At 36.1% G+C, this 72,089-nt stretch overlaps 1 protein-coding gene across 1 annotated transcript; it reads right to left on the bottom strand.

Moving 5' to 3' along the window:
• Positions 1-38,259: 38,259 nt before the first annotated feature.
• Positions 38,260-69,525, bottom strand: daw (activin beta chain dawdle). Its single transcript, XM_089649354.1, has 6 exons — positions 67,854-69,525; positions 49,013-49,128; positions 47,183-47,303; positions 45,802-45,974; positions 42,769-42,969; positions 38,260-40,633 (listed from the first exon to the last, which is right to left on the bottom strand). Exons 1-6 carry the CDS (start codon positions 68,281-68,283, stop codon positions 40,469-40,471), a joined length of 1,206 nt encoding a protein of 401 aa, XP_089505480.1. The 5' UTR covers positions 68,284-69,525; the 3' UTR covers positions 38,260-40,468.
• Between the last annotated feature and the right edge of the window lie 2,564 nt (positions 69,526-72,089).

Raw genomic sequence — 72,089 nt, 5'->3', positions numbered from 1 at the left:
TGGAGTTAATATAAAAAAAAAAAAAAAAACTTCTCTATTTATTGGACAAAATTATACATTAAATTTCACACATGTTCAATGAGAGTAATTAGCGATCACCCTTATCTCTTCACTGTGTTGAACAAAACAAAACATTAGTTTTTAAATGTAGGCTCTGCACGTCCGATATACTAGCTTTACCACGTATAAATATTGTAGAATCACACGTCTTAGCTGTCCCCGACAATGCCGAGAGAGCCAGTAATCTAGTAGCGATGGCCTGAGTACTTGTGAGTTTCTTGGTATTGGATTTATATTCCTTTTTGATCTCTTGGTATAAAGGTTCTTGGTATTGGATTTATATTCCTTTTTGATCTCTTGGTATAAAGGTTCGCTGTCATTTAGCTTGTGCAGATGATGCTTCATTACTACATCCTTATGGCCTCGAAGCTCATTGACTTTGTTAATTTAGCTTCTCTTCCAATATAGTTCTTTACTCATCCGGGACAATTAGACTTTTGGGTAATGGTGATTTTACAGTATGAAAAGTATGACCACTAATTTCTGCTCCAGTTGCATCGCGCACAGTCTCACTCAGTGATCTCACTTTATTTTTGTTTTGTGATAACATACGTCCACCTAGGAGATTAAAGTTTCACCAATAGCAGATATTTTCCAGTAAATTAGGATGGACAATAGGGAGGAGAGTATAGCTGCGCAAATGATGCCAGGTATTAGATGAATTCTTGAGGCACATGTCAGCTCTCTTTCGTTTTCTTTGCAGTAAAGTCCACAATCTATGCATTCAAATGGTGAAATTATTGCTCCATAAAAACTGTAATCAATCCAAAACATAATCGAGCAATTCTTCCACTTTTGATATGGCACTCACCGTGCTTCTCGGTGTATAATCTCCCAGAGATTACGGTTATTGCTTCACCCTAGATCATTCTAAATATAGCACTTAATAGGTTGTACAACTGCTTTTATCTCCTGAGTTGGCAGTGTCCCATTAGTAGTCCTACCAGTTCCCTCAGTGAGTGCACTGTCCATATTGAGTAGTTGCTTGATTTGTCTGGGGTTTGGTCCATTTATGATTACTTTGGATTGCCATATTCCGGGTGGCCTCTCTCATTCCTTCCAATGAAGCGATTTAACCTACCTTTCGATGTGTAGTTTGTTGTGGCAAGCTGCCAAACATCACCATTAAGATATCTGCCAGTTTATGCACAAGAGATTTTTTTCAGAATTACATTACGTACAATCTCTGAGCGGATGAAGTTTCAATGTCAAACCACTCCCCCTTCAGCAGTCTAGCAGTCTAGTCAGTCAGTAGCAGTATATGCAGCAATATGTTTGGATCATTTCTATAGAGCTGTTTTTGTGAGAAAATCACTTCAACGTTGTTTGTCCTCAGCAAACCTGAGGTATCAAAATGTTTTAGCTGTTTGAATTAACTGATTGCTTATTGCTAATATCTTTTTAAACATTAGCTTACACACATTTATCACATCTGGTGAAGAGTGTATAGTCGTACAGTGTTATGGAAAATAATACACAACAAAGTCTCTTCGAGAATCTTTAGTCGTGGTTATTCTTTTTTTACTAGAGCGTTACACACCCCTGTGGGAAACCAAGATGGTTAGTAAGTTAGCTAATTTTAAATAATTGCTGTATTTTCCAATAAAATTCCACTGTAAACTATAATCTCCGAGATTCCAAATCATGAATTTTTTTCACAAATCAGGAAACACTTGACATTACAATTTTGTCTGCAATGAGTTTTCATTATTTTAGCAGCTTTTTGTTTTCCACATGGAGACATGTGCGCTTTCCATAGATTACGTAGAACTACCTCTTCAAATGTACCCAGTTAATTTTTAGTATAGTTCCACTTTAATCTTGCAGAAGATGGTAGAGTTGAAATCTGCCGCTATCAATAACTGAATTGCTTCAACATTCTTAGTGGCATTTACGCATGTCCCTCGGAACACATTTGTTGATCAACATTCCTAATTATTGCAATTATTGCACCCTTGAAGACCCACGTGTAGTATTCTTTCCTATATATATTCTACAGGCCTAAAGGGAACCAGTTTCCATTCTACATAGTTGCATAGCTGTCCATGTCCACAAAACTTGTCACATTGAGTTGTAACTATTCTGCAGTCAAAACCACCAATTGTATTGCCATTGTATGAGTTGAATCTGCACTAAATAAATCTTCCTTTGACAATGTAAAACCACTTGCAATCCCATCAAATGATTTGAATATTGTATAAGCATCATTTCCTAGGGTTATCACTCTATCAATCATCCATCTTAACAGATTAATCTGATTTTTTTAAATAGTGGAGAAAACGAACTTCATGACATTAACCAACCAGTGTATATGACTATGCACTTGTGAGTTTCTTGGTATGTATTTGATTTATATTCCTTTTCGGAACACATTTGTTTCAACACTCTTAGAGTGACATTCATGTCTGCCCTCCGAAACACATCTGTTTCAAGATTCTTAATGATATTCATGTCTGCCCCCGGAACACTTTTGTTTCAACATTTTCAGTGGCATTCATGTCTGCCTTCCGAAACACATGTGTTTCAACATTCTTAATGACATTGATGTTTGCCTCTGGAACACTTTTGTTTCAACATTTTCAGTGGCATTCATGTCTGCCTTCCGAAACACATGTGTTTCAACATTCTTAATGACATTGATGTTTCCCCCTGGAACACTTTTGTTTCAACATTTTCAGTGGCATTCATGTCTTCCTTCCGAAACACATGTGTTTCAACATTCTTAATGACATTGATGTTTGCCCCTAGAACACTTTTGTTTCAACATTTTCAGTGGCATTCATGTCTGCCTTCCGAAACACATGTGTTTCAACATTCTTAATGACATTGATGTTTGCCCCTGGAACACTTTTGTTTCAACATTTTCAGTGGCATTCATGTCTGCCTTCCGAAACACATGTGTTTCAACATTCTTAATGACATTGATGTTTGCCCCTGGAACACTTTTGTTTCAACATTTTCAGTGGCATTCATGTCTGCCTTCCGAAACACATGTGTTTCAACATTCTTAATGACATTGATGTTTGCCCCTGGAACACTTTTGTTTCAACATTTTCAGTGGCATTCATGTCTGCCTTCCGAAACACATGTGTTTCAACATTCTTAATGACATTGATGTTTGCCCCTGGAACACTTTTGTTTCAACATTTTCAGTGGCATTCATGTCTGCCTTCCGAAACACATGTGTTTCAACATTCTTAATGACATTGATGTTTGCCCCTGGAACACTTTTGTTTCAACATTATCAGTGGCATTCATGTCTGCCTTCCGAAACACATGTGTTTCAACATTCTTAATGACATTGATGTTTGCCCCTGGAACACTTTTGTTTCAACATTTTCAGTGGCATTCATGTCTTCCTTCCGAAACACATGTGTTTCAACATTCTTAATGACATTGATGTTTGCCCCTAGAACACTTTTGTTTCAACATTTTCAGTGGCATTCATGTCTGCCTTCCGAAACACATGTGTTTCAACATTCTTAATGACATTGATGTTTGCCCCTGGAACACTTTTGTTTCAACATTTTCAGTGGCATTCATGTCTGCCTTCCGAAACACATGTGTTTCAACATTCTTAATGACATTGATGTTTGCCCCTGGAACACTTTTGTTTCAACATTTTCAGTGGCATTCATGTCTGCCTTCCGAAACACATGTGTTTCAACATTCTTAATGACATTGATGTTTGCCCCTGGAACACTTTTGTTTCAACATTTTCAGTGGCATTCATGTCTGCCTTCCGAAACACATGTGTTTCAACATTCTTAATGACATTGATGTTTGCCCCTGGAACACTTTTGTTTCAACATTTTCAGTGGCATTCATGTCTGCCTTCCGAAACACATGTGTTTCAACATTCTTAATGACATTGATGTTTGCCCCTGGAACACTTTTGTTTCAACATTTTCAGTGGCATTCATGTCTGCCTTCCGAAACACATGTGTTTCAACATTCTTAATGACATTGATGTTTCCCCCTGGAACACTTTTGTTTCAACATTTTCAGTGGCATTCATGTCTTCCTTCCGAAACACATGTGTTTCAACATTCTTAATGACATTGATGTTTGCCCCTAGAACACTTTTGTTTCAACATTTTCAGTGGCATTCATGTCTGCCTTCCGAAACACATGTGTTTCAACATTCTTAATGACATTGATGTTTGCCCCTGGAACACTTTTGTTTCAACATTTTCAGTGGCATTCATGTCTGCCTTCCGAAACACATGTGTTTCAACATTCTTAATGACATTGATGTTTGCCCCTGGAACACTTTTGTTTCAACATTTTCAGTGGCATTCATGTCTGCCTTCCGAAACACATGTGTTTCAACATTCTTAATGACATTGATGTTTGCCCCTGGAACACTTTTGTTTCAACATTTTCAGTGGCATTCATGTCTGCCTTCCGAAACACATGTGTTTCAACATTCTTAATGACATTGATGTTTGCCCCTGGAACACTTTTGTTTCAACATTTTCAGTGGCATTCATGTCTGCCTTCCGAAACACATGTGTTTCAACATTCTTAATGACATTGATGTTTGCCCCTGGAACACTTTTGTTTCAACATTTTCAGTGGCATTCATGTCTGCCTTCCGAAACACATGTGTTTCAACATTCTTAATGACATTGATGTTTGCCCCTGGAACACTTTTGTTTCAACATTTTCAGTGGCATTCATGTCTGCCTTCCGAAACACATGTGTTTCAACGTTCTTAAATAAACTCACCAATGTTTGTTTCTTTCTATCCTTAGCTAACCGAGAGAGTTCTACGCAATTTTTCATCTAAAATAAACCCTTCGCCTTCTCTTATATGTCATGTAAAATGTAAAACAGAATGTGCACATATTCTTATATGCTACGTAAATTAAGGCTAGCGATACAAACAGGACTGCTTACAAATTAGTTGCGCGTGAGGTTTTAAAATTGAATAGCCTTAAAATGTGTACCCTTCGCCACCTTTTGCCCCTTGTCCCTTATCCTGCTGACCCGGGCCAAACTACAAGGAAAATTATTATCTTTGCATTTTTGGTCTCCGCGAACATTGTCGTATCATTTTGTGAATACTCGTAAAGTGTTAAACTCGGCTGTGATTATTTGGAACATTACATCGTCAAGTGAAACATTTTTACTCGCCCCAGTGAATGTCACTGTTTTTATGTTATGTGAACAAGTGTTAAAGGGAATTGCCTTAATTATATGCAAACAGATCTGTGTAAATGGATCCAGCGGCTACGGAGGACGAGACCTAGGGTTACGTCTTCGGCCTTTCCCACTCTTTTCCGCTCTTGTAAACAATATAAGGGTGGTCTGAAAAGTTTCCGACCTCAACGCAACGATGGCGGTACTCTTCAATAAAAGCTAGTGAATATAGCTGTGCATCTTTTGACAGTTACTCACCAAAGTTTCGGCCATTTTGGATGCGCAGTTTTTAGATGACAGTCGTTTGAGTGAGTCGATGTGTGTTTTGTTAAGTCTTTATCGCACTTCCCGCAACCCCCCGCACAATTGCGAACGAACGATTTGCGCACCTCCATAAATGAACAGTAAGAAGAGAGAATGGGGGTTGTTTCATGTTGTGTCTCAGCTTTGGAATATATTTGTGTCAATATTCTTAGAGTGGAATTCATGTTTGCCTTCCGAAACACTTTTGTTTCAACATTCTTACTTTATTAATACATTAATTTTTATGGAAAAGTAATAATTAATAAGTAGTTTTAATGTCATGAAAAATGTAAAAAATAATTCATTATTTAGCCGTGCAATTAAAATAAAAGATTATTTCATTTAAATCTTTTTTAAACACTTTGATTTTTGTGAATTTTTGCAAATGGAGTCTCCGTGGTAGTAAATCTCTCCCAATTATAAATTGTTGTATCGAATAATATAGAAATATTTATAATTCTCAACGTTTCGGTGGTTCTCCTCCTTTGGTGGCGGGCATCCTTGGAGATAGGGCAGATATACTATTATATTTCTAGATTGTTGTATTAAAAAAATATAATCTTTTCGACCATCATAAGCCAGCGACAGAAGAAGACGCTTCTGTAGTATTAGTGTTCAATATCGGCACTTTTACTGTCCGTCGGTAATCGTTACTTTCACACAACTGTTATTGCAGCTGTATCGAGGAAATCCTTTTGCTTAACCCATTCATGACAAACTATTTACCCTCGTCTTTTCAATAGTTTTGATGAACCAAATGTACAACAAATATATGCTTAAAATATACAATTGAAACTATTAAAAAATACTGAATCCTCTACAATACCGCATATTCATCAAACAAAGTCAAATCACAATGACATAAAAAATATTCCAGGTCATAAAACCACATTCGGACAAAGAAATTATATTTATTTTGCAACAAAACTCCACAACATACTTCCCCCTGATATAAAGCGAATAGAACATTTGAATGATTACAAATCAAGAATAAAAATCTGGCTGAAAAAGATTATTAAAAAAACTCTGAGAAAAACATTAAAAATGACATAGAAAACTAATAAAACAGAAATGAATAACTTCAGTCAGTCTCAGCTCTCCCTGGTAGCATATCTCTCGCAGTAATATTCCTACACGGAATACTAACTGCCCAATTTAAAATTTCCCATGGCTTTGCGCTTCAGCAGCCAATAATTCTGAATATTTAAATCAATGGCCAAGGTAAAAAATGGACCATAATCATTTCTGCTAGCGAACACATGCAATCTTTTGGTCCATTCTATCAGTTCCGCCCGTGCTCGTGTTGTATTGATAAATTATCCACTGTTTCCGTGTCTAACATGGTATAGTTTCAAAGGTGGCTCTGAAGCTGTGCTTGCAAACTCTTGGCCATGTGATAATAGAATTAGAATAGATTTATGTCGAGATCAGTGAAAGTCGAGTCCAAATATACGTCTCAGAAATGTTCTAGATCAGGGTTCTATGGATCTGAATAAGAATCGGACGCATCTTGTCCCGTTTTGTATCGACGACGCTTAACAATTTGGAAATTAGAAAACAATTGCACTCCAGAAATATTGGCAATTACTCCGCCGTCATCTTTGTCAGCTATATCTGCTACGGACAAATCACTCCCATTTGGTACTTCGCTACTTCATCATCATTCAAATACGTATCCGATTGTTCTTCAAGCAGTAACATCCACGTCTTCAACAGTGAAATCCCTAAAAAACACGAAAAATGATGAAATCTGTGAAAAATTCCATTTTATGATTAGTGAGATCTGATGAAAGATCCACACGGAACCAAAAATACGAACCTTCAATTCAAAGTACACGTTTTGATACAATATTGAATCTTTTTGTAACAATTTGTGCATAAATAGTCAGTAAATATCATTGTTTACGGAAGAGACTCCAATTCACCTATGGTGCCAATGTCCTGCCCTGGTGGGAACTAGGCTCAGATACCTGGGGAGACATACAGTAGAACCAGAAGACATAGCCACATACCCAATGACAACCCTGGTGAACTTTATTAAAGGGACTGGGTTGTTGTTAAAGGATTGAGGTAAAATGGGAAATAGCACAATGGGCCTATGGCCTAAGTGCTCACGAGAACTATGTGTAAACTTTCTCCGCTTTTTAAAAAAACAAAAAAAAATGTTTACGGATCAGATGTTTAAGATTAATGGATTACTTACTTCATTTTTTGTGACAATTTGTAAAATTTGCGCTTTTTTCAAACACAGTAAATACTCGTCTGTCCACATCGGCACAGACACAAACGAATTGAATGCAACCACGTGAAAATTGTTCATACATGCTTTTAAACTATATATAAAACTGTATTTGGCGACACTATTTTAATATAGCGGCATGATGTGACTAATTGAGTGCCTGTATTTTTTTGAGATCCAAATGGCACCTGTAGCGGTAGGAATCGTCTGCTTACATAGTATGACTATATATCTATCTAGACACGCGTTGGCATGGAATTACAGCTGTCACTCGGAGGATTGATATTTGTTCTGCGCGTTGAGTTCCAGTCAGAGAAGTCGTCAGTTGGTTTTCGAGGCCGGTGGGGAACACACCTGAGGGCGAGCTGTTTGATTGGCGGGAGATTATTCACGTACGTGAGACATTTTAATAATCCTTATGAAATAGACACATAATTTATAGATATCACCATGTTTATAAATTTGTTTAGAATAGTTTCTAGACTGGCGCTCATTGGTGATGTATTATTTTAAGATGTTTAGTTAATATAATTTTACAAGTAAATGTCGTGGCCAAGTTCATATTACGTTTGTGTTTTCAAGTAGCCAACCACCCCTGTTTTCTAAATGTGAGTCCTTGCTCTTGTATTTAAAGTTTTAAATTAAATATACAACATATTATTATATCTCAATTGATATTCCGAGTGTTCATTTCAATTCCCATGATTGCTGCAAGCTATGGTGGATCACATTACCAGAATACGGTAAGATTAACACATGCGGTGACAATCAACGTTACATAATGGCGCCCAACGTGGGGCTACTACAGGATGGTCTACAAGCAGATCCCAGGCAATTAACGGATTCCTCAGGATAAATTGCACTTTTACCATCTAAGGATATTTGATAGTCACCTAGCCTAGAATTATCAGGGTAATCTAATGGTGAGGCATCTACTAATGACAAATCTCCTTCATACTCCATGAAGTAATTTTTCTGGTGCTGCTGTACCTTAAGTATTCCTGTGACTGCTATAGGGAGCTCATACTTACTAGATAGGGTATTCATTTTCAGGTTTAAGGTAGGTCTATTTGCATCTACTTCATATTCAGCTCATTGTATTCTACTGAGATCTTGTAACGTATTTGTCACCACATATTAATAAAACTTACCGTATACCGGTTACATGCTCCACCATAGCTTGCAGCAAAAGGGGGAATTAAATGATGACACAGCGATATCAATTGTGATAAAATAACATGAAGTATATTTGAGTTAAACTTGATTACAAGAGCAAGACTTAATTTTGTAAATCAGGGGTGGTTGTCTATTTGATAGCACAACGTAATTTGAATTCGGCCACGACATTTACTTGAATGATTATATTAACTATAAAACTAAAATAAGACATCACCACTGAGCGCCAGTCTAGAAAACTCATCTAAACGAATTTATAATCATGGTGATATCTAAGAGATTATGTGTCTAATTCATGTGGATTAATAAAATTGTCTCACGTGCGTGTATTAAATCTCCGACATTCAAACAGCCCGTTCTCCGATGTCCTCCCGCCACCTGCCACGAAAACCAACTGCCGGCTTCTCTGGAATTCAACGCTCGTCTAGAAGTTTTGCTATGTAAGCGGACAGTTCCTACCGCTACATTACCCCCCTGGCCAACAGAATTTCTGCAGGAAATTCCATTACGCCACCTGGCGCCTGAAGTCGCATGACAGAAGAGTGTTGCAGCTTCCAACAGTATCTTGAAGCCATCCTAGAAGACCAACGTGAAGACGTCCAAGGAGCCATTCCCACAGAAGAAATAATTTCAGTACCCTCCATGTTACTTGAAGTCGGTTTAAATGTCAGACTGGTGAGGTATTCTGGAGTAAAAGTGGTGCCATCCGTAAAAGCGGTTCCAATTGAAGAGAGACTTCTGCATACTCAATGCCACTTAGCTTCAAAATTACCAGCATACTGTAGACGTCCAGAGAAAACTGAAGAGCCTTTCTTGAAGAAGTTCCAATTGAAGAAATATTTCTGCATACTCAATGCGATTTAGCTTCAAAATTACCAGAAGACTGTTGACGACAAGAGAAGACTGAAGAGCCATTCTTGAAGAAGTTCCAATTGAAGAAAGATTTCTATATTGCAGGTTAGAGATGGTTGTAACCGATGACTGATGTTGAGATCCAGAAAGAATTCCTAATAACACGTGAGACCTACTGATGGATATACTAAAACTTACAAGAAAAATCACCATGTTTTGAAAGATCTATGTTTTGAAAAAATGAATAAGATATACAATATTAACCATGATAAACAAAATTTGAAAGCAAAAGAAAAAAACTCTATTTTAAATTATCAATTGATCTCCACCTTATGTAGTTGCTCATGAAATATATAAATATTGAATTGAAATATTAAATAATAGTATACTGACACCTATAGAACCCTAGAAAAGTAATATCCAAGAACCAAACCTCGAAAGATTCATTAGAAATTTATCATTTTATTATTATTTTTTTTTTAAAGAAAAACAAAAAAAAATTAACTGTAAACATCTGAGATCCACCCCATGATAATGATCATTAGAACTAATTAAAACTTCTGTTGAATAAGTTTGTTAAAATTCTAACAAAATAATATTCCTCATAATTAATTAATATTAAATTCGAGATTCGTATATAACTCAAATGTAATAACTTTTAAACATGCAACAGAATTTCCTAAAACTCTGGAAAAATAGATATTATGAGCTTCTGTAGCTATCATTTTCAATGTACATGTTTATCTGGTGAGGAAAATTAAACCTCCTCTGGAGAACCAAGAATTGCTCAAAAAAACTAAATATTCTAAGAACTACAACACATGTTAAGACTAAATAATACACACAAGATTAGGATCATCATACATGTGAGAAGTATACATTCCAGGGATCAGAATGAACACTTCTAACAACCACGTTGTTATGCAAAAGACATTCCCGTTCCTTTCCTTTTGTAATTATAAAAAAAAACAACAATGTCAATTACAAATCCAACATGTCTGATATTTCTCAACTATATCTAATCAAAGGATGGTCGTGATGGCCAGTCACTCCCACACTCTGACAACACTTAAGAAAGATAAAAAATATAATAATGACAACACATCTACAATACCTAACAAATACAAAACACAATCACCACAAACATTCAACGTAAGGACACAAAGCGCAATCGTGTTCTCACGATGAATGTAAGTTTGCAAACATAATGTCGGTTTATGTATGCCACACAAAATAGCGGTACTACAGACCGAAATAAAATCTCACCAAGAGAACAAAGTTTTGCTAGAAAAAAAAAATTGATTATGACACAGAACCATCAACTTGGTCTACTTTTAGCATATCTTTCACATGAAAGGTACCCAGTGCCTTTCCATTCATGTCAGCTAATTGATACGCAACCGGGGAAATTTTCCCTACCACCTTGCTTTTGATGAATTTTGGTGCAAGTTTAGCAGAAAAATGTTTACTCGCATCTGAAAGAATGAACGATCTTCGCCAGATGATATCTCCCACTTTGTACTGAATATCCCTGCGACGCAGGTTGTACTGACGCTTATTGCGTTCATAAGACTGTGCGCACCTGTGAAAAGATATCATTTAATTCCTGCAAATCAGCAGCCCAGGTTGTAACGTCAAAGAATTGTGCAAGTTTGGATTGCCACGGTAGTGCCTGATTATTGTTTTGTTGAGAGTTTTTCGGGTGGCTGCCCTGCGATCGGTTTGACGGGCGAACAAAAATTACGCGGGTAGGTAGATTGGGAACAATACGCGGGAGGACGATTCCGCGGTGCGCGTGGCGTTAGGCGAGAAAAAAAATGGAGATTGAAATTTTGAGAAAAAGATCGCGCGGATACCTTGAACTTATCCTTTGGAAACTTTCCGTTTAAATTTACAAAACACATAACCAAAGTTTCGACTCCTGTGTGAGATCGGCCTGTGCTTGTTCGAGTGTTGTGGCTTGAAGAGATGAAAATATACAATCGGTTATTTGGATTAAAAAATGGTTTTATTTGTGAAGCGTAATTCCTTGGAGACTACACTGGATTACCAAGCATGCTGTCGAGGTGACACAAAGATGAATCATCATTGTTCCGTTAAACGTTCAATGGATGCTGTTTAATTGAGGATGGCCTCGCGCACTCCATCAGACGAATCTCTACCCGGCGCAACCTGCTCACCGCTGGCGGAATCTCAAAACACCTTCAGAAGTGACAACATGATCAAGGTTCTTCAATGCTTTTACACATTATGTCTTCTTGCCTTAGCCCCATAATAGCCCTGGTGATTGACAAGGGTCCATGCTCATCAGACGCTCATCAGACGCTCATCAGACGCTCATCAGCCGCTCATCAGACGCCCATCAGACGTGACAAGGTGTCACGTTCTGAAAATTTAATATCCTCAGCATTGAAATCGGCATCTGCATATTCCTTACCTGAGATGACAATCTCTCTACCATAATTAAGGAAAAACGGCGTGTACCCTGTGACCTCGTGCACTGCAGTATTTATTGCTAATTCAATTTCCGCTAAATGTTTCGCCCATGTTCTGTGGTCGGAACCAACATAAGAAGCAAGGGCTGAAACTAGAACCTTATTGACGCGTTCCACCGGATTATTCTGCGGGTGATACCTACAGTTGTAAAACAAATGCCTGATGTTGAATTTTTTAACTAAAGCCTTCATGTCCCGTGAAATGTACTGTGGCCCATTATCCAAGACGATGGTGTCTGGTTCCCCAAACTTATAAAAAATTTCATCTTCAAGAATGCTAGTAATGTTATTCCCAGTAGCTTTTCTCAGAGGGAAAAGTTTGGTATATTTAGAGAAGAAATCAGAAATAACCAATAAATAAGTGTACCCTTTCTTGTATGAACTCGTATAAGGACCTAGTAAATCCGTCGCAATCATCTGCCATGGGCGTTGAACTAATTTGGGATTTCCCATAAGCCCTGGTGGAAGCAAATTAGTGCTTTTATAACCTAAGCAAATTTGACATTTGTTAATAAATTGTTTTACATCTGCTGCCATCTTGGGCCAATAATATTTATGCCTTATCCTATTCCTTATCCGACGGCCGGCATAGTCCAGTGGTAACGCATCGGACTGCCATTTCGAAGGTCGCGGGTTCGAACCCGGCGTGCGCAAATAAATTTTATTTGATTAATTTGTGTTATTTCACAATTAATTAATTAAAATAATATATAGTATATTTGCGGCACGTTCCAGAGTGGAAGATACTACCAGTATCGCCCTGGTGTAAGACCACCATTCAGAATTGAAACGTTGCTCCAAATGGCTTTAGCCGTGTTTAGTGACTAGATCTGAATAGCCAGGTACTTCCCCACCTTCCTCTTTCCCTTCCCCACTTACCTTCTGCCTCACAACATCCCCCAATTGGGGATGCCATAGTCTCACTGGCTCCAGACGGGAGCAGTTGGGACTCTTGTGAGGTATTCACTATAAAAAAAAAAAAAAAATTAACGTTTTCATTATACCAAAATGAGCACAGACCGGAGGAACGTGGTGTTCTACAAGTAACTTAACTATATTCCTTGATGTGTCATCTGTTAAATTGAGCCTAGATATTGCTGGTGCTGCTGTCCTGCAAGAGCTGTGGCCAAAAATATGCTCTGTGTCAATAGATTCTACTGGATAGACATAAGATTCTTGATCAAGTGAGATTTGAAAGTCCCCTATATTGTTCACATTAGGCTGGTTAATGGGGCTTGCATGAACTCTGTTAAATAAACCTGTTGGTGTCTCTATTATAGATCTCACATCACTTGTGCTCTCTGTTAATATAGATACCAGTCTCATCTGTATAGGGTCATAAATAGTGGATGATGTATGGTCCATCCTAGCCATTCTATTCCCAAAGGCATCAGTGACTTCAAAGGTCACACTCTCAGTTTTATAGCTTTGCTCATAAATCGTAAAGTAATCACCAACAGGTACCACTTCCGCTAGAAACCATACACAGCCAGCACCCATAAAACAATGAGCAGAAGAGCCTACCAGAGGAGAAGCTACGCAGGTCTCTTTAGTTACTCCAGTTTTTAGTTTGTTCTCATCTTCCATGTATGACTTGTGTCTATTACGCAGGGTGACATAAGTGTCACCTGGTTTGCAGTTACTGCTCCTTCGTTTGCAATAGCCAGTACCTTCACACTCCATGTGTGTTGAACATATCACCTCAAAATTGCTGGTCAGATAGATTGGTTTGTATTCAACAATTCCTTTCATAGAAACTAATCTAATGGTTGTTATCTTTCCATCTTTTTGTTTCATGCACACTCTCTCCCCTAAGGATAGCTGTAACAAACCACTATACTATAGTGACTATAGCTTTCCGCTTATAGTTGTTACTATGAAAGCGGACAGTTCCTACCGCTACATTCTTTGTGGTCCAAGTTGAGTAAACCTTTATATAAATATCTGCAGTGTTACCATAAGGAACTAATTCCCATTCCACGTAGTTGCACAATTGCCCATGGCCACAGAATTTATCACACTGCCTAGGCACTATGCTACAAGAAAATCCACCGATTGCAATCTGTTTAGGATCATTGAATTTATATCCTTTAGTATGCCCTTCACACTGGTCAGGCCAGCATTGTCCACTCTTCCAGCACTCCCTGTAATAGTCTGTTTCTATGTTGAATGCTCTGGTAGAGTACTCTTTGACTTACCTAGTTACATCATAAGTGCTGACTATACTCAACTTAATAATGTCCCCTGAAACTGTATTAAAGCACACATCTTTACCTTGTGTTATAGGAAATGATACAGTGTCCAACGTAGAACATCTTGAATCAGTGCATACCCTGCCTGTACCAGAAATGAATAAAGTGGAATCGCATGCATTAGTATTTCCTGTTAGTGCTGATAATGCTAGCAACCCTAATGCCACCGTTGCAGCAGGCTTGTTCCTCGATACATTGGCCTTGTATTCGTGCTTAATTTCCTGATACAGTTCATCACTATTCTGTGGGTCATGCAAGTAATACTTCTGAGCAAGACCCCTATGACCATTACGGCCGTTTAACTCATGCACAACCTTGAAGTAAGAGTCACTACTAGTTGATGCTTTGTTAAGCTCAGGGTTCGACACAGACTTGTCCTCTTCCTTAAGTGCTATATGTTTGTTTATATTGTTTAACATATCTGCTCTGTTTTCTGCTATTTTAGTTCTTATATCTGCATCTGGACTCTGAACTGAATTTGCAGCCCTGCCTGTAGTCTTAACAACTGTCTTTAAAGGCCTGACATTTCTGCCATCCCAATACCTGTTGTACATTATCTCATACTTCATAATAAAGAACTTGCCAATCTGCTTCCTCTTCAGAACAATGGCTAAATTCAGACAGGAGCTTAGGAATATTGAGACCAATATACCAGATATTAAAGGGACAATAAAAGCACATTTTACCATCAATTGGTTCACTTCACAGTATAGCCCTCAGTCAATACACTCTACCTTAGATACCAATGCTCCATAGCTCTTAGAGTATTTGTACTCGATCAAGTAATTATTACAAACTTGGCAAATCTAGAGTCTAACAAGATATTTTCTATTTTGTGTAAATTGTGTATAATTATTACTTGTTTTTTTCCTCACAAAAATAAAATAATATACAGTGCGTAGGAACGTAGGTTTAACTGTTAATTAAATAATTATCCAAAATATTATTGAGAATATAAATTATAGCAATTGAAAATCACACAAACTTGGTGAATATTTGTTTGAAAAGGACGAGCCAGTACTAGTTTCAAACGAATATAATACATTGTAATTACATTCAGTGGATAAATCGTAGGGCTTGGTTAGGTCAGTTAGGTATTCTGTTGTTCGTTCAGTTTCTTGTTGGTTTCTAATACAGAACAATTTATTTTCTCAGTGATAATTTAATATTCAAATATTATGTAAACAAAACCGTTTCCGTCAGAACAGACATTTACGAAGTTTTAAACAGAAAAGTCAACGCCTTATTATCATTGCTGTGAATTCAAAAGAAACATATTTAGATAATGAAAAAGTAGAAAAATGTAAATTAAACACGAGTTTTGAGGAGACAGAACGAACTGGAACGTTTATTTTAATAACTTTTGAAACCATAGACAAGATAATCATAGACAACAGATCATTTTGATATAAGAAATTAACACCCCCACTTATCAAAATAATGTAGGTACACAATACACATATTACAAAAGGAATATGAACATTGTTAATTCTTTACATCCTGTATACCCAATAACTGCATAAAATAATAATGCTTAGTACTAGCTAAACCCTTTGTAAATATGTCTGCTGGCATTTCAGCTGTTTCCAAATATTTCAATGCTACAATTTTATCATTAACACATTCTTTACAAAAATGGTATCGTACATCAATATGCTTAGTTCTTTTGTTAAAGCTATTATTTGAAGACAGCTTAATCGCACCCTGATTATCATTAAACAAAGATATGGTGTATGACTCATCGGTTATTTCTTTTGACAAATTACTTAAATAAATAGCTTCCCTACAAGCTTCAGCCACACCCATATATTCGGCTTCAGTGCTCGAGTGTCTGATGTATCTTCGACTAGTATATCCACTTCTAAGGTTGTATCTTCTGAACTTGATGTATCTTTGCAACTAGTGTCCCCCACTGGACATGATTCTCTCGGTTATTGATATATTGACCTCTGGGTTCTTTTCATCTTCCATGATAATGACATCTCTACTTGAAAACTGGGATGTTTTCTTGCCTTGACGCGAGTAGGCGCTACGAAGGGGGCACTTTCTTTTCTATCACAAACCATGTTACACAAACCTAGCGTAGCCGCTAAACTACTTGATTGGTGGTTATTGTGCCTATGCTTACTGAAAATTCATATGTATGTTGATTGTTTAGTTGGAATTTATATACTGAAGCGTCAACAAATGGTAACACTGTATGTAATATCTTTGGTTATTTTTCTATGGATTTACTGTCAAAAAGCGCATCGAAAATGGCGTTGTATATTGTTTGCATCTAAAATTTTAAAGTCGTGTATTTCAGTTTATATTGCTTGCCCCAACCTAATTCTTTTGGATTCGGATTCCCCGGCCCAAAGTTAGTATAAAGATGTATAAAGATAACTAGTTTTATTGTCAGAAAGCGTTCAAAATGGCCAGTTAAATTGTTTGTGCGTCGAAATTTTAAAGTCGTGTAATTCAGTTAATATTGCTTGCCGCAACCTAATTCTTCCAGATTCGGATTCCCCGGCCCAAAGTTAGTATAAAAATAACTAGTTTTATTTTTTAGGAATTTCGCCCATAAACCGAAGTTTACCCCAATCCTGGAACACAAAGTACATTCTTGACAAGAACTTCAAATTCACTTTTATGGTTTTTTGTTACAATATTTACATCACCTGAACACGACACTTTCAGTTTTTCATTATTGGCAATAACAATTTTTTCATTTATTTTGTGATCCGCAACATTCTCAATCCATTCTTTACTTGTGGTCGGGTGCATGCTTGCACCTGAGTCAACATACCAATCATTTTTGTTAAATTGTCCACTTAAAAAACACCGCACTGAATGCATTAGTTTGTTGACGTTGAAAAACTTTCGCATTCGTGTTTTCATTGCTTGGGCATTGATTTTTATAATGTCCTGGTTGTTTACACCGGTAACAATTCACATGACTTTTGACATTTACATTGACATGTTGATTAGTTTGACTTTTGTGAGCGGGTTTATTTTTCTTATATTGGATACATTGTACTTCTGCGAAGCGCTGCTATGCGAATGCACTGCTAGCTTCACTGTAATTGTGACGGTCTGTCACTTCCGTTTCCATGTCGATGAGTTTCGTTCTAATGGCGTCCGTTGTAATTTTGATTCCTGAATGCTCGATTGCCATTATTATTGGCATAAATTTTTCTGATAACCCAGCCAACAATAAACAACCGACCCACTCATCACTGATGCCAAATCCTGTCCCACTCAATTTCTGACCTGTTTCGACCATTTGCGTTACATATGATTGCATTGAAGCACAGTTTTCCAAGCGAATAGAGATCAAATTACGTAACAGAGCTATTCTTCTTGTAAATCCAGAATCATCAAATAATGACTTTAACTTGTTCCATAGTTCCAACGTAGTTTTCACGTCTTTTATATGTACATACAACGCACTGTCTATAGTCATAATTAGTTTGGCTTTTGTTTTTGCATCATCTGCGGCTTCTAATGTCTTCCCGGTAACTGGCTTGATGCTATGCTGCAAATCCTCCAGAATTAGAAAATTCTCCGCGGCAAAGGTCCATTCGTTGTAGTTCTCCCGGCCTTTAAGTTTTGGAACATTTACTAGATAGTTGGACGCCATTCTTGCAAACTATTATTGCATTCACTGAATAACACTTCCCTAACTTTGTTTCAACACGTTATTGAGAAAAAACAACTGTAACTTTTACTTTTAAAACGAAAGACGCTGGGCCCATAACCTGTAAATTAAACACGAGTTTATTTTTATAACTTTTGAAACCATAGAAAAGATAATCATAGACAACAGATCATTTTGATATAAGAAATTAACAAAAAAAATCTCTACATTATAATAATTGGTAAAGTCATCAATAACTTGTGTTAATTTTAAAGAAATCAAGTAATGTTTTTTTGAAGATCCTTTGCAAGCAGTAGAATTCGATAAGTTTACCAATGTTAATCAATGTAAAAAAAGCGAAATAAGTGAAAAACTTACCTGAAAAGGGCACCATTGCACACACCGTCCAACCACATCCAGCTCGAAGTCATCAGAGATTTGAGCTGTTCCCTAGCCGAAAACACATAACAATAACACAATAAGAACAAAATGATAAACTGACTCCATCCACGCCATCATAAAACCAACAAATCAATTTGCAAAAACTTTACCAACATTTGTCCGACATTGTTTAACGTTCGTTTTTTGTCGGATGGATCGCCAGCGCAGCGCGTCCGTTTTCAAATCGTGTCGGAACACGCTCGCTCATAGTGTTGTATGGAGCTGTTCACACTTGTCGTCCAGTCGTTCCGGCCACACCCCGACCCCTCCCCGCCCGCTCCCAGTCGCAAGGAAGCAAGCACGCTGCGTGCTTGTATTTGGTGATTTTGTTAAGTAAATAAATCAAAACTACAATAATGTATAAGGAAATAAATCCCGAAAATTTAATACCACTGGTCGAAGAAAGAGTATAGTAATATATTATCTTTAACTAAATAAAAACAAAACACTTGGTGTACACAACTTTTGTATATCAAAATTTATATTTTAATTTTTTAAAGTTTACTTTTTTTTTTAAATTTTAAAGCTTTAATGAGATGCACGATGCACGGAAGAGCGTATTAGTTTAATAAACACATAATAAAAAATATTTGAGTTGTTGTTGTTTTCTTACTTTAAAATATTGATAGCCTTTCTTCAGGACAAATGCACTCTCTCAATTTTGTAATGTTAAGCTCTCTGAAACTCATTCTAGTAGATGGTTAAAGGAAGTGATAGACATTCTCTTAAGCCATTAAGCGCCCTTAAGGTGATTTTCTCACGGTGAAAACGGCGCTATATAAATAATCCAATCATTATTATTCTAAAATAATTAAAGAACTTTAGTTCATCACTTCTCAACTCACCAATTAACACTTGAAAAATTCCTACAGGAAATCTATCAGCTATGATTGGGTGTACCCAAAATTTTCTTTTCCCGTTTTTTTTTTTTTTTTTTTTTTTAATAAGTACCACATGACAACAAGAGCTTCATCGTCGTTCATTGCGCACCATTACTGAAGAATGAGCAAATAAAATGTTTCGGTTGAATCGACAATTATTTGTTTTCGTAGAGTATGATCCGGTTTTAAAACGGATCTGTTTTTAAAACGGAAGTGTGAACAGGGCCATTGGCCATCCGTTTTTAAAATGGGACCCGCCTCCGATTTGAAAACGGAAGTGGGAACGGGCCCTAACTCTCTTCCCTTCCCCCCACCACTTCTCACCACTACAATTGGTGTACTTCTCACCACTACAATTGATTACCATGTACAATTGTTGTATGTTACATATTTCTACACGTTGCATTGTTGTTGCATGTTCTAATTTTTTTTTCCTACCCTGCTTGAGCTAGGTTATGAAGTACTATAATATTATCACAAGAAGCAATTCAGAATCACATCTCAATATGCCGAAATTAGCAGAAACATTGTCGACAGCTGCCTCTGTTCCTACGCCAGCATCATTACCGGTTTACAAATGGGACATTTCTTATGATGGATCATCCGATGTTCGCAATTTCATAGAAAGAGTCGAAGAGTTAGCTCTCGCTAGAACGTGAGTAGAGTTTCACTTTTTTCTTCAGCTGTTGAATTATTTACAGGAAATGCACTCCTATGGTTCAGGGTTAACCGTACTTCTTTCACCTCTTGGGAGGAGATCGTTGAAGGACTAAAAGATGAGTTCGAACTTCTGGATCAAGAATGACGGTTATTGGCAGAGATACGATCTACAGCTCAGCTACAAAAAGAAAATCTAAGCTCTTTTATAACACGGATTTTGAATTATCGCTTATCTTCTAAACTTCTAGAGTCAGAATTATTAGAGATTTTGCGCTGTAATATGTTTTGCCCAGGTATATACAGAAGCTGGCGCTTTCAACAATTCCAGACATTACTTCTCTTAAGAGACTAGGTAAAATGATAGAATTGGCGGACAGCCGTTCAAATGACAGATCTCCTCAAGTTGTGTCTCATTCTTTGAATTCTAATTCTGGTGGTAGTAATAATATTCCGAATAGGGATAAGAATAGGAATTCTGGTAACGTTAATCCTAATTTCAGAAACAAACAACGTAGTGTTAACGATGGAAATTTTAATCATCTAAAGAAAGCGTCTACAGGACTGTGGAGCATTCCCAATGCAGCTTCTACGGACTCCTGGATTCGACATGTACGTTGAAATACGTTGAATTCCATCGAGTGACAACATAGTTTTTCTGTTTCCAAGGTGGCATATCTTTGTTAATTTGGGTCTGTGTTGTCCTCAGTTTATCGGAGCCACCATGCTCTTGTAGAAGTGCTCAAAAAGATCACAGACGACATAGATACAATAATAACTATTAAAGTTCATTCCTTCGGCAATGCTGTACGGACGAAGAACTAATGAACTTATCACATTACCATATAATCAACGAACAAAACCTTTTCTTTTTCAGATCTTTGTGTCATGTCATGAATTACGTATCAAAGATGAAAAGCATTAGGTATTGTATCACAAACAATATTATTTTTATTTATTGTGTCTTTTCGTGCAGTATCACTGTTTACATTTTAATTATTAAACTCACCAGGACTAACTAGCCTGTGTCGAGGTAAAAAAAATTACAAAATAATGGATTCCTACTAAGCTGAAGGAATCTATTCCAATAAAGTAGTACTTTAATGCAAACAATTTAAAAGGAATTTCCTTGACTATACTTTTATTCTCTTAGCTCTCTAGCTAAGAGAATTCTCTAGAAAGCTCTATTCTCTAGCAGTGATGTAATAGTGATTTAATGAAGCCTTAATGCAAGTAATATTTTATATTGATGTGGCAGAAGTCGTGTACTCCATCAAAACCTTCTTATTGTATTGACTTGACATTATCTTTATTGTTTATGTGCCCTATTTTTGTCACAACAGTAATTTTTTAACTATCCTTTTACTAAGTTTGTGTAATATGTAATGTTGAAATTGGAAATGGGTCGTTGTATTATCGTTCATTGTAGTATCATTCATTGTAAATAATATTCTCCGTTTGTGCAAAATACGCGTTCCTCTGTATCACAGGGTCGACAACAGTTATTAATTCTGCTGGAAGATATCTGGAAGTGCCATCCAATTTCCAAATATTACGTGCTCTAATTTATGGAGCATATAATCTCACAATAAAGATGCAAATATGTTTAGATCCCTTAGCATATTTTGAGTTTTGGAATATTCGTTTCGTCTTAAAATTATTCTCATTCATTCATCTGATATCAGTAACTTCAGTTACAAACACAAACCATAGGATTTACGACCCTTGGGAGACTCTGAAGTGCTGGCGAAACCATATACATTATACTAAAAATCTCAAACAAACCACGGTAGTCTGTCGCCAAATCGATGCTGGGTATCATCATGTAATGCTTGCCCAACGTTTTAATTTGGGACATAAACTTGTCTGTTAGGATTATACGCGCAGATCAGTACGTGTTGCAGTCATCGTTGTTATCCTTGAATTCAGGAATAACAAACTCGCCGTAAAGACAGTCATTAGAATCCCTCGATACTTCACTAGTTTAGCAATCCAAGAAGGCTCGCTTTGTGTTACATCGACTATTATTAGGTAGCACGGCGATAGTGATCAACGCTAATCTAATGAGTTTACTTACTGTTAATGACACATTCTGTAGTTTCATTCTTATATGGGACGTACATTTGTTTCTTTCCATTGGATTTGAATTATGAAAAACGCCTGATACCTCAATCGGTAATTTGGACAGTTTTTCCATCGGTTTGGGATTGGGGGCTGTTGGGACAGCATTGCTTGGCCCAGCCATATGATTAAATAGAGAAACTACGGCCTCTGTGTTTTATGCGGAACTGCCCTTGTTGGATATTTCAAAGGATCTTCCCATTGCTCTCAGTTTTTTCACTTTCTCATATCTACTTGTGATAATAACTTCGAGCATCTCCCCTGGATAACTAACGGGCGTTCTTCCTAACCGTGTATACTGCTCCTGAATAAGCATAATGTCAATTTTAAGGTCAGACATGACCTGCAGCACCTCAGTTGTGGCAGCCCTGGATCTCTGCAGGTTGATCTGACCTATTGAAAGGAAGGAATTACTGGCCATAGTCAGTCATTCGTACTTGCGTCTCTGGGCAGCTCTGTGTCCTGTCACCAGTGGCGTGGTTCGCTTTTTTATTAAATTTTGTACAGGTCGCACACACTGCTGGTTGGGCTTTTTTGGGGCAATCCTCAAAATCATGCCCGGTGGCCGAGCAATGGCGACAAGTGGTCACAGACTGTGTGCACGCCTTGCTAATGTGCCCGTAAAGGTGGCACTTGAAGCATCTAGTTGCACCAAGGTAGTCCCTCACCCTTCATGCATTCCACCCTAAAAATCACAAGCCGCTGTCGATGAGAATCCTCCTAGCCTCAGGATGGCAGGTGATAATCATGTTCATAGTAGAACCCTCTCTTTTGCCGAAGAGAGCAACGCGGCGCATTGTACGCAGGAAGTCCTCCTTTAGCAGACCTCATTTTCCTGTAATGTTATTAGTGAAGATCCCCTCAAACAGTGCCGGATCGCCTTAAATTTCTCCCTTCGGAACGTCATAAATTAATATTTTAGGTAAGCGTCCTTGTGGACTGACCAGTTTGATTCCTTGTTCGACTAGTTTAGCTTCCGCCTTTTTGATTTTATTAAGACCCTCCTGACTGTTTGTCTGAAGGGCGAATCCAGCACCTTTAATCTTCCGTGTTCTTACCACTTTAAAACCGTCTTTGTTCGGGTTTAGCAGCTTTGTCAATTTTTTCTGCGTTTCTTCTGAGGTTTTACCCTCGGGAATGGGAGGATAGAACGGCACCATGTGCTGGGTGGGCGGGATCTGGATCTCAATCTTGGATAGGGGACTAGAGGAGGTAGCACTCGCATAAGATGTAGTGAGGACAGGGATTGACTGGATGGGAAGGGAAGCTTTTTTTATAAGTATTTCTACCTTGTCTGATAGTCCCTTTTGTGGTTCGAGGATTTCACTCAGTGACGTTGCTCGAGCTACCGCGGACACGTGCGATATTGCCATGCTAGTGACTACTTTTTTAATGTCATCCATTGCCTATTCAATTCAATTCAATTAGTTTATTCCTTTAAAAACATTACAAAATTACATTTTATTTCATTTTTAAGTACATTTGTAAAATGGTATTACATAATAAGTAAACGGTGTATAAACTATACCAGCATCAATAGAGCTTGCCTTTTAAAGGCAGCTTCACCGATGCTAAATATGTCGATATCCGAATTAATTCTGTTCAACAGCAAGACTGCTCTCCCCACCGGCATGACCATTGGCAAGTTAGTTCTGCAGGCCGGGAGATAAAACAGTCTATGCTGTCGGTGATGGAGATAACCATCAGGAACATATAGGAATATACAGGAACAGACTAATACTCTCCATGATAGTCGGATTTACTAACCATCCACGAATCAGTTTGAAAAAGTGTGATACAATATGCAAATCTCTTCTGACCCGTAGATGGTTCATACCGAGCATGCCCAAGAGAAAGTCAGTAGGATAGAGCCATGGGTAGTAGCCATACTCCCTCAGGTAGAGGAATCTCAGAAATTTCTTCTGCACTCTCTCCAACATGAGGGAATACTTCACCTGATGTGGGCTCCAAACCACCGACCCACTCTCAAGCCTACTCCTAACCAACGCAATGTATAACACTTGGAGAACCCGGGTGTCTCTAAAATTCATCGCAGTGCGTAAGACGAAGCCCAGCATTTTCAGTGAAGCACTACACGTCATTTCGATATGAGTATGAAATGTCAGCCTACTATCAAACATGATGCCAAGATCTTTCATAGTGGAGACACGTTTTAAACTTCGGGCATTCATGGTATACCGGTAAAACCAAGTATGACGTGCCCTTGTGAAAGAAAGAATGAAACATTTAGAAACATTGAATTCGATCCGATTCCGTTTACTCCAGTCAACAATTCTATTAATGTCCGATTGGAGTCGAATGCAGTCTTCTAAAGTTTTAATTTCCAAGAATAGTTTTAGGTCATCAGCAAAAAGAAGTGACCTGGAATGCAGAATATTTTCTGTAATATCGTTAATAAAAATTAGAAAGAGGAGCGGTCCTAAATTAGAGCCCTGTGGAACGCCTGAGAGTACAAGGAATAATTTTGACATGAATATTCCATGAGATACAAATTGCTTTCTTCCAGTAAAATAGCTTGCAAAGAATATGAGAAACCGTAAAGAAAAACCTATAGTTGACAATTTATTCAATAATATGTCATGGTTTACGGTATCAAATGCCTTCGAGAAATCATTATATGAGCAATCTACTTGGTAGCCCTTATCTAAAGATTTGGAAACATAATCTGTGAGTACCAGTAGGTTAGTATCTGTTGATCGACCTTTTCTAAACCCATGCTGTTCCGATATTAAGAAAGGCTCTACTTGAAACAGCACATGTTTATGAATTATCGATTCGAATAACTTAGCCGGGGCGGAAAGTATTGCCACTGGCCTGAAATTTTCGACAGATGTCTTTGATCCACTTTTGAAAATGGGACAAATTTTTGAGACTTTCCAGGAATCAGGAAATACACCAGTATCTAAAGATAGGTTGAATATAAAACTTAGTGGCATTTTTAAAAATTCAACACATCCTTTTAAAAAAATACTGGAAGAAAGTCTGGCCCAAGTGAATGTGTATGTTTCATGTTATTAATTGAAGATTTAACATCTGATTCGTCTATATGACTTAAATCAATGTTTTGGGCTCCCTTCACATTCATCTTGGAAGCAGAAATGGGATTTAGTAATGGAGGCTCATTACTGTACACTGATTGGAAATGAGTTGCAAATGCATTGGCTACATCCGCTCCTCTAACTTCCCGATCACCATGCATCATGATGTCTGTTATACCACCATATTTGCGCAGTGATTTTACGTAGTCCCAAAATGCCTTGGGATCATGCTTGATATCACTCTCTATTGAGTCGACATACGTTCGGAATGCTATATGAACATTTCTTCTAACAACTGCTCTTAGGTTACTGAACATTTCATACTCATTTTGGTCACCAGTAGCTTTCCATTTTTTATGGTGAGCATGTTTTATCTCAATGCTCCTGATGGTATCTCTAGTGAACCACTTCGGATATCTACGTCCACCTCTGTTGGGAGGTTTCCTAGGGAAGCAAGCGTCAAATACATTATATATACATGAATAAAAATGGTGTAGCGCCTCATTAACGGTATCGAATTTAAAAAGTTCATGCCAATCCAATTGGCTCATCATCTGATAAAGTTTGACAAAATCACCCCTACCAAAAATCCATCCCCGCAAAGTGCCGTCTGTAGTTTTAGGTAATTTGGTAGTCTTCGGAGGCTTTTTACAAGAATACCGGAACTCTAATGCGGGGTGATATTTGTCCTCATATACGAGGGGAGAATCGCTATGTATGACATTTAATTCAATGTTACACAAAACTAGATCCAACATTCTCAACTCAGAATTGGGAATACCATTATTCGGGGTGAGCCCAAACACTTCGCATAGAAAATTGAGGTCATTTTCAACATCCTTGCCGCTACGCGCTGAATGGATGTTGAAATCTCCCAAAACAATAATATTCCTTCCTCCGAGAAGATCCACGTTTTCGTGAAACTTATCGAAGAATAGTTGATATGTTTCCAGAGTTGATACCGGTTGTATCAACTATTGCATTGGTTATGATAGCCTTTTCCTCGCTTTTCATCTTGTTTACCCGCGTTCACCGTGATGGAGATAGTCTCCATATAAGACCAGATTGTTGTTATTGTATCTTGGGTATCTACGCTAGTCGGGTCGACAATGATGGATTCTGCACCATTGTGTCTCTTCCTGTTTGCCTGGTTAGGCGAGACTGTTGGGTGAGCAAAAGGTTCCTTAGCAGTTGTATTTTCAGGAGCCGTTGTTTCCATTAGGGGAGCCGAAGTTGATGGCATTTGCTCGGATAAGCGACTTCCGTGAAAGCTACTGAAAGGCGAATTAGAGATTTCACCAGTGCCGAGAGTCAGTGTGGGGTCGCGAACAGTGAGCGACGCTAGTAGGGCGGCAGAGCGAGGATAGAGTTCCTTTTGTTCCGCGAGAGCCTTCCTCAGCATCTCCTTTTTTCGTTTTCGTAACAATGAAATCTATAATGGCACTATGTTGGGGGGATTCCTCTCCTGCCCAGTCGTCTGAATCTGTCATTTTTTGTCTTACAAATAGACTTCCTGAAATTGCGCAAATATTGTGCAAAAGTTTTGAGTTTATTAGTTTTGTCTGTGGTCGGGTATGATGGAGTCAGTCGTCTACGGGATAGGTTTTACTATGGTTTGGAAACCATAGAAATTTGAAAAATTGTCTATGACTTTTTCTATGCTTTCAAGCTGTCAAAATTTGAAATGTCATGCAATTGTGATTTTAAAGTGGGTTAAAACCCCAGATGGGATAACGGTTGCACGTTGTTCCCAGGTCGCTATTTATTTTGTAAGAGTAGTTATGAAAAAAATACGTAGTTCCGTGGTTTTTCATAGAAAAATTGCGGAGCAAAAGTTGCGCAGTTTAACCATAGAAGGCTGGAACTGAAGTGAGAAAAAAGAACAATAAGATACTAGGAGGAAACCGGTCATTACTCTTCCTCATCATAGAATCCGGGAGGTACTCCTTCGTTTTGTGGTTGAGATGCCTGTTTTTTCTTCTTCTTATCAGCTGCCTTACTCCATACCTCCATTGACTCCTTGGTGCCAATCACCTTTGTGTTGTTGGAACTGAGTTCATTCTCTATCACTGATGCTAAGTTTTGAAGGTCTTCTATATTGATATAGGTTCCAACTAGCCACTTTGCATTTCAAACATCGTCACTGTGTTAGCCAAATAATACGTCACTTACAACCATCTCCCTATCTTTAGATTTTGATGCAGAGTATAGTTTATCAAGATCTCCAAACTTAGATGAATTAAGTATATTCGCTAAGTAAACTGTCAAATCAGTACCATGTGGAGCACTTTCGAGTCTATTTAGGATGTGATCCACCTTGGCACCAACTCCTTTAGTATTGAAGTCTGCCAACTCTCTCTCATTCATAATGGATAACCCTTGTACAGTGCCCCCATAAGCATTAACCTCCATATTGGTGTCATTATCTTCAAGGATAACCTCATCCTCTATCACAATTCTTGCAGAAGCTTTTTGTTCTCCAGTGGTAATAAAGTCCTTGAACTTATTTTGAAATGCAGTGTTATCATCAGACTCTGTTATTAATCTCCACAAGTCGTCACCGACTTTTAGAGCTTCTTGAAAATCAGGCCCAGTTAACCCATATGCTTTCATGTATGCTCTTCTAGCAGACTGATCTAGCATTGTTTGAGCATAAGCTGCATCAACAAATGATTTGGTTGAGTCAACCCTTGACTGATGTTGTTTTTTAAAATTCTTATTGATAACTTTATCAACAAGGAACGAGTATGAGTAGCTAAATCCCCTGGAAACATCATCAGTTAGAATCCCTGGTAATAAAGTTGTGAACATTGCTGTTGGAAATACCCTGTCAATCATGTTGGAGTATATATGAGGATATATGATGTGCCTACAGACATCCATCCTAACAAGCGGAATAGCAATCTGAGGGCAGCATGATGCCAGCCTACTCATTGTGATAGTATCTCTACCAAGTTTCCCCTGCGATTTATCCCTCACAAGGCTATAAGTTTCTGCTTTAAGGGCAATGACTTCTACCCATTTTGGATCCACACTAGAGATTATCCTCTTAATATTGTTCCCTCTCACCATGAACAGCACAATCAATAGAGCCCTATCCTGATTAAAGTCTCCTGCCTTAGAGATTGATATTTCCTTACCTGAGTCTAATTTTACAATAATTTGGCCCTCAGTGGCATTCTCTTCAGATTTCGTCTTGAAATTCAACAAGACCGCCGTAAAGGTTTTGATCAGGGTTTATCCACAAATAAAAACCAGAGGTAGGTAGATAATTTTGAATATTCTATTGTGCTGATAAGTATTAAACAAATTAATAAGGTAGGACTCACCCCGGGACCATAAGCACACTTTCCCTACTCTAAACTAACTATGAATCATCCACGGTGGTAAACCTGCAGTGGAAGAGGCCCATCTCGCCTCCTCGTGGTGATTTTGACGCCTTGTCCTCCGCGGCATCAAGATAATGCGTCCTCCGTGACGACCAGCTGGTGGGAAGGGACCCTTAGACCTTCTGTGTGCGTGATGATCATCCAGACTTCCAGCCGTTATGATTGAGAGCCCCGTATCGTGTTGGCGGCGCATCCGTTTTAAATATATTCCCGACGGGAAATCTCTTGCTGCAGTTATCTAAACTCGCGGGCGTAACGCCTACTTAAGTAGAACGATTCTTTTGATTAACCAGGAACATTATTTTAAACATACGAGCCGGGCCGACACTAACCTCGTGTTTTAAATCCCTGGTCCAAAAAAAAAAACTCGCTTTTTACGCGGATGAATACATAAATACTTTTTAATTAATAACTTGACATTTTCTTCCCCCGAATGTCGTCAATTCCGAACTTCTTATTACATTAGCACATTTGCAATTTTAATTTCCGTGACTGTCGTTTTAACAGCGGGCCGCACAAATCCGCTGCCAAAACCAGAGTCAGGAAACGGAACCAAAACAGGCCGGCCACGCTCGCGCCCAAAAAAATTAACCAGTACCGCCAACATATACGACTAATACATTGAAATTTAATTTAATTTAATTTAATTTAATTTTTAATTTTAATTTTATTTATTTATTTAGTACAGGTGATGATACAATGACACATGTAGATAAAAAATACTTTGACTGCCCAACTAGGAGGAATTCCCGTTTTAGGACAGTCAAAATTGAGTTAGTATTCATGCACGCATACATATTTTGTAAGAACAAAAACAAAAAAGGAAAAAAAAGAAAAGTAATATAATATATACATAACTAAAAAAAAATATATATATAACTAAAAAATTATGATACATTAAAAAGAAAAATATTATTATAAAAGATTAAAAGCAAAAAGTTATAAAGTTAACTGATGTTAACTTGTTGTTTGGTTTGTTTAGTTTTGTATGTTTTTTTTGTTTTCTTAATGTGTTTGATATTTTGTTTGTTTTATTTTTGGAAAAGTGTGAGTTCACACTCTTTTCTCCCTAATTGGTGAAGCCAGACAGTGATCGATTTACGAAGAGCACCTTTGCTTTCCTTTTTCCATGCATCAGGTATAAAGTTGTAAAGTTTTGGGCCTAGGAATGAAAAATGTCTTTGAGCAAGTGAAGTTTTGGTTGTGGGTGGTACGATTGGATTCCTCCGTGAGTGTCGGGTGTCGTGAGAGTGGTCGATAGATGGGTAGAGATGACGTTTTTTATGAGTGTTCAAAATTATTTTCCTCATGTATAATTGTCTGACATCTAGAACTCGTAACTCTTCAAATAGTGAATCGCTGTGGTACCTAAAAGGTTTTTTCATGATTACCCTTAGTAAGGATTTTTGGGCCTTTGCTAAGTGGTCTAAAACCATTTTTGCGCATCCACCCCAGCCTAATGATGCATAGTCTAATAGTGACCCACACATAGCGTTGTAAATGAGTCTTAAATCTTTTAGACATAGGATATTTCTAATTGGCATAAAGATATGCGTCAGCTTTCTAACCTTAGTAGTCACAAGGTCTATATGTCCGTCCCATCTAAGATGTTTGTCGATAACAATACCGAGATATTTTATACTGTTCACGCATTCTAATTTATAGCAATCACAGATAGTTGATTCGATGCATTTATGTATGAAAATATTGTATAATTCTTTAGGTTGGCCCGCTTCTGTCGCACTGAATCGTATAAATTTTGTTTTTTCTGAATTGAGAGTCAAAAGATTATAATCTAACCAATATTTAAGCTGGTTAATACCGTCTTCTGCTTTCTTGTGTACAGCATTCCAGTTTCTTCCTTCAAATATTAAGACAGTATCATCCGCAAATGTTATGATGTGATTGGAGAGATTACTGTTACATAAATCATTTATATAAAAACTGAACAGAAGTGGTCCTAGGGTACTCCCTTGCGGTACACCAAATTCTATAAGGGCGGGATCGCTAACTGTATCATTAATTTTAACTTTTTGGTATCTGTTCGCTAAGTAACTATCCATCCATTTGAATAGCTGTCCCTGAATGCCGATGGCCTGTAGTTTTTTCAGAAGTATTTTATGCGAGATGGTATCAAAAGCTTTTGCCAGATCAAGGAAGAGAGCGATGGACTTAACTCCCTGGTCAATTTTATTGGAAATAATATCAGTCAGTTTAGCAATAGCATCTTCTGTTCCTAAACCAGGTCGAAAGCCAAATTGGTTTTTGGAAAGGATCTTATAATTTTCTAGGTAGAGACTAAGACGATTTTTGACGATTTTCTCAATAATTTTTGAGATTGAATTTAGTAGAGATATAGGCCGATAATTTTGTATATCCGATTTGTCTCCATTTTTGTGAATCAGTATGACAATTGATTCTTTTAAGTGGTTCGGAAATATGCCTGATTTGAAACTAAGATTACAGATAAATGCAATAGTACTAGCTATAAGTGGTTTCAACACTTTTAGCAAATTTGTTGACACTTTATCTGACCCACAAGCATTCGATGCCTTGAGTTCATCTATCATTTTCATTACTTCATTAGTCGTAGTTTGAATTTCATCTGATTTACAATTATAAACAGTTGAAGGTATGTTGGCTAGATCGGATTCAGTTTTCTTACATTTATCGAGTATTTTGTTAGCGAGTGAAGCTCCTACGGAAGTAAAATAATGATTTGCAAAATTAGCCATCCCCTTGGGGTCAGCAGTGTTTGTGTTTTTAGTGTCTAATGATTGTATGAATGACGACTTATTATTTTTTGTTTTGGTGATTTTTCGAAATATATCCCAGAAACGTTTCGGAGTTAATGTGTTTTCGTATATATATTGTTTGTAGAATTTTTCTTTTGTTGTTTTAATTAATTTTTTGCACAAGTTCCTATATTTCTTATATTGTTCTTGTAGTAAAATATTATCTGGTTGCCTTTTCGCAATTTTGTGGAGTTGGTTTCGTCTGTGAATAGATTTGACAAGGCCAGGGGAGATCCATGGCATGAGTTTAAATTGTTTGTTTGGGATACATTTGTTGACAGTGTTATTAGATATGTAGAATTGCAATTTCTTAATAAATTCGTCCATTGCTTGGTTAGTGTCAGTCTGATCTAGTACGTTATGCCACTTTTCTGTACGTAGCTCCTCGAGCAGGCTGCTGTAATTTATTCTAGAAATATATTTGTTTTTAGCAGCAGAGGAGGGCTTATTTCTTAGACCGAGCGCCGTGGATTAATGGTCTGAAATTGTTGTGTGTATGACAAACGAGTCTATGAACTTAATATTTTTTATGTTAATGTGATCTAAGCAGGATTTGCTCGTGCCTTGTACTCTAGTGGGGGTGTTAATTGTTGGAGTGAAACCGTTTTCGCTCAGAAAACATAAATAATCATCGCATTGACGGTGATTGTCTAAGATTATATTGACATTTAGGTCTCCAATGATTATTTGATGTTCTGAGTTGTTTGTGCTGTTAATGATGGAATGTAGTGAATTAAGAAAGGTATCAATATTGTTGAAAGATGGTGATCTATAAATTGCAAATATGCACACATTTTTGTTAAGTACTATTTTTAGACAATTCGCTTGTGATAAAGCGAGCTCGTCAACTTGAGCTTGTATTTCGTTCCTGACATAGATAACAATTCCACTGGATTTATTTATTTTTATAGATGTGTGGTATTCAGTGTAATTTTGTATTTCTTTGGAGGTATAGTATTCATTGATCCAGCACTCAGTCAAAACTAATATGTCAAATGTGAATTTAAGTTGGTCAAGAAATATGAGAAGATCATCAATATTGGTAATACTTCGTATATTCTGGTGTACAATTTTTAGACTGTACGATTCCCAACAGTATTTATTTATGTCTTTAGGATTATCAACTACATAATTGTTGCATGTGAGCATAGATTCGTCGGGAATTTCAAAAGAATGTTGGATCATTTTTAGAGTAAGTTATCTGTAAGTAAACCCACACGGTAATATTAATTTGGGATGGTAAATTTATGTTTTTGATGTGTGAACAAAGAGTACATAAGTTTGGTTGCTCAGTTATTGAAATAAAATAATATACATAAATTATTGTAATACATAAATTGTGAGAAAACATTAGCCATTTCATGTTCTTCGAATGGTACAAATAAAAATTGCAATTGGTATTAGTGGTGAATTGAGGGTTAGCTAGTAATTTCTTATAATAAGGAAGTAAAGTAGCGGGGTCAGAGAGACACAATGATGTAGTTGTAAATTTGTCATATAAGAATTTCCTGATAATGTGTGGGTAATATAAATGCACCGCCATGTTAATAATTAAATTATTAATTGAAATGTCTGACATCGTGCTTATTTGGGGATTGAACAATGCAATATTGTAGTATTTTTTTGAAAGGAATAGAAATATCATGAAATATAGGAACACTCTGATTAACATTTTGAAAAGGGATACAAGTAGTATGGGTATGATTGCATTTGTGAGTCATAGTGCAAGTAAGATATTCTCAGAGGTGATATGTATAGCTCTCGATTCCGTGGTTTGGCGTATATATTCTCGTCCCGCTTTTACCCATACGAATGCAAATTTTTTATCAATAGCCGTCTTCTTCGCTAGGTAAAGTAGGCGTTTATTTGTTGAAGTCAGGTGTTCCGATATATATACCGGCGTGCGCGGTCCGGAGAGTCCTATTGAGGTCGTGTTGAGTTTGTCTTCCTTAGACGCAGCATTCATATTGTACCTTTTTACATCGTTTAAAAAGACATCTCTTACGTGAACGTGCTTAAACCGCACAATTATAGGTCTGGTTTTTTGGGGGATTGTCTTACCCGGAGACCTATAGCTGGTCTCAATGTCATTTTTCGTAGTGTTTGTTTTTATTTCTTGATTTATGTTAAATAAAATATTTGCCAAATTCTCACCTTCAACCTCCGGTATACCTCTTATTTCGGCGGCAAAATTTTTTTGTTGCCGATCTTGATCGTCGATCTTTAATTCGAGCATAGTTAGTTTTGCCTCGAGTTCTGTGTTTTTTTTTTGAACGGAGTCTATGCTTTGTAGTTTTATCAGAGATTTTTTAAAGTCTTCTTCAAATCCCTCCATTTTGCTATTAAAGAATGTTAGCGAGGCCTTGAAGTCCTTGAATTCATCGAACATTTCGTATAATTTCGTCTGGACATTCTTGAATCCCTGTAGCTCAGTCTTGATTTGACGTAATTCATGTGTGATTAGGTCGAGCTGTGTTTCTCCTACTTTAGTGGTGCTGGCCGCTGGGGTCTCCTTCCTGGAAATAGAAGTAGAACGCGCCGTACTGCGCGTTTCCGTCTTGCAGCCAGTGCATTTGGTATTATTGCGTTTTTCTTGGGAGAGTTTTCGGTAATGACCTTCACTTACGCCACCGCAGGCGAAATGTAGACTCTCCTTGCAGGAGGAGCACCAGAACATTGATTCCCTCGTGAGTATGGGTTCCGGGCACTTGCTGCAGGTGGTGCTCTCCATATTGCAGGGAGTTATTATGTATTACAATGAACAATCGACACAGAAACTTAGTTGTAAAAAAATTATATTTTACTATTACAGTTTTGAAGGATTTGTATTAGAATATTATATTTAGTTTATTTTGTTGTTAGATTTAATATCACATTTATTTTTAAAATGACAGTATATATTTGATTTAGTATTGGATTTATTTTGTATGATTTATTGGATTGCCATCTGTTGGACAGTAAGTAAATCAAACTTCACAACGTAAAAAATAAAAAAATAAATGTTTACTCTGGGTTTCGAACTCACGTCCCAGGAAGGTAGATCGGAATGTGTCGGCGCCTCTCACCACGCTGCCAAGTACCGATTCACAATTAGCGTGATTTATTCCAATATAACTGGTAGACTTACGAAATAGTCGTACAAAAGGTCTAAATTGTGGTTTAGTTGTTTGACACTTATATAACGACTGTTTTTTTGAAAAATAAATCATGAAATTCACGTTCGCGCACAACGGGTTCACTGGTTTAGTAGTAATTATTTTTAATGTTTGTTATTTAGATTCACTTTTCACTGTGTTTATTACGATTGTTTGTTACCTTCTTTTGTATGTCAGAAGGTGTTGATATAAAACACAAATTTAATGTCGGTTTGTCGTTTTTTAGAATAGCGCAGCTCACAGATAGTGCGCAAACGCAAAAATGATTATATTCACTTGAATTCTAACTTTAATTCTAACTTTAAGATTGTTTTATTTTTAAATTAGTTTATAGTAAAATGAGATGCGACTGGTCGGTAGGTAGTTTTTATTTGGATTTTGATAGTACCTAACTACTTTAAAATCGCTTCATAACAACTGTCTTGAGTGTTGGCTCTGATAGCGGTAAAGATAGAAGAGAGTCTTACCTTGTGCATGCCACACCCTCACGTTATAAGATTGGTCTATGACTCGAGACCATGGGAATGTTAGCTTTGAGCTTTGCTAATGCAACCCAGGGACAGTCATAATAAGAGCAAATCTCGGAGAGGTCGGATATCATCCCTTAGCCGGTCATCAATGCGTGAGTGAGCACCCCAGCAGAGAGGAATGCAGCTTCCTTTCCAGACTCTGTTCTATTCAAGGCAGCATTTTTCCATTTCATGACGATCTTGCTGAACAGTCCTTGAGTAGCCTTACTTTCACGTTCCAACTCATTATATGCCCGATTAAGACATTCAGCGCTTGGAGGAGAAAAAGCTTTGGTAGCCGGCCATCCACACAACATCCAGACGCTAGATTCTTGCGATAGGACTGTTTGGAGAAAGCTCTCGAGACAGCATTGACGTGCTTTACAAGGCACCTCAGCAATGTGAGGGCCAAAAAGGCCAGACATCTCATAAGTTCCATGAATCCTTCATCAAAAACCTCCCCTACTCGGGCTTTTTCTATAGCTTTGGATATCTCATTGCGGAACTCATCCGCGTTGGCTGTCTGATAATTTACAAAGAGGGAGGAAGTGGCCGTCTGAGGCACCTGGTCCTTTCCTTCTGCGTCCGGGATAGAGGTAAAGTGATCCACAGTCTCATTCATAGCGACCAAAGGAGAAACCCTGTCTACCAACTTCACTATGCACCCTTCCCCTTCGCCTCTTTTGGATCCTTCCCCACGATTCTTAGTAAGAATGTCAAATAGAATATTTATAGGATCTTTGCCGTAATTATTCTCTTCAAACAGTAGGTCTGTACGGACAGTAGCTTTCATTGAAGGACATATCGCCACCATTGACATGATGCAGTCTCGGGCTCCTATTCCTTCAGTTATGTGTCCAGATACGTACAGATTTGAGAATCGAATAACCACCTCTAGCTGATGCTTGTCAGTTCTCAAGAAGTCTGGAAAGAGGCCAGATCGAGCATACTGATCACAGATTTCATCATTCCAGCCATCTTTAGAAAAACGTTGAGATTGGTCAAGTCTAAGAGGGACTCCTGCTGCCGTTACATTCGCCACAGCTGTTCTAAACTGTTGATCGACATCTACCATCTCTAGCTGAGAGGCACCCCGAGAAGTATGCACTTTCTCATATCTACTTGTGATAATGATCAGCGCTAATCTAATGAGTTTACTAACTGTTAGTGATACATTCTCTAGTTTCAGTAGGGGCTTTTGGGGCAGCATTGCTTGGTCCAGCCATATGATTAAATAGAGAAACTACGGCCTCTGTATTGGACGCGGATACCCCCTCATATTTCAAAGGATCTTCCCATCTCTATCAGTTTTTCACTTTCTCATATCTACTTTTGATAATGATCAATGCTAATCTAACGATTTTACATATGTATATTTGCTGTTTAGTGATACGTTTTACTTAATTTTCAACTAATGCTTGAGATGCACATTCGTTTCTTTCCACATGATAATTGTGATGAACGGCCGGTGCTTCAATCGGTAATTCAAACAGTTTTTCTATCACTTTGGGGCTGGGGACTATTGGAGTATCATTGCTGGTTCTTATCTCGGTCTCTGTGTTCGATGCTGATATTTCTTTGTTTTATATCTTGCGTTTGCTAATTTTGAAATTAAATCATTGTATCAATATAATCCACACTTTCTGTTGACTTTAAAGGTAATCCAGCTAACCTCTCTCGGGACTTGGAATTTCTTAGACGGATTTTAATCAATTTTAATTTCGAACAAATAATTCATCTTAAGCATTATTTGCAAAATGTGTTTTTTCCTCAAATAATTAAGTTAACCCCGTCTATTAATCCGTAAATTACGTTTACCCTTAAGTTGTAGTCCAGATACCCACAAGAAAACAACTATTTTAAATCTGTATTGTTTTTTAAAAATACCAAAATAATCGCTATTCCAAGTTCGTCACTTACCTACTTGTTAATTTCAGAAATTTTAATATTTTTTGGTTGAATTTTTTACATTTTGACATTATTTGGAGCATAAAACATAAATAGAACGATAAAACCTATTCAATTTTTTAAAAATTTATTTGTAGATGTTTTTGCTGTGAGAACTTTATTTGATATAATTCTCTACCTATAAGGATTTTATTAAAAAAATCGTTTTTATAAATTGTATTATTTTGTGTATTGTATCAGTTTTATTATTTTTTTCCAACAATAATACCATTATGTATTAACTATGTATGTTAATTAATGGTATTTTGTAAATAATTTAATTTATTATTTTTATTTGTTTTTATGTTCATTGTGGCCTTTGATCTTTTCTATTTGTGTGTAATTAATTAAGATCTTTTGAGCCATGGAATTATTTTGTGTTCAAAAAATATTTCAGTTTTATAAATAAATAAATTATTAAACGAAATTATGTATTTTTATTTATTTTTTATATAGTCCTACTACTTTTTTTACTATTTTGTGCACCCAATTGTTTGGTTTTACAGCCACCTCTGGTCTGGAGCCCTAAAATATCTGAAATAATTTAAAAAATACCAATCTGTGCAGAAACAGGCAGTTTATTTGATGGGTTCGCCCATCTTAATAAGTGGATTGCAGTATTTCAAGTCTTCCTTGTTCTACCGGTATTTCAATGAAAGACGCTCTAGAGTCATTAATCTCTTTGGCACCGGTGCACAGCTGTAAAACACGCCAAACGGGATAAACCTAACCTAATATTTGTACAAGGAGATATTTGCAATATTTTCTTGTATTCACGACTTTTGTCAGCCTTTTTATTTCTTCCCTTCTACAACATGGGTGTATTGAAGATCCAGTTTCATTCCTGTTCTTCCTTTCCTCAAAAGGACCTTCTCCAAAAATGACCCTCATGTTCATTTCCATCAGGGCCTCTTGTGTGGAGTAAATATAAATAATAAAATTCCCCGATGGATCGTCAGAAGTAAAAAATCAAATTTGAGGACGTGAAAGCTCTACAAGAACTGCAAGTTTACTGTACAGATTTTGAAGGTAAGCTATTGGTGGGAAGTAGTAGAACTATATCTTCTGGAAGTTAATCATGTGAAAAAATATAAGATTTGGTCAAATGGTAATACATGAGATTCACAGAAAAAAATTTAAACACAGATAATAAATTTATCACATTTTATTTATAACATTTCTAAAGGCAGTTGGTTTATATGAAATTGATCAATATACTGCATTTGGAAAGATACATCACAAAAGTGGATAGCTTCTTAAGAAGCTAACAACTAGCAAGTAGTAGGTTGGTTATGGAAGAAAAATCATCAAAACTTTACGGTAGAACAGAGTCTTTTAAATGAATACAAGGTGTTCTTCAAGGACCCCGCTTGAGTCCCCATTTAAAAATAGTTTTCTTTAAATGTCTAAGCTCTAAAATCTTTGTGTTCGAATTTGACGTTAACCTAAATGTCTATGTGAAAATGTCAATACTTTACACAAAAGTAACAAAAGGAATAATTACAAAAAGGATTTATTTATTTTTTACTTTGCTTTGTCTACTAGCAATATATTTCAACGCGATTTATTTATTCAATTGTTGTAGATTTTGCATCCTGCTAGGATATTTGCACATTTATGTGTCTAAATATAAACCTTGTTTTTCTATAAATATCGTTTTGAATGTGTTATACAAAAACAAATAACAGCGTTTCCATGTAATCTTTCAAGGATTTTTCTCATAAACAGAAAATTGTACACAGAATTTTATAACGAGTCTTAATTAACTTAAGTGACTAATACATTGAACAAAATATCAGTCCAGCTTCAAGTTAGTTGCACATTCAGAATTTGATTTCTAACTTAGAAAGACTAATTCGACAAAAAAAAGGTTTTTGGCCGTTTACTTAACAAGCATTTCTTAGCTACCACAATGAACCAGGCTCATCAACTATTTGATAGTTGTAGGCGCATTTGTTAAGGTCCCTTGTGAGACTAAACTATATCTAACATCCTACCTTCCACTTGAGGAAGGTTTGGAATGTTCCAATAGTTTGCAGCCTGTTTTGAATATCCGGCTCTTCTAGAATATTTGACAGATTGGATGGCCAGGCCATAGTTCGCTCTTCTAGAATTCCTGAAAGTTTGGATAGCCTGGCCATAGTTTGCTCTTCTAGAATTCCTGAAAGTTTGGATAGCCTAGCCATAGTTTGCTCTTCTAGAATTCCTGAAAGTTTGGATAGTCTGGCAATAGTTTCCTCTTCTAGAATGCTTGATAGATTTTATAGCCTGGCCATGGTTTGCGGACTCAATATTTGAGCATTCTTTGCCAGCATCGCGTCTTGAGTACATCCATTCTTTCCCCGGTTAACGTTCAGTCAATGTTTCTATACCATTCTGAAATATGAAGAAGATTAACCCTCTTACAAATATCATCCTTATTGATATTTCTTATTACTCCGTACAGTAAAAGTCAGCTCAATAAATGCTACAATTTAATTAAAATATATGATAGGCTATATAAATATTATAATACAACATTACGTCAATCTTATTCTATTGTTTTCTGACCAGAAATAAATACGAATAAATCAGACGTGATATTAATCTCTGTCTATTAATGTAGTCCTCATTTACAATAGTGCTTTTTTGTACAATATGTACACACATAATATTGACTGGACTGAATAATAATGGTACCATTCTTTTTTATGTGAACCTATTTATTTTATGATTTAAAATAGTTGCCGATGTTTGTGACACCTTTAAATCAAAAAGATATTATCTGGTGAGAACAAATTATTACACTCATGGTAAGGTAAATACCCCACGTGTCTCAAAATACTCGATAACCGTTTTTAGATCACTCTGGACGACATCTACTTGTAATGTTTGTTGTATCTGATGTCATATTGCTTGAAGTCCTAAAGGATTTTTTTCCTTTTGTAGATTGGCTATCATTGGGGCGAAGTTCACTTTGCAGGTTTTAACAGAACTGCACTCCGTAGCGCGTCTTTCTTAACTGCAACTCTCTAACAAAATCTAAAAAATTTTTAATGATTTCACCAGTTCAATAAAGTTTTCACAGGAACGTTCTAGACTATTTAAAAAGCTGCACTGACTCCGAAAGTTCATTTGTAAAAAAATGCTATTTCTAAGTCCATGAACTGCGCTAATCCGAAGCTGGTACTTGGTCACATAGCTAAAAACTATGCAGTTGCACCAACACAACACTTTATTCAACTGTTAAAATAATTTGGTTTTCCAAAGTCCATGAACGAAGCTTACACCTACGTAATTGTGCCAATCCAATACTTCTGATAGTCCATCTGCTGTGTGACAGACCAGATGTCTGTCTGCTGTCTGATATACCAGACAATCCATGCAAGAGGTCTCACATGCACCCGCAGGACTCGACGATCATGTTGGGCAAGGTGGTCTGTGTGACCGTCAAGTTGGAGTCCCTGTAGAAGAGCTGCATGGACGAGAAGGTCGTGGGAGTGCAGCAAGGCTTCAGCTCTACGCGACGAGAAGCCCCCGCATTGCTGTGGAACAGTTTCTGAAAAATGGTAATTAATTCATTAGTGCTTGCTGGTTACCTGAAGAAACTCATAGTCCCTGACAAAGTGGAAGACAGAAGAAGTAGAGGAAAATCTGGAACGTTAAATAGTGAAGGAGTCTTGTTCACCAGGGAAATTGGAGTGGGGATCACCATTGTCACCAATGAATTCATTAATTAAGAAGAAGTGATTGTTCAATAATAATCAAGCTTCTACATCATCGCATGAAAACATAGGACCGGGCAAAGTAACAGTGACAAAAATTCATCTTTTTTTATGTTTAGTAGGTATTTATTTACCTAGAATTTTTTGTATTATTTACAGATTCATATCAAGAAAAAATATAGAAGACAGAAAGATAAGAGATTGTTGAGGATAGTCAGGCCGCTCGGAATGAACCATCTGCAGGTCACATTTCTTCAAACTGATTCGTGTATGGTTCGACTATTATTTCTTGACTGTTTTATCTTGGAAGGCTGCAGAACTAAATTGCCAATGGTTTGTTGTTGAACAAACTCAATTTGGATAGTGGCATATTTAGCATTTTGAAGCTATTTTTAAAAGCCAAGCTACGCTACTACTACTAGTACTACTAGTACTACTAGTATTTATGGTAGTTAATTATTATTTTTTTTTAATGAGCAGGCAACATTCTGATATCTGATTTCACAATAATTTATCAGTAATTGAGTTGTTTTAAATTTAAAATAAGTTAATCTTAAATGTGGTATTTTTGACATAATCTTCTTTTCAAACATATTTGTCAAAAACTTCCACATTTCTTCAGTTGTGGTGATTTCCATAAGTCCTTAAGTCTCCGCATGCCCAGTTTCTACCGATTTATAACAAGTTTCTCACAAACTTTTTAAGTTTATATGTTATTTTTTAAGATAATATCTTTACGTTTGTTATGCCGAAAAGTTTACAATATGAAATTCCCTCGATAGAAAATAATCGCAAATTAAGCTCTGAAAATTATGAAAAACATGTTTTGTTCTCTGATTTAATATGTTATAGGCATGAAAAGTTTTACAGTGTTTCTTTAAATTACACTAAAGCATTTTTCAAGAGATTTTTGTTCCATTTCAAACGAGTCGTGTTTTATTAAATATTTTCACCATTTTCGCTTAATTATTATCATTTTTATATATTAGCGCGCTTCCCGGGCCGATTGTTATGGCTGGCACTTACAACAAACATACATGGTCACTTTTGAATATAGGTGTTAGGTACCTTATATCAGTAATGAGATGTTCATCGTTAGACAATACCAAATCCAAAAGAGATTTATCTATAGGTTTATCTACCAATTGCCAATAGTTACTGTTCAGGTACATATGCAAGAATTGAAAGAGGTGGGATTGGGCGCGAATTTGAGTAATCATAAAGTATGTTGCCTGTTGTATGCTGATGATGCGGTGCTGATTGCTAATAGTATGTATGATCTACAGTCTCTCGTGTCTAGGATGAACGAAGTATGCATGAAGAATGAGTTAATGATTAAGTCTAAAGTAATGGTGTTCTAAAGAGAGAGTACAAAACAGTGTGCAATATAGTTGTGAATGAGGAATACTTGGAGCAGGTGGATGAGCTTGTGTATTTAGGAAGTATGTTTACGAGAGATGGGAAGGCTGACAGATATTGAAAGAAGGGTAAATGCAGGTAACTCCATTAATAGAGGACTGAACGCAGTTGGCGCTAATAAAAATTTGTCCAAAGAAGCGAAGTTAGCAGTCCACAATGGAGTGCTGGTACCTATCCTGATGTATGGAAGTGAGGCATGGAACTGGCAGGGAAAGGATGAAAGTAGACTGAATGCGGTTGAAATGAGATCCCTGAGGCGTATGTGTGGTAAAACCATATTTGACTGTGTGAGAAATGTGGAGATCCGCAAGGAGTGCAAGGCTGATGTAGGCGTAATGAGTAAGATTAAGAAAGGAACGCTTGGATGATTTGGGCATGTAGAGCGAATTAGCGAAGTTAGTTAGTTATTTAGTTAGGTCTTGCCCGACGATTAAAAAATTTCTAAATGCCCCTTTTCAAAATTCTATTGGTTAGGTTAGGTTAGGTTCTGCAATAATTCTCACCGTGTTTTGAAGTGAAATTAACCTATGAAATTGGCAGTTCATCTTACCTTGATGACTGAGTGGTGATGACTGCCACTGAGCGTGACCGCAGCGACAGAAGAACACGCTCCCCGGCAGAAGTAGGCGTGGTAGCCGCGCGGCTGCAGGATCCAATCGTCCCAGCCCAGCTCTGCGAAGGACACGTACAGACGCTCTCGGCAGCATTCCGATATACCTTCCGTGCACTCTAATTGACGCACACGACGTTTCTGCAAAGGGAAGGGAATGTTGTTATTCAGACCTTACCTCCATTATTACCTCCAATAAACATATACATTAGAAGTATTTCGTAACATATTAAAAAATTGTCCCTACTGTATCCTATGCCTTTTGGTCAAACTGAAATTTTATTAACTAATTACTAAAAATTATTCTCGCTTCGTCTTCACGTTCTACATTCATTCTTGAATTGTATAATTTAAAAATAAAATAAAATACTGATTTTATTTTATCTGGCACTTTCATAATATAGTATCAACAAAAACCTATTTAACAACCACTCTGTAAATTGCCATCTCAACACAGGCGTTACACCCCTAGTGAGATGGGCAATACGTCATTATTGTAATTAAATGTATTATTCAAATAATTAAATAAAAATAAAACAAGACGTTCTAAGAACGGTGGGAAAATTTCAGAAAAAACAAAATATTATATTTAGTTTCAAAGAATTCAAAACACAATTAAAAAAATATACTGAAAACCTAAACTAAATAAAAAAACGTAAATAAATAAAAGAAAAACAAAAACAAAAATTTTTAAAATAAAATAAAAATCTGAGAAATTAAACAAATAATACCTCGTCCCATACACACAAGCAATTGCTTATTATGGGAGAACATTAAAAAATAATAAATATTAATCATATCATAATATCTTTTATCTTATTACTAGTGAAATATATATATATGTATATCACACATTGTAATTTTTTTTATTGAATAAATATAATTTTTTTTTAAATAAATTATAAATTACAACATATCAAAACATGATTATTCTCGTGTTGATAACCCGCGACAGAAACGGTGTATAGGTTTTGTTGTGCAAAATTACCATTTCATGGGATTTTTTGTGGAAAATCGTCTACAAACCCTATTCATTTCAGTTACGGTATCGCGCTGCTGTGACTTAAAGGTATGGGGTAATTTGTTCAAAATCATCTACAAACTCTATTCATGTCAATAATTAAATATTGAAGACAATATTAGTGATTTCTAAACGAAAATCTGAAACAGAAAAATCAGAAAAGGAAACGGTCACATCTGGGACACGAACCCAGGACCCTTGTCTTTCCGGGACAGTGCTCTACCAACTGAGCTAATGGGACCCTATTCCCCTCGGTCACTTTTAACTGTATCATACTTCGAATAAGAACTACTAACACTGTCTTCATTTTTTCACCGCACATTTTTATTGGCAACTATCTTTATGTATGATCGCAAGATTCAACCCGATTCACAATTCTATTCATTTCAGTTACGGTATCGCGCTGCTGTGACTTAAAGGTATGGGGTAATTTGTTCAAAATCATCTACAAACCCTATTCATTTCAGTTACGGTATCGCGCTGCTGTGACTTAAAGTTATGGGGTAATTTGTTCAAAATCATCTACAAACCCTATTCATTTCAGTTACGGTATCGCGCTGCTGTGACTTAAAGTTATGGGGTAATTTGTTCAAAATCATCTACAAACCCTATTCATTTCAGTTACGGTATCGCCCTGCTGTGACTTAAAGGTATGGGGTAATTTGTTCAAAATCATCTACAAACCCTATTCATTTCAGTTATGGTATCGCGCTGCTGTGACTTAAAGTTATGGAGTAATTTGTTCAAAATCATCTACAAACCCTATTCATTTCATTTACGGTATCGCGCTGCTGTGACTTAAAGTTATGGGGAAATTTGTTCAAAATCATCTACAAACCCTATTCATTTCATTTACGGTATCGCGCTGCTGTGACTTAAAGGTATGGGGTAATTTGTTCAAAATCATCTACAAACCCTATTCATTTCATTTACGGTACCGCGCTGCTGTGACTGAAAGGTATAGGGTTTTTGCGTAAAATCATCTACAAACCCTATACCATTTCAGTTACGGTATTGTGCTGTGGTGACAAGGTATGGGGTATTTTGTTCAAAATCATCTACAAAGCACCGTTTCAGTCACAGACGACTATTGTAATGAGAAAAAAAATCCAAGGCTCTAACCATTTTTAATATATTTTATAAAAAAATACATTGTAGTACATAGCGAAAAATCCCACAAAGGCAAAGCCTGTGCGTGGGTACTATGGTAGATTATAATATTAATATGGTTTAAGTATAAAGTATACTATTATAATGTACATTTTCTGTGAAGATAAAATACACAAAATCATGTTATTAAAAATAATACGACATGTGAAAAGTAAACAAAAATTAACATAAAATACAGTTTCAGTGAAGTTTTAAACCAGGCATACAAAATATATGGTACCTACTAATGTTTTAGAAAGAAGTATTATAAAAGTTTATAAAAATTGTGCAATCAAAAACAAAAATATTATGCAGTAAAAAAACAAAACCAAGGGTATGGATGTGAGTTATTTATGGCATGAATGTATGGCACCGCGCAATCGAGGTATACGGAAGTATAAATACGGAAAACTGTTGATTTAGACGAAAAATGCATCTATTTTGGTGTATTTTAGCCAAGAATTGATGTGTTTTTTTAATAATAGTTAATGTTTTGGCGTAACAATTTCTCATAAAAAGTTGTAAATGGTGTGTTGTTAATTTAAGGGGCAGTAAAATCAATATGCCTTAGGGCTAATTTGATTTTGCAATGGGGTCCTGCAAATAGGTACACAATTATAAGGACGCATGTAATTAAATTTTAGACATAGGTTTGTCTTGGGTCCAAAATATCACTTACTAACATATCACCTACTATAACAACAGATAATTTATTACACCAAGTTATGACGCACAACTGAAACAGTAGATTTTGAAAATCAGCTCCACGGTTAGGATATAGATATTAGGTTATTTTGGTTTACCTTGGCGCTGTGCCTTGTGTTGATGACCAGGAAGGGGCGCTTGGCTCCCAGCAGTGCAAGGGGGCCCCGGCTGGGCGGGGCTCCGCACGAGGGGCACGCCACCGCCAGGGCGCTGCGGCCCTCCTCCAGCCAGAGCCCCACGGCCCACCCAACTTCTGCCTTCAGCCAGCCTTCTGCAACAACAACACATACCTTGTATAGTCCATCTTAGCAAATGTAAGTTAATTCACACATATTTTAAATATTTACATCTATTCGAATTTCACTTTTGTTTTCGGTAGTGAATTAATGCAAATCTTGGAAGCGTAAATTAACGCACTTCCCGACATCCGATAGAGCTGAAACTCTGCAGATAGAGTCGTCATATATGACAGTGCATTCAATCAACTTGTGGCAATCGCGCATACACACCCGTAAAAATACATACACTCTGAAATGGGAAGATATTTCAGCGGTTAATACACGAAATACATGTCGATCCTACCCGATTGGCATTTGGCGAGGTTGGTAGAATTGTTGACTCCAGTTCCTGGCTAGGAAGGTTCAATCCTGAGTCAAACGCATTTTTCTCATATTGTTTAAATATATATTGAAATTATAAAAATCAAATTCATTCTGCCCTTAAAACTTAGGTTAGGGTGTTTTGCGGAAATTAAAAAGTAACATTTTCTTTAAATGGTTATTACTTACATTAATATTTGTCTAAACTCTAACATCAACATTTTTTCGGATTCGCTGCCCAAATTTAAAAGTGACATCATGTCAATAATATTATAAACTGTTCGATGCACATACATGGTTGTGTTTATACACAACCACACACTTACACATACAAACACACCTATACACTACACACGTCACCCGATAATGAGATATTACTACTCAAACCTACCTCACACCCAACATAAAACACCAAATTAACAACAGTTTTAAATTTATGTATTATATACAAATGTAAATATTTGGTAGACACTGTAATGTATGTATAGAAATAAAAAAATAAAATAAAAAATAAACATGTCATTAATAGTAGGTACCCACCTTGAAATATTTAATATTTATAACTTGTTTTAATAATATAAATAAAATATTGGAAATTTACTTTTGGAAGCATTTGGTGACAATTGTGTGAAAGCACTATGAAGTAATATTATACTTGAATTTATGTGAAACACGTTAACTTGAACAAGATCGTAAATTCCATTTTATTATGAACAAATCTGACGAAAACACATAGAGAAAGATATAGGCATTTCAAAACATCGACCAGTTTCTTCTTGCTTCTCCGTCAGCAATAAACCAACTGATGATAGAATACGATTGTCAATAGGGGTTTTTAGGGATATATTTTCCAGAAAGCAGATTAAGTGAGGTAGTTTACCTTTGAGGTCTGTCTCCGTGATGGCTACCGGCCTAGTCTTGGTGTGCAGATGGCTGTAGTCCCAGTGAGCTGCCTCTGTCACCACAAAAGTCTGTTTGAATCCGTCAAGAGGATCAGGCTCCTGCAATAAAGATTAGCAAATCATCATTACTAATGAGTCTATTGACCATTAAACGCGCAGAAAATGATCTTAAAGGTAATACTAAAAAAAAACATAGACTGACTGATCCAGACCAAATATTTAACAGTTGTGACGTACTAGATATACGCCAATTATCACTCACAGACCAGTTAGACAAGCGTACAAAGAAAACATAAAAACTCAGACATTAAATACAAGCTTTGGACAAACACACTATCAATATCATATAACAGTCTAACACTTGAAAATAAAATTAAGGAAAACAAAAATAAATTCAGACACAAAATGGATTAAAGAACAACCAAAAAGGCAATATTACCAAAATATCATAACATAAAATAATAAAACCTACACGTAACACACAACACCAATATAAAACACACACCAGTTAAGGCGAAGCTTAATGCCAAATCACTATTTTGATTAATCTTTATACCGAATTGGTGTACATTAAGAATACCAAAAAATATGCTTTAGATAAATTGAAGGTTTTCCTATCGTTTCGCTAAAGTAGAATACAAATAAAAATATAAATTACTCAATAAAAATATAAATGTAAGCTACTAGAAAATTATTATTTTTCAATATAAATGTATGAACGCGTAAAGGAAACAACTTTAAAAAAAATACAGTATAGCTGTAAGATTAACTGTGACAGTTTCACTTGATTAACTTTTTTGCTTTGTTATAAAATTATTTACAAAACAAATAAAAATCTGTTTTTTGCTTGAAATCGAACGTTTCTAGACTCCGTTTGTCAAGCGATTTGAATGCCTATTACCTACGATATAAGGTATAGCAAGAATATACACATTTTTTGCTTGTAGCTTCCTCTTAAATCATTTATTTTTATGATTTTCTCATCTTACTTCTATAATTTCTTCTATTCTACAATCCTTTTTTTCTTGTAGGTATATGAGTATTTTTTATGTTTAATATTTTTTATCTTTCTCATACTATTTGTGCCACATAATTGAGACATTTAACTGAATGTCTTTCATTTCTACACGAAATTGACATTTACGGCCGTTCTTCCCAATCCTACTAAAGTCCTCCACAACACAGGTGAACTCCTAGCGTGGAGGACTACACCTTTGTCATACAAATATAGTTAATAATACTGATCAACTGTTGAGCCGAAATTTTGGCTCAACACTGCTCAAACGCACAACTATGCTCTTTCCAACGGAAAAGTGACAACTGAGTGATCAACCAATTTAAGGAAGCCAAACTACTGGATTATACTTGCCTCAGTAAATGACTACTTATAAAAAGTGTCAACAGAGTGAAACATATTTGCGAGGCCAAGGCACGGTGGCATTAGTCAAGCTAATAATTTATTTTTAACATATTTCATACGTTTAAATATTAAATATCGGTTTACGTATTACAGTACTTAAAAAAATGTATGCATTATAATAAATACAATAATTAATTCGCCAATTTTAATTTAGCATTGAAAGTTTTAACATTGATTTTATTGTCTATGAAAGTGGACATAGCCACTTAAGATAATCAACAGTAAAGATGTTTGGAAACAGGTGAATCGAACGTTACTGAATAAATCATTTGGCTGATCGGACGCTGAGATTGATCGTTTGAAATGTTCTGAACAACGTCCGTTACTATTGGGTTTGAACATAATCATTTTTAAAATAAGGTTGTTAGGTATGGGGTGGAGGCTTTACCTTGTACATCCAAAGCTCTGCTGAGCTGACGTCCTGAGGCTGCAGATCCCTGGGCATGGTGAAGGAGAAGCATGCGGTAGGGTGGCGACCTCCTCCGCACTTTCCCTGGCGTAAATCTGCAAATAAAAACAAATTGGATTTTAGAGATTTTGAGATTTAAAAAAAAGTTTTATTTTTTTAGGACGGGCTTGACGGGTCTCATTGAACATTTCTTCAAATTTCAAATTTTCGAGTTCTGTGAAAGATTTTTTCTAGTTCTATTATTATTTCAGTTCTTTCAACCAAATAACCTATAATGATATAATAACAGAACTTGAATAGAACTATCAGAGAATTGTTCAAATTCTGAGAAACAACCCATCCTTAGTTTTTATGTCATTGCTCTGATGATATTTCCTTTTTTCCGACTTTATGTCCGGGTTAGATCTTCCCCACAGGAAAAACTAAGCCCTTCCACACACTTTTCCACAAATGATCATCTAGTCAATCTACATTATGTAAGTGTACAATATAAGTATAATAAATACAAAACAATACAAGAACAACACGTCAACTCACCAGAGATCAAAAGGGAAAATAATTCACCGACTCCAGATATTTTCATATCAGAGGGTTCAGCTCGGTAGAACTTCTAACTGGACCTATAAATCCTACTGATCCATCAGTAAAAATATTTAAAAAAAAAATCAAATATTATAATTTCAATGTTATTTAAAATTTAGTTAGTGATTTTGTTTTTCCGTGCCATTCCAGCGTTTCTCCAAGTTTAGCTTTATTGGGGTTCCATTAACCCATTACCTCCATGACGATGTCTATAGGCATCAAAAAAATAGATGAAAAGTATGATTTTTTTTCACTATGAATAAAGCTAAATCCCACCAAGTTGTTATGCAGCATTTACAGATTGGTATGTTAGCTTTCAATAATTAACATAATTTAATAAATTTTATTAATTATTCTATTTTTAATATTTTTTTTACTAAAGCCCTGAAAATAGACCCATTTTGAAAAAAAAAAAATTTAAAACGGAAAAAAATAAAACATGTGTGAATCACATATTGTTATCAAAAGATGAAATAGTCGACAACACTGTTTCAAAATAGTATTATATGCATAAGATGACCGCTGGATATCACTGAAATCAGGTGATGCCTGCGCGCAACGTTTGGAGGTTAGCTGTGACAGTGTTTTCGTATGTTTTTGGTTAGCTTGCCTTCAAATAATACGGTTTTGTTGTGTTTTTATGGGTGATTTTTATTAAAAATAATAGTTAGTCTGCAGTTTTCGGATATTTTTAAACAGAAATGTTGATGAACAGACGGACGAAGAGCTGATTGACGATGATTTGATGGCATATCACGACTTGACTGGAATCAGCCTTCGACATCCTCTGGTGCGAGTCGTAATACCTTGCGAATATCTTTTTCAAATGCACCACCAGCCAAAAAATTAAAACTACAGTAAACTGTTGCGTTCCTGAACCGCTGAATGTGGTGCATAAAGATATGTACGAAAAGCTGAAGTCTTATAATGCTTTTCAAGTGTTTTCATTATTCTTTGATGACGAAATGATTCAGTTTATTCTTGAGAGGATGATCAAATACGCTCGATTTAAAACCAATGCCGAATTCCAGTAAGATATATACGAATTGAAGCGTTTTCTTGGTTTCTGTGTTGACCGGCTACAATACATTGCCATCTACCACAGATTATTATTCGTCTGACCCGACCTTGGGTGTAAGCGTCATCAAAAAAGGAACCAACGTCCACATTTCGAGCTTATAAAGCGCTATATACATTTTTGCGATAACAACAATCTAGATATAACCGACAGAATGGCTAAGGTATGATAATGACTAACGTTCCATCTTTATTTGTATTTGATGTTTTTGCACACAAACTTTCCATCGACGAGCAAATGGTGCCATATTTCGGTCGACATTATTGCAAGATGTACATTAAGAATAAGCCAATCAAAGTTGGCTACGAGATTTGGTGTCTTGCTTCCTCCGAAGGCTACCTGTTTCCAAGCAATGCCATATAAGAAAAACTTTTTTAGCACACTGAATTCGCCCACATAACACACACAACCACACACAGACACACATGCACATGTACACACACACACACAAACACTCACACACACCTCTCTCCTTCCCCAGCACACTAATTTAACTTAACTTAAAAATGTAACTTAACCGTTAAATGTATAATATACCTCATATGCATATAAGTCAGCGACATGTCATTGGTACCAATTATTGTACTAACTTTTATAATTTTGTAACTATTGTCATCTATGTAATTATGTACTGTTTGTTTCTGCAATAAACAAAAATAAAAATAAAAATAAAATATTCCTGAGCATCAGATACATATGACCCCGTATTAGGTCAAAGATTATCCTTCGTACTGTCTATGATGGAATATATAGAGTTCCCCGCACACCATGAGTTATTTATGGACAATTTCTTCACATCTCACCATTTGATGTGTATCCTGAAGGATAAGAGAATGTGCGCTACTGGCATATGAAAGCCAGTTCGCTTCTCTAACCTTGAAGCTTCAGGCAAGTTGAAGACAGGAAAGTAATTGAAAGGAAGGTAATATTTACTTCTATATTTCCCTTGCGCATAGCGAACATTTACCTAGCAGGTGAATTTGATGCGGTGGTAGACGTAGAAAGTCAAATCCTCGTATACCGTTGGTTAGGACAACCGTGAAGTAACAGTGGCCACGAACTATGATCGAATGAAGCCAGTAAGTCAAGTGCAGAGTTGGCAGAAATTGAAGAAAGACAAAAAAGGCAAAGTTTTGAAGGAAGCATGCAAAAAAAATCGGTTGCCCAGCGTGCCAACACGAAATCATAATTTGGAAATGGGTGGGGTAGACCTCCATGATAATGGTATACAAAATTATCGGGTCAACATTCGGTCAAAGAAGTGGTACTGGCCTTTATTTGCATCTTGCCTGAGCAGCACTCTTTTAAATGGATGGAAGTTGCTATGCTTCTTTAGGAAGTTCGAGCGTGATATGGGAAACCAGATGACTAGGCGACAGAGAAAACCTTCCCAGAAGACATTCCGTGTGGAGGTTACCTGTACTCTTTTATTGTCTTTTCCAAATCAGGTCAATGCCGAATTCGGAGATTCTCGTGTGAAGGAAGAAGGCCATGACGCAGAAGATGGGAAACGTGTGCGTCGAATGCAAGAATTTCATTTGACATATCGTGGCGAATCTCGAATTCGTTGTGCTCTATGTAAAAAAAATCCAGCAGTCTATCGATGCCGGGCCTGCAACCACGCCCTTCATTTTGACTGCTTCGAACGGTATCACTTAGAGAATAATTTGGTTAGATTTGGTTAGTTTTCCTCATTCTAGAAGGTTTTTTCTAATATTGAATTTTTTGTTATTTTGCGTATTTTCCATTAATAAATTGTATTTTTATTGAATTATAAATAATGGCAATTATTCATTTTAAATTATCAATATAAATCATACAGTTTACTGCATTTTACCCATAGTTGACGTAAATTTTGCTTAGGGGGGTTACCTCCAAGCGTTGCGTTTAGGCATCAATTTTCTAGACGCTCCGGTGAGAGGGTGGGCGGGCGGAAAATTCTAAAAATGATTTTGGGCTCTCCTTTAAGTCTATGCTATCGGGTTATAATGATGATTCAAGTTTATAAAAATAAAAATAAAATCATGGAGGTAATGGGTTAATTATTATTAACTAATCAGTAAAACACGAATACGTTGTGGTGATGTCGGAACACGTGTTCATAAAAATTCTAATGTTTTCGCTCTTCGTCGTTGTGTATTATCAAAACAAACGCAGGTGCATAAACATACGTTCCGAAATATTATGAATGTATTAAAAGTTTATTAGGAAATGGCATACTATCCCGTTTTTAACAGGATTTTAATAAATCATCAATACTTATTTTTCCTCGTGTACGCATGACCAGTCTGTTAAGAAAACCGGTACAGTGAACATGTCCCTTCAATGCGTTTAATTCAAGTCCATTATGTAAGCTTATGCAATGACTACGCAGTGTCACTCGAGTCCATAATATCGTTCGAAAATACCAAGGGTAAGTCAGTATCCTTTTCCAATTCTAACTGTTAACCACAGCTACCCCAATAGTTGCGTCAGATACTGATTACAGTCCATCAGTCAATAGTAATCCACAATATACACCACGACACGCATTTGGAAGTAATGCTCTCATTGATTAATATATATTACTCTATCATCAGCAGTGAGCAAACGAAAATATTTACTAAATGATAAAAATTATTAACTTTATATTAGTGTATAGATACGTCCGTATAAAAGTTTTGTTATTTTGTAATTGGTGTTTGTGTTCCAAAGATGAAAAGTCATTTTTATAAATAAGAAAATATAATTTTTCAAATTAACTACATTGTCTTAAAAAACTCTTGCTATTTTCCCTGCAAAAACGAGTTTATTAGTAAGCCTTCAAAGATGTTTTCAAAGGGAGATATGAAATTACGAATGAAAAACGACTCGTTATTATAAATAGAGCAAAAATCTAACGAAAAATGCTTTAGCTGCATTTAAAGATACACTGTGATTTTTTTCTTCATACCTGTATCGTATCATATTAAATAACAGAACAAAACGTGTTTTTAAAAATTTTCAGAACTTACTTTGCGATTTTTTTTTAGGGAATTTCATATAATTACCGTTTCGGCATAACAAACGTTGTTAGCTGGGCGAAACCGAGTAGCACATTTTAAGGTACCTAAAAATTGGTCAGTTCAAGTACAAATAATTTTATTTTAATAATCAATAATTTTAAAAAAATACCCGTATTTAAAAACAACTATTTAATTTTTCATATGAACTGTAATACCGTTTTTGTAGGACCGACATTTGTTTAGTATATTAACTGCTGTAATGTCATTCAAATCAGTGAAATGCTTAGGTATATTATGTACGCGTGATTGCCATCAAAAGTTGATATAATGTATTGCCATCGACGACGAGTTTATATGCTGAGTTTCAGCTCGATCGGATGTCGGAGAGCATCTATTTGAAGTGATATTCAAAACACAATAATTATAATATAATTAACAGTGACTTAAAAAAACTATTTACAGTGAGTTATAAAGCTTTTATCAATTCTCGTTGCGAAATCAGGTTTTCAATTTCAGTTTATTTGGGTTATTATAAATCAGATACATAATGCGTAGTGGGTTCTATAATTGTGTTATGTAATATGACAAAAAATCGCGTGTTACGAATGTATCATTAATTTATTTAAATACCTACTTTCATATTTAAATAAATAATTTAAAATTTTCCTATAAGGAGATGGATTCAAATGAAATCATTATCTTTTCTAACGAACCAAATCCGAAAACAATTACATGAAGTGTTTTACTAATGATAAATAATCTATGCTGTCATGAAGTTAGTTCCTGGTTGGGAACAGGATGTTAGAGGGAAGGTGGATGACTTGGGAAATTATATTGTAATTAAGACAACACAAAGCTATGGAAGGTGTTGTCCAAGTATGGAGTGAATACAAATCTGACTCAGGCAATTGCGTCTCTGTATGAGGGAAGCGTTGCATGTGTTAGGGTGAACGGTGGTTTTACGGGGTGGTTTGATATCACAAAAGGTGTTAAACAAGGCTGCGTAATGTCACCGTGGTTATTCAATCTATACATGGATAATTGTATGCAAGAATTGAAAGAGGTGGGATTGGGCGCGAATTTGAATAATTTGAAAGTATTTTGCCTGTTGTATGCTGATGATGCGGTGCTGATTGCTAATAGTATAGATGATCTACAGTCTCTCGTGTCTAGGATGAACGAAGTATGCATGAAGAATGAGTTAATGATGAATGTGAGTAAGTCTAAAGTCATGGTGTTTGAAAGAGAGAGTACGAAAACAGTGTGTAATATAATTGTGAATGAGGAATACTTGGAGCAGGTGGATGAGTTTGTGTATTTAGGAAGTATGTTTACGAGAGATGGGAAGGCTGACAGAGATATTGAAAGAAGGGTAAATGCAGGGCAGGTAATTCCGTTAATGGAGGACTGAATGAGTAAAAAGAAAAGAGTATTAAGAAAGGGACGCTTAGATGGTTTGGGCATGTAGAGCGAATGAGCGAAGATAGGAGTGTAAGGAGGATATATGATGCAAATGTGAATGGTAGCAGAAGTCGGGGACGCCCGAGGAAGACATGGCACGATCAAGTGAATCAGATACTCGAGTCAGGCCATGTCAAGAGTCAGAATAAAAGAAGAGTATGTATGAGACGATGTATGAATTTGAATGAGGCAAGAAGTGTGTGCCAAGACCGAGTTGTTTGGCGGTCCGTCCTCTCTGCCTACCCCTGCGGGGAAACGGCGTGATGGTTAGTTAGTTAGTTAAGACAACATAATACTCGATACCATACGATTATACCATCCCAGCCAGAAGCACTCCTGTCCCGGTGTGACCACCAAACGTTTGTTATGGTACTGAAAATGACAACTTGAGAAGGTAAGCACTACGTAAAACACGTATGTTTAACACTTTTCAATAATTTCTTAACTCTCTCGCAGCCAAGTGGGGGAGTAGGTAGTACCCAAAATTACTATCCTCCTTATATTAGCTTAAGGCGATGCACTACGTCGTGTAATATTTTAAATTGAGCCGCTATCAATAAAAACCCTTACGTAGATGGCGATAAGGTTTAAATTCCCGCCTAACACCATCCGCCTGTTTTGATTTATGCAAGAAAAAAACATGGCCAAAAAGTGCCTTTTATTTTATTTTGTGGATGTTCAGGCATAAATATTTAGTTTTTTGTCGATCATTTTATAAATAACTTAAATTTCCACATTATATAATAAAATCATAACCGAAAATGGGTTCGTAAGTAGGAGATTTCGAACTTTAAAGCAGTTTTCATAGTCCTTTACATTATTTTTTTCTGGGCTTATAAAAAGACTTATCTAAAAAATACTCGATTATTTCAAAGGGCAAAATGTATTCTACTCGCAGTATTTAATTAAAGCATCTGAAACATTTCTATGCGACCAAATTTTCAAACCAAAAACACATGATTTTGAATTGCTACGTATGGCATCGCCTTAAATACTTGACGTATCATTTTAGTATTTAGAGTATTTCTGCGCAAATACATAAGTTACCATTAATAATTGACTGAATAATTGGGATTTCTATTGTTTAAAAGCCAATAAGACAGAAAAATGCATGGGGTCGTCGGAAGACCCACTTGGTTACAGACGTTTTGTTTGGTATTTTGGCCTGTCAAGAGTTAACAAGGAAAACCACACGAAAGGAATCCACACTTGGGCGTTTAATTCACGTCAGGCGCTACTGGGATTCACCAGAACCATATTAAAATGATACAATACTCTAAAATAAATCTTAACGACTTAACCCTTCGGGCTTTTAAATAGTTTTACCCACAGAGTCCCAACGATGCGACGCGACGTGACATGGAATTTCGGAATGCTTCCGAGGTATTTTGAATTTACCGTATAGTTGGACAGAACTAGTCGAATTTGCCCTAGGAGTATATTTTAATAATTTTTGTATGAACACCAAAGTCTTCATGCACTTTTTGGCCATGTTTTTTTCTTGCATAAATCAAAACTTCACGTACCAAAGAATTTAGGTCTCTTTTTTTACTAATAAAATTTTAAAAAAATATCGAAAGTGGCTGATGCAATAAATTACATGCATGTGGTAAAAAAAAAAATTGTTTTATAATAAAAGCAAAATATGTGTATATTCTTGGTATAAATAATCCTGTTAAAAAGTGATAGCAAGCCAATTGTATATTAGATTGAATACCTTGGGAAGTTACTAATTCATCGTCTAGAAAAATAAAACTAGGTTATTACCGCTAATTTTATAGTTGATAAACGTTGTTAACGTTGGTAGCAGAAGTCGGGGACGCCCGAGGAAGACATGGCACAATCAAGTGAATCAGATACTTGAGTCGGGCCATGTCAAGAGTCAAAACAATAGAACAGTATGTATGAGACGATTATGAATGTGAATGAGGCAAGGAGTGTGTGGGGTAATATAACCCGTCTATCAAATTCTAGTCACCTTTTGCACTAGTTCACCATTTGCCCTCGAGACAAATATGCAACTGCAGTTGGAACATGACTTTATAGAAGCAAATTTGCTGTAGGTATTGCTACCAGAGTTGAGTCAAACACAATACTCGCTCACATGCATTGTTTGCAAGTTACAAACTTGATATTAGACTCCAGAAATGAAAATTCCAGTGAAAAGAATTTTTTTAACCTTTATGTACATGAAGGTAAAAATGATTTGCGATCCGAAGGGGGTAACTAGGGTCCCCCATGTAATTGTTAGACGAACGTGTCTTTCATATTCCCTTTGCTCTTATCAGTAACATTCCGACATTTGTTTCGGTCAATTGCCCATCTTCGCCCAGCAATCATTTATTAGTACGGGGTTTTTTACAAAATTTCAACAATTTATCAAGTTAATTTTCAAGTACTGTGAAATTTCTATTCAAGTTATGTTATTATTTAAGTTCTGCGAAGCAACTGGCCCATAATAATATAATAACAGAAATTTAATAAAACTTTTACAGAACTTGAAAGATGGCGTTGAAATTTGATGAATTGTTCAAATTCTGAGAGAAACAACCCGTTCAGTAAAATGTACATTTTAGGACACCACTCAAGGCTTGTTTGCAGCGAGGGTTTTTTTTAAATATACATAGTGGCAGACTGGGAGGGGGAGAGGATTTAGTGAGAATTTAATGGATATTTTTAATGTCTTTAAAAAATTGATCCATTACAGAATAGTTTTCTAGGGACCTAAATTATATGGATGTGAAGATCAATTTCAGCCATTAAGGAGGTCTTCGACCCATTAGAAACAGCGGCGCGGGAAGTAGGACTGCGAGTTAATGGTGACAAAACAAAAATGATGGTACAGAGCAGGAACCCCTCACACAGAAGAAGAAGTAGTGCACTATTTAAAGACAACTACTCATATGAAGTGGTCGATCAATTCACCTACCTGGGCTCAAGCCTGACAGAGAACAATGAGGATCCAGCAGAAATCAGAAGGAGAATCACAGCAGCCAACAAAACATACTTCTCTTTGCTGCCAGTGTTTAAGTCACGTAGTGTCCACAGAAAAACCAAAATAACCATATATAAGACCATTGTAAGAACTGTATTGGCATATGGATGTGAGGCGCTGACACTGACGGTAAAGATGGCTGAAATGCTGGATACTTTTGAAAGAAAGGTGCTGAGAAGAATATGTGGACCCGTGAAAGAGGGCGAACAGTGGCGTATCCGGCACAATATAGAATTGTACGATATATATAAGGCCCCTAGCATCTCTGCACACATGAGACTCCTCAGGCTGAGATGGGCTGGGCATGTACAGAGAATGCCGGATACACGCGTCCCAAAAAGAATTCTGACTGGTCACCCAGGTGGAAAGAGAAAAGTGGGAAGACCCAGACTGAGGTGGGAAGATGAGGTAAGAGGGGATGCAGCACAGCTTCTCCAGGTGACAAACTGGAAGTCAGCCGCTGAGGACAGGAGGAGTTGGAGGCGACTGTTGCAGGAGGCCAAAGCTCGATATGGGCTGTAGCGCCATCGAAGAAGAAGAGTATGTGAGGTAAAAAACAACTTAGATAATAATAATATTTGGATGATTTGTATAGCGCTCTTTTTGTTCAAAATCACCTCAAGGGCGCTGTACATTTCTACAATGATCTATGTTATTACTAACTATCTATGGAGATAATATACAGTGCAATACTTACCTGGTAGGTCACATGAGACTAACACTTAATTAACATTAACTAATTGTTTATTAGCGAAATTTAGATACAGGATTTAGGACATAATTGGAAAATTGGATATAACTGGACTTTATTCAGGAACGGTATATTTAATTTAAGGGTATGACAGCTTAAAAAGGAGATACCGCACAAACCTCTCGTTTGGGGTAAGTTTATTACCCCCTTCGGAACGGGTGTGTTAAATAATGGAATAAAAAACTCAGTGCCTTACTAATAAACGCGTTTTAAATTTTACACGACTATTAAGGCGATGCCATACGTAGTAATGCAAAATCATGTGTTTTTTGTTTGAAAATTTGGTCGCATAGAAATGTTACAGATGCTTTAATTAAATACTGCGAGTAGAATACATCTTGACCTTTGAAAAAATCGAGTATTTTTTAGATAAGTCTTTTTATAAGCCCAGAAAAAAATAATATATAAGGCCCATGAAAACTGCTTTAAAGTTCAAAATCTCCTACTTACGAACCCATTTTCGGTTATGATTTTATTGTATAATGTGGCAAATTAAGTTATTTATAAAATGATGGGAAAAAAATTAAATATTTGTGCCTGAAAATCCACAAAATAAATTAAAAGGCACTTTTTGGCCATGTTTTTTTCTTGCATAAATCAAAACAGGTGGATGGAGGTAAGCGGGAATTTAAACCTTATCGCAGTCTACGTAAGGGGTGTTATTGATAGCGTCTCGATTTAAAATATTACACGACGTAGTGCATGACCTTAAATGGTTTACATTTCTGATTGCTATTTTGGAAATGTATAGATTTTCTAGTAAATGTGTCTGATATAATTTATTTCACACACAGACATTGGAATTATATTCATATGTCTATGATTTCACACATTTCTGGGCGATTTTAGGAACTTCATACATTTCTTAGGAATTGAATACAATGACGATTACAATACATATAGTACGCGCCGTTTTCCACGACATAATTAAGAAACGATTATCGACTAATAACATAATGTACATTCGTTTGTCATTGGAAAACAATTCTGAAAGTATACATGTATAATAAAACAAACAAATAAATAAATATACCGACTAAGTATGAGTTTTTCCTATCAACTATACTTACGTTACACATATTTATACAGAAAAGGTATTAAGCACTTAAATAAATTATTAAGGCGATACAAGAGTCTAATAACGGGGGTTTTGTTCGAGGCTCACATTTTAATTAATTCCAACGAGTTCATAACGACAATATACATATATTTTCAGAGCGATCCGTATGGATGTAAGTAATTTATATTTAAGATTGATAAAAACAATATTTTTTATCAAAAAGGTTTGAAAACTTTATAAAACGTTTTTTAAACATAAAATTAGCGATAAGCACATAATTTTATCTTTTTAGATGATGAATTAGTTATTTCCTGATGAATTTTTCTAGAAATATCTGAGATTTTAGTAATACGTTCATCAGAAATAATAATTATTATAAACCCTACGGAAAAATCATTTTTCTATGACTGCTAAGGTAAATTCGACCATAGCTCTGTCCATTACGCTGGGCCACGCGCCGAAAATTGTTTTTACACGACTTCATCACTTATGTCGTTAAGATTCCAACATTGTTTTAGAGATTTGCTATGGCAAAGTCAACCCTAGCTCTGTCCAATACATAGGGCCGAGCGTCGCAATTTTTTGTGTATTGCTTCTTCACTTACGTCGTTAAGAGTAAGCTACAAGCCAAAAATGTGTATATTCTTGGTATACCTTATATCGTAGCTAATAGGCATTAAAATTGCTTGACAAACGGAGTCTATAAACTTTCGATTTCAAGCACAAAACTGGTTTTTATTTATTTTGTAAATAATTTTATAAGAAAGCAAAAATGTTAATCAAGTGAAACTGTCACAGATAATCTTAGCTATAATACTGTATTTTTTAAAGTTGTTTCCTTTATCCGTTCATACATTTCTATTGAAAAAATATATTTTCTAGTAGTTTAAATTTATATTTTTTACTGAGTAATTTATTTTCTTAGTTGTATTCTAGTCAAGCGAAACGATAGGAAAACCTTCAATTTATCTACAACATATTTTTTGGTATTCATAATGTACACCAATTCGTTATAAAGATTAATCAAAATAGCGATTTGGCATTAAGCTTCGCCTTAACTTGTTTTATTCTGTATTTGAAATGTTTTTTATGTTAATTCTGTAGAAATAAAGTTTGTGATTTTTCACTGGTTAAATCTGGTATTAATGTATTGTTGTTTGTTTGGCGTACGCCGTACACGTCTGTTTTGATTAAGATAACAATTCCAAGTATCTATTCTCTTTCTGTTTGCATTTACGACTAATGAGTTTCACATGTATTATTTACATTTCCATAAAATATTACTAATTTAAAGTTATGATATATACCAGGCGCGGTCCGTCCATACATGCTGTGGATGCTCCGCATCCCATGCATTTTAGAGTAAAACGATTTGGACTTCTAGCCGTAAACAGCAATACTGCAATTTAAATATTTTAATATTTCTACAGCGAGCTTAATGTGATTTTTTTTACAAAAATGGTGCTGTAAAAAATCATACAAATATTATTATTATAAGACATCGTGCATATTATCGTCCCGTTTCTGTGTACGCACAACGAACGACACGATACAAACAGCGCGGGCGAATCTAAATACACATACATTCTCAAATACTACGAAACGCTTAAAACACACTGTGGTGTGAAAGCGATCTGTAAACCGTATCCAAGAATGCTAGAACGTACGAACGTAGCCAATATCTTCGTCAACTTTATACGATATTAATGACAGCATCCAACGTACAAAACACGTCTATAATGCTCATTTGTACAGCGTTTTCCAATAAGAGGTGTTATTTTGATATTCAATCGTAAAAGAGCAATGGTTTCGTTGCTTGTGTGGCACGTGTTGTTGAAAGTAAACGTTTTCCAGATCAATATCATCCAATTGCGGCCATAAAAAATCATTAATCGTTCACCGTAACTGTTGCTCCAGCCTCATTTTTGAAAAAGTAAGATCCACCAAGATATCTACGCCTAGAGTCAAAGATTTAACTGCTGTGCCACAGAGAACAAGTATTAATGTAGCTCAGAGTGAAGAGCTTCTGCCCGATTAGCAAAAAATCCCAGTTTCCTTTACTACAGGGTTTTCCAATAATAGGTGTTATTTTGATATTCAATCGCAAAAGATCAATAGTTTCGTTGCTTGTGTGGCACGTAGCGCCGTCTTGTTGAAAGTAAACGTTGTCCAGATCAATACCATCCAATTCGGGCCATAAAAAATCATTAATCATCTCTCGATAGCGCAATCCATTCACCGTAACTGTTGCTCCAGCCTCATTTTCGAAAAAGTAAGGTCCAATGACTCCACCGGACCATAAACCGCACCAAACAGTCACACTTTGAGGATAGAGAGACTTTTCAATAATAACTCTTCGGTTTTCCGAGCCCCAGATGCGACAATTTTGCTTGTTGACGAAGCCACCGAGGTGGAAATGGGCCTCATCACTCAAAATGATTTGCATTTGATTCATTCAAGTGAATTTTAATAATTTCAATGCGTTGATGAAGCGTGTATCGTTACATTTTTATTAATGGCGTAGTTTCTACTTGTAAAATGTCAAAAACTGACAGCTTCAAAAGTAACATCTACCGAAATAGCGGGCTATTCAAAATAACATCCCTTATTGGAAAACCCTGTATAATGCACAGAATCGTATACTGTATTACTAATCCATTGGATTGTATGCGCGCGCTGCTTTGACAGTTTACTTTGAGCTTGAATACTGAAGTCGAATTCTTATTGAATATTACCTGCGATTTACTTTTTATCATAATTTAAATAAATAAAAATGGATAAGATGGATACTTCGCCAACGTGTTCTAAATGATAATAGTGAATTGTGTGGTTGTATAATTGAATCATTAATGCGAAAAAGTTTTGTTTCTCGGCCATTTGAAAAAAAGCTTATTCTGGAGACTGGAAATATTGAGTTACGGAGCTTAATAGATTTATGGAGATAATTTTAGACGGTACCTAATTTATCTTGTTCGTGGGCTAGCGTATAGATGTGCATATTTGATATCAAGTACGTAGTAAGTACGAGTATAAACATTTGATGTCCAGCATCCCTTCTAAAAGAAGTCTCCGACCGCCACTGGTTCACACGTATATTCATATTCGACGGTTTGTGTCGATCGAACATGTTGACTTGGAATCATGCTTGACGTTGCGTCCACACGCTCGAGCAGCTCGATCCAATACGCTTATTAGTCAAATCGTGAATTTCTCTCGAACGTCAAGCAAGATTAACGGCCCGTGAATCTTTTCCGCATCGAACAAAAAAAAATCGAGCGAGACGGTACACACGTTGAGAGATGTTCGAATAAGAGTAAAACTATCGAGTATGAACGAGCGTGGAAACACAGCTTAAGGACCCGTAGTAGACGTTTAAAGATAATTTAAAAATACGATAATAATTAAGGAGATGCACTACGTCGCGTAATATTTTGAATCGAACCGCCATCAATAACAACCCTTACGTAGATGGCGATAAGGCTTAAATTCCCGCTTAACACCATCCAGCTGTTTTGATTTAGGCGAGAAAAAAACATGGCCAAAAAGTGCCTTTTATTTTATTTTGTGGATGTTCAAGCATAAATATTTAATTTTTTTCCGATCATTTTATAAATAACTTAATTTGCCACATTATACAATAAAACCATAACCGAAAATGGGTTCGTAAGAAGGAAATTTTGATCTTTGAAGCAGTTTTCATGGGCCTTATAAATTATTTTTTTCTGGGCTTATAAAAAGACTTATGTAAAAAATACTCGATTATTTCAAAGGTCAAGATATATTATACTCGCGGTATTTATTTAAAGCATCTGAAACATTTCTAGGCGACCAAATTTTCAAACCAAAAACACATGATTTTGCATTGCAACGTAGAGCATCGCCTCAAGCGAAAATTGTGAAAATATTTAATAAAACACGACGCGTTTGAAATAGAGAAAAAATCTCTCGACAAATGCTTAAGATGCATTTAAAGATACAATGTAAATTTTTTCATGCCTATAAAATATTAAATAACAGAAAAAAACGTTTTTCTAAATAATTATAGAAGCTTACTTTGCCATTTTTTTCTATCGAAGGAATTTCATTTAATTAACATTTCGGCACAACAATTGTATAGATATTATCTTCAAAAATATTGTATATTTTTTTTGGAACTTAAAAACTTACAGGGTTAACGAGAAACTCTTTATAAATCGGTATAAATTGGGTATGAGGGGCTTAAACAACTAGGCAGTAGGCAAACCTAAGGCTGAGGTCATCGGTTCAATTCCTGGATGTGACCGAATCCTTTTTATGTTTAACAGAGTCGTTAATATCGTCTTTAATGATTAATGAGTCGGTTATATTTTACTTTATTTAATGAAATTATTTATTCAGATCGAACCCACGATCTGCAGTGGGAACCAATAGCTTTAGACACCTCGACCAACCAATCGACTGATACATTATTGTATTGATCTTGGAAATAATAACCTTTTTTCCGCAAATAAGTTCTGGGAAAGAAAAAGGTATGAGTGGTAGGTATGAATCTAGGGATCAATGTGTCCAAGAGTGACGTATGTATGAATGTATCTCTCCCACTGCGGCGCAAGGCGATGTGTCGAGGGACCAGTTGGAGAGGTCAAAGGGTCTCCCTATCTGGCAAGACACGCAGCTGGTGGGCAAGCACATCCTGTACACAAACCTCACCCGATGAACCTGACCACGTCTGCTAAATCACTAAACCACTTGGAGTGACCTTGTGGCAGTAGTGTTGGCTATCCAATAAATGGTTCCACGGGCGGCGCACAGTGGGCTGAAAATCGCCTTTCATAGACATAGAGACTTGAATTTTCAAGGGTATTTTTTTGGCTAGAAATGGATTCTGCTGATCATTACTAGGCTGGGTTTACACTTGTAAGTAAAATTTACGACTTTCGTAAATTTTTGATAAGTTACTCACAGGAGCGATTACATATGCATCCAACTTATCGTAAATAATGCTCACGGAAGTTGTTTGGAAGTTTAACTTACGAACTTCTCACAGAGACCGCTACACCAGTAATTCTATTTTTGGTAAGATGGCTTCCTGACAACGCGTTGCCGCCGACTTTGACAGCTGTCAGTTAGTAATATTTGATAAGGGATTTGTTTATTTACGGTTAGATCATGGATCCCCATATAATACCCATTTCCGCACACAAAGGATTGCCGCTGCGATAATATGCACAATTTTGTCAAACAAAAACGTAAGGGCCACAGAGTGTGTTGGATTAGGAGTTGGCTTCAAAGAAGAAGTACTGATGGGGCGGGGCTTACGTTCGTTTAACGGCAGAATTAAGAATTGAGGATCAACAAAAATTCTTTAATTTTATCCAAATTATAGTAACTGACTTCTAATACATATTAGAAATGATTGGCCCGCAATTAAAAAAGAATGATACTCGTTTTCGGAATGCCATTTCACCAGCTGAAAAATTAATGAGATTCCTTAGGCGTATGAGTGAACACCATGTTACGATCGTGTGAGAAAGGCGGATGTAAGCGTAATGAGTAAGATCAAGAAAGGGACGCTTAGATGGTTTGGGCATGTAGAGCGAATGAGCAAAGAAAAGAGTGTAAGGAGAATATACGATGCAAATGTGAATGGTAGCAGAAGTCGGGGACGCCCGAGGAAGACATGGCACGACCAAGTGAATCAGATACTTGAATCGGGCCATGTTAAGACTCAGAATAATAGAAGAGTATGTATTAGACGATGTATGAATGTGAATGAGGCAAGAAGTGTGTGGAAACGGCGTGATGGTTAGTTAGTTAGTTAGAAAAAATAATGGTGACTCTTCGATTTTTAGCGTCAGGTAATGTTTTCTATGTATTCTTGTATTGCATTTTTGTATGCATTCATTGGAGATATTAATTTGTTGTGAAGTTTGATAGCTGATCCATCAGTTCGTGAAGTCGAATACTAGAATCATTATCACACATTTACACAGGCATGTTTTAAACATGACATTGTGTTAATGATAAATAATGTTATGTTAGTCTCCATAGATTATTGCAATGTATTATTTCATAAAGCTGTTCATGGCGACAAATAAACAAGTCCCGAGGAGCAACGACAGAAAGACCTGTCAGTGTTGCAGATTTCTGTTTTACCATCCCGACAGTGACGTCAAAACTTACCGTAAGCGTCTCAACTTATCAATCTGTTTTGATAAGCTGTGAGAGAGCCGTAAATTCCCGCGTGAGCGATTAGACCTGTCAAAAACTTACGTAAGAAAAACTTCTGTAACTTGGTAAAAATTACGGTAAGCGACTTATGGTATCGTTTACATTGGTAAATTTGTCGTAAGTCGCTTACGTGAGCAACTTACAGGAAAAAAACTTACAAGTGTAAAGGCAGCCCTATGCTATAAAATTTCGTACGAAGCAATTGCGTGTACAAATCAAGGAGTTATAATTTTTTAAGAAAAAATTGTATGGCACTGACATTAAAAATGAGGCTATCTCTGGAATCATAAGGTTGGCCGTTCTATCCTTATACACAGATATACTACTATTTATTTGTAATTTTTTGACATACTTTGTATTGTGGCGCAACTTGCAATTTTTTTTTTAAATCCTCAAAATCTCCTTGATTTGTACACGAAATTGCTTCGTACGAAATTTTATAGCATAGTAATGATCAGCAGAATTCATTTCTAGCCAAAAAAAATACCCTTGAAAATTCAAGTCTCTATGTCTATGAAAGGCGATTTTCAGCCCACTGTGCGGCGGTATATTATTAAAATTTATTTTATCGATAGAAATCTTAATGAAAATAAATAATATTATTTTTCTTAAAAACAGTACTTACGTAACAAAAAAAAGTTTGTTGATTGACAATTAAGCGCGGAATTTAAGTTTGTTATGTGATTACCATTAATTTAAGCGTGATTATCATTAATTTAAGGTTGATACGTGATTATCATTAATTTAAGTGTGATATGTGATTACCAATAATTTAAGTGTGATTATCATTAATTTAAGGGTGATACGTGATTATCATTAATTTAATTGTGATATGTGATTACCAATAATTTAAGTGTGATTTTCGTTAATTGTGCGGTTTTTAAAATGTGATAAAAGAGTCGGCAATAAAGTGTGATTTTTAATTATTTAAAAAGAGATTGTTCCGTAATGGTTTTATCTGAGTTGTGTATTGCATGATAAAAAAAATATACTAGCGCAATTTGACCGGGTTGTAAGCTGAGTGGAAAAATGCTTCGGGTTCCTACCCAGGCGTCGCGGGTTCGATCGTCGTCAGCCATCTTGACTGAAGAATTAATTGGAGGAATTCAGGAGTGTTTTTTTTCTACTGAAAAGAAATTCTGTGTATGGCTGAAAACTGTTTCTTTAGCAGTAGATAAAACCTTTTGTACGGCGAGCTTCGGTGTCATTAAATTTGCACATTTTCCATGATTTCTAAGTCCGTCAATGAAATTACAATAGTCAGCTAGCTAGAAATTACAATAGTCAGTGAGTTTAAATAATCCGAGTAAAACAGTACCTTGAACTTGGTGATCTCTCGCGTTATGAAATGTGCACATATTTTTCGCGTGGTATTTCTAGGTCAAAAAGCTACAAGTATTTTCAGTTCATAAATATATTTTGCATGAATATCCTTGAACGGGTGAGTTCTGGCGTCATTAAATTTGCACATTTTTTTCGTCTGGAATTTCTAAATCATATACATATAAAAATAATAATAACCACATAATTCAATATGTACTAGTACTTCATTCATCATTCATCAACAATTACTGTTTATTAGGTATAATTAGGTTCAATTCAATTTGTATTGATATTACAGGAGACTAATTATTGCTTACAATAATTTATTATTTTTCGAGAGTTGTTTAAAAAGTTGAAAGAGATTATTTAAACTCACCTCCATCCGGAAACACAATCTTCTGCTCCGTCTTCCCATAGAAGTCATCGGAGTGAAGATCTTGGTCAGGATGGTGCGGCCTATCCGGACCCAGGAGAGTGTGTCCAGCTGCCACAGGTCCTGGCAGAGCAGCCCCGGCGGCCACCTCAGGTCTTTCTCGGAGTCTCAACTTGCGCAAGATCTGATTCTGAACAGATTGCACGCGCAACGCTTGGAGTCTGGCGTGCTCACCGCATCCCGCACAATTATCAGCAGCTTGGTTAATCCCTTTCTCTTCAGCACCGTTCTGATGAAGCATGTTGTCCAGGACCTTCTCCGTATCCTCCAGGAAGTCACTCCAAGCTTCTACGAATCCTCCACGCGTCCTTTCTGCGTTTCCTCCCGCCCCAATCAACGCGAATACCAACACACACAACAGAGATAAATTCATATTTATCTCGTCTCACTCTCGGTTATATGATCCACTTAGTTTAATCAACGTACTCGGTTGTCCGTAATTTGCTAATTTGTCGACAGAATTAGCAAAAATATTTTACTTCCAAAAAATAACAGAAATTTGACAAAATGATGCAACACACTGACTAATAAAATCACTTGACAGATTTTATATCCGCTCAGAATAAGGTCACAATTTGTTTAATTCTGAATCTTTTAATCCAATTTTAAACACGTTTACAAATATTTCAACTCAATTTTTGGACTTTTATAAAATTGAGAAATTCACTATTTGGTGGTTAAATGTGTCGGTTTGTTTGTTTAATGTCTAACGTATGTCTAGTTTGCTTGTAGCGGGGTATGGGACAAGGCAGTAGTGCAAAGTCCACTTTGGTCGCGTGTCGCTATCGGGTTTGGCTTCGACTGTTGCATGTGTTGACAGTATTGGACTATGTTTGTTTTATTAGCACATTCCCTCGACAAGTGATCACTCTGCACCTTGGAACTGTTGTCTAATCTGCCCAAGTGTCATTCTCCCGAGAGCTTTAACGCTGAATATCACTTTCAGAGCACTTTCGTTATTTATCTCTTTAACGAACAATTCTCGCAAAACTTGTTTCTAATACAATTCAAAAGCCAAAAATCTTTTCTAAATGTGTTTGTCTCTTCTAAAACGCAAGAGTTTTCATCGAATCTTTTTGCACTCATCCACAAAGCGTTTCTGCGTTTATAAAAATTCTTATTTTAAAGACTATGTTTATCTCCTGTTACATGACAAGAAAGCTCTTGGGTATTTTACTGTTAAATATTTGTATGATTTCTTCTTGTGCTCCTTCCGTGTCTGACTCTCCAGTCTCCGATTCCTGTTGAGGCCCCATAATCTTCTTTGTATATCCTTTGCACTTCTTCCTCTGCAAAATCACCCACACTCACAGGCATTACATTGGATCGAATGCATTTTTCAAGAAAATATGCAACACCTATATTTTAATACCCGATTCACGTAAGTTATAAAATTCCTTTGCTTTACCTGTTTTTAATAATTCGATTGAATAGATTTTTATTACTTTAGCTTTTTTTAAATTTGAGTAAATTCGATAGGATATAAAATATCAAATATTGTAGAATTTTTTTGGTCGATTCCTTTGATAGATGACACAGCCTCACAAAACAACTTGTAAACAGCACTGAACGTATTTTCGAAGTATTTAGCGTACTGAGTAGCACTGGTGGCACTCGTGTGTGTGGTGTAGTACTGATAGCGAAGCGACCAAAGACTATTTTTATATACCTACCAACATTTGTGTTTCAATACGGACAGCTTGATTAGTTCAGGGGAACTAAACTCAGATCCGCCAGAGTTTGGTAACCTATTTTATCAACAATTAAAAAATAATTTAATTCGGAGAAATTTCTTATCTGGTTAAATTTTACACAAATATAAATTTGTGTATAATTTCTACAGACGTGAGGCATCAGAATTTGATGGAATTTATTGTAATTTGGTAGAATTTGACTTCCTCCACAAATATTTTCCACCGGCTTTGACTCCAAGTCAGTGCTAAGGTCTTCCCGTTCTTCTCCGATCCTTTTTCCCGGTCAATCTAGACAAAAAATCGACCTTAACTGGAAGAGGGGAAAAATAGGGGAAAGCTGAATTTTTGCAAGTGAATAGTACCTACTGCAGGGAGTATTTTCACAAAACTCTCCATTCCTCTCCCGCTTGCTTCCTCTTCCCATATGTCACCCAAATATTCAAATTGGAGGTTCTACTTAAGCCAGTATATCTCCAAAACTAAAATATATATCAGAAAATTACTTCCAGAAATAAATACTGTATAAAATTACCTAAAAATAATCTGGTTTTTGAAGTTGGATATTATTCTTCTGTTTATGTAAACGAAAAAATGTTCCAAATAAACTGTTTTTCAAATTTAATAAGCTTTAAAATGATGTATAACATTGATTACCTTTATCCTTCTTACTCATCAAGAATACACGGCAGGGCCGAGGGACACGTTGCAATTTGTTGGTTTACCAAGTTATAACAGATCGACAAAATAAAAATAAATATTCAGGATGTTTTTTTTTGTGACTAACGTTTTTGGGCGTTATATAATATATGAGTGTATTGATCATGATAACAATATTTTGAAACTATAAAAAAATGCACACTGACAATTAATGTCCTAAAAAATAATGAGGATCATTTTAATGTATTAAATCTACCCCATCAACCACATATTCATAGTTTGTCTAACATCTGTCTTACATCTGTCTGTTAGAAAATTAATTAAATTTTATGAAAGACTGTTGACTGCGAAAAAATGATTTCGATGTTAAGCTACCACGTAAATACCGTGAAAAAATTAATATAGTACGAATTGGTGTACATTATGAAAACAAAAAAATATGTTTTAGATAAATTGAAGGTTTTCCTATCGTTTCCCTTGATTAGATTACAAATAAACAAATAAATTACTCAATAAAAAATATAAATGAAAACTACTAAAAAATATATTTTTCCAATATAAATGTATGAACACGTAAAGGAAACAACTTTTAAAAAATACAGCATTATAGCTAAGATTAACTGTGACAGTTTCACTTGGTTAACTTTTTTGCTTTCTTATAAAATTATTTACAAAACAAATAAAAACCAGTTTTTTTGCTTGAAATCGAACGTTTCTAGACTCCGTTTGTCAAGCTATTTTAATGCCTATTACCTACACTAAAAAGGTATACCAAGGTATACCAAAGGTATACCAAGAATATACACATTTGCAATAAAATAGATGATGAATGGCGCGCAAAAGTAAAAACTGAATTGTTTGTTGTGTTTGATTGGGTCGCTGCAGAAGCTCGCTAGTTCTATAAAAGAAAACCATCTCGGCAATTTTTATGGCATTAATCTTCCGTATTCTGATATATTTTTGAATAAAATAAACAACTAATGATTTCTTCAATAATTGCAAAATCACTTCGTGACGTCGTTTTAATTTAAATAAAATAAATAACTTTGGTAACACTTCTATTCAATCAATAAAGACTAACATGTTTCAAAACTAGTGCTTTATTCGTCAGAAACGAAGAAACCATTGACTTTGAAACATGTCGATTTTTATTGTTTAAATAGTGGTGTTAACAAAGTTATATTCTTTATTTTAGACAACCGATGGACTTGGTATTTTTTCTGGCAAAAAAACAATGATGTGCATGTCTCACTCAAGTTATAAGGTAGGTACTAAATGCTGGTACAGATGTATACAGGTATACAGGGTGTATCGGCACGTACCCGACAAACTTTAACCAGCTATTCCTTAGCATATTTGGAGTAAAAAATCTTATGTGCACTTTGCTGTCCGGTAACTTTTTTTTTAATAAAAAATTTACTATTCATATTTTCACCACATGTCACCACTGTTTTATCCTTTGTCAAAGTTTGAAAACCCATGTGGCAAATATTTTATTCGAATTCCGTTGAATAATGCACGTATGTACCTATATTGGCGCACTTTTACAATCACAACGAAATGGCACGGCACCATTCGTCTCATTTTTAACTATTATTATTTAGTGTGTGCGAAAGAGCGAAGACGCTTTTTGACATACTTGCTTATAACAGCTGTTGAACACGAAACGCAATGCCAATGACAGTGATGTAGTGTGGAAATTTTATTTTTTTTTGTTTTTAATTGAAAAAAAAAATGTTACCGGACAGCAAAGTGCCCATAACATTTTTTACTCCAAATGTGCTAAGGAATAGCTGGTTAAAGTTTGTCGGGTTAGTGCCGTTACACC

Source organism: Hesperophylax consimilis, chromosome 29 (genome assembly GCF_061612785.1).
Source record: "Hesperophylax consimilis isolate HC1 chromosome 29, BYU_Hcon_1.0, whole genome shotgun sequence".
In the NCBI taxonomy this organism is placed as follows: Eukaryota; Metazoa; Arthropoda; class Insecta; order Trichoptera; family Limnephilidae; genus Hesperophylax; species Hesperophylax consimilis.
Note: the sequence above shows the minus strand (reverse complement) of the source record. Positions and strands in the feature narration are given on the sequence as shown.

Excerpts from the sequence above, each read along its gene's own strand:
- daw (XM_089649354.1), bottom strand. The coding sequence starts at position 68,283 with ATGAATTTATCTCTGTTGTGTGTGTTGGTATTCGCGTTGATTGGGGCG. Across the intron at positions 47,304-49,012 it reads CAGAGCTTTGGATGTACAAG|GAGCCTGATCCTCTTGACGG; the intron begins GTAAAGCCTCCA and ends TCTTTATTGCAG. Across the intron at positions 40,634-42,768 it reads ATCACCACTCAGTCATCAAG|AAACTGTTCCACAGCAATGC; the intron begins GTAAGATGAACT and ends ACCATTTTTCAG.